The sequence below is a fragment of the Daphnia pulicaria genome, chromosome 1 (assembly GCF_021234035.1).
Source record: "Daphnia pulicaria isolate SC F1-1A chromosome 1, SC_F0-13Bv2, whole genome shotgun sequence".
NCBI lineage: Eukaryota > Metazoa > Arthropoda > Branchiopoda > Diplostraca > Daphniidae > Daphnia > Daphnia pulicaria.
In genome coordinates, this window is record NC_060913.1 from 939,382 (window position 1) to 1,008,070 (window position 68,689).

Below are 68,689 nucleotides of genomic sequence, written 5' to 3' on the forward strand. Positions count from 1 at the left end.
TTTTGAATGGGAGGAGCTTACTTTGCATAAGAAATAAACATACTTCGGTTGATTTTAAAAATATAAAAAAAAACATGAGAATCAGCTTGAAAAATTAATTCTAACCATGTATTTTTAAAACAAATCTAAATTTCATGCAACAACCATATTTCAACAGGAACTTGAAGATGCATTGAAGGAGGCTGAGCAATTCACTGCTGAGATCCAAAACCTGATGCAATGGCTCAACGTAATCGATAATGCCCTGTCCATGTCGAAGTCAGTGGATGGTCTACCAGAGACCGCATCAGGCCAATTTGAACTCTTAATGGAAATAAACCGCGAGTTGGAAAAGAACTAACTTCAACTTAAATTAACCTAAACCTAACTTAGTTAAATTAACCTAACCAACTTAAACTACAATTAGTTTAAAGCTGCCACGACCGCGGATTGAGATAAAAAAGCAAGAAGCGAGAACTAATTTCAAGCTTTTTGGCAGACGGCGGAGGTACTTTCCAGGAAAACAAAGCGTGGGGGATCCACAAGTCGGCAGTCGCCCTTACTCGGTACGTCAACGAGAATACATTTTTAATGACATTTCCAACTTTTAAACTGATAGAAAACACGCGCAGGTCACTTTTGCGGCAGCACTCGTCTGCCCTATCCGGTCATGTCCAGCGGAAGTAGGATGTTAGGTACCTTCATAAATTCTCCCCGGCAGATCGGCTACAAAGAATTCAGCGCCTGTTTTGAAGCTTACTTAAAATTCAAAGCACAAGCTAGTGGTTTTACCAGGTAAATAAAATATAAGCGTCTTAATGAAAATCGGCTCATATCGTTTAGCGCTGTATGCCATGGATAGCGGCCATTTTGAGTCACCCAACTTCCCCGACGATTATCAACCCAACCAGGATTGCACTTGGAAAATAACTGCCCCCTCCGATTATCAGGTGGCACTCAAATATCACTCCCTTTAAATTTAAATCCACGACAATTGCGTCTACGATTTCCTGGAAATCCGAGACGGACACGAGCCCACTAGTTCGCTTATGGGTGTTTATTGTGGCTACAATATCCCAAAGGATATCAAATAAGTAGCAACAAAATGTGGATCAAATTTGTTTCAGATAATTATGTTTAAAAGGCTGGATTTTCCGCTATTTTCATTAACGGTAATCTTTTTTCCCTGCCATCTTTTTTAACCAATATTTCTATATTGATTAACTTGTGCTTTTAAAACAACAGTTTTCTGTTGAAGTTTATCTTTTACTCTTCAACTGTCTTTCCTCCACAAGTACATACTGCATTTAAATTAAATTAAAGTCATCTACCTCATCTACAGCCTGTTGTGGAACAATTGTTTGTGAAATTCGTTCAACACCATCTGCGTGTGTAACCTTGTGTAATGAGCGCTTTTATAGAAATTCTGCAGCTTCTGTCCTTGTATTGATCCTCAAGAAAAACTTTATAGGAAGAAGACCGATCTCGTCTTAGATTTAGCCAACTTCTCCTGTTTATAGCCAGTCGGGCCAAGAACAAAAAAATCTAGATCAGACCCGCTGCACTAAAATCTGCATTGATGCTCTGGTCCCACGCGCTTTAACATCTTATCGCAGGTTCACCCAGATCACACCGGGCTACTTACACGTGCAGAGGAGAAGCTCCCTATAGGAAGCGATGACCTGTTTGGTGAAAAATTTATAGGGAGCTTTCATCACAAGTGAATGTGGCAAGTAAAGTCAGCACTTCAGTCTCCGCCACCCCAGTTTCTACATCGACTCTCATCAAGTGTAGCACAAGTAGAACATCAGAATCTTAACCCACTCAACGCCCGCTACAGGCTCGTCCGCCGCTACGATAACCGGTTTGACCAACCTTCGAAATCTCCTTTGACTATTCTCCCTGATGTAGCGGTTCGTGTTGCTGGGCGTACGCCACTTTTTGTGGAAGCTCGGGCTCAACTCACTAAAGACCCATGGGTCTTATTCACTGTCGCAAACGGCTTCATGTTAGAATTTTCTTCCCACCCACTTTTTCAAAGCAGTGCTCCTTTCAAACGCATCAATGGATGCCAGCAAGCTCGCTCGCTCTGTGTTAAGCCAAAGAAGAAGCCGTTACAGAAAAGGGCACAATAGTAGAAGCGAGTAGAAGAGGGTTATATCAGCAGGTATGATTTAATTCCCGAAAAGGGTGTTCAAGTGGTGACCAATTATAAACTTAAAACCGATTAATCCGTTTCTTCTTTGTCGAAATTTCAAAATGGAAGGTATCAACACCAACCACCACACGGTAAGACAGGGTGAATTTTAAGGCACAGGAATTTTTAGCCACAGACGCATACTTTATCATCCCAATTTACAAGGACCATAGAAAATATTTATGTTTTCGATGGAACCAAAAAACATTTCAGTATACTTGTCTACCTTTCGGCTTCAACGCCTTTCCATGGGTCTCTACGAAGTTCTTGAGAGTAGCAGTCACCTTCCTCCGTCGCTCCGGCATTAGGCTAGTGATATCCCTTTACGATTCACTGATCGAAGGATAATCTACAGAAGAATGTTCAACTTCAGTAGTTCTAGTCATAAAAACCCTTCAGTCCCTCGGTTTTCTAATTAATTTTCAAAAATCTGAGACGACTCATCATAGAATATATTGGCCTAATCACCAACTCAGTTTCGATGTTCTTCCATCTCACGAAGAAGAAAGTTGAAGATATCAAACGGCTGAGTCGGGAGGCTCTTAAGAAGACGAAATGAGAATTGGTAATCATTGGTAAAATAAATGGTACTACAAAATAAATGATACTACAACATAATTGGGTCACCTACTAAGTAAAATTCGCTCCCCACTTGAGAGCATTTCAGACTTTGTACACTCACTTTCATAAATAACGATACAGGCAAAGGCGCAAAAAACGCACATGTGTTGGCCACAGAGGTGTAAAGCCTTTGTTGTTTGTAATCGAGAGGGAAGGGTTGCATTTTTCTCAATGTAAGAAAAGAGAATTTTAGTTAAAGCCAAAAGAGGTGCGTTACTTGAGAATACAAAGTGAGTGTGAAGTATAGTGTAATTTGAGTATGGAGTGAGTGTACAATTTTGTACACTAAAGTATGCATCTAGAGAGACTCACTCCCACAGGATTAAAAAGGACACTAAGCTGTTGCACAAAATCATTGACTTTACCCAGTCCTTCAGGAACCCTTTTACCGGTAACGACAACCACTTAATTAATATTAGTTCTGAGAAGTTTGCGTCACATGCAACAAAACAGTTCCTGCTAACAACAAGGAAAAAGGGGGAATCCATGCGAAAGACTTTCATTCAACGGTGCATAAGCGATCCTTCTGTGTTTCTGCAGCCTATACCCAGACAGAAGTTATTAACTTTTTCATCTGAAGGGGTGAAAATTATTAAATTGACCTGATAACAAAAGTCTGTAAACACGGATGGAACGCGACTTGATGGGTAGACTATTGGCAATTGCCGTGGGAAAAAAATTATATTAATGCCGTCCTTTCATACCCATTAACCCCAATCCCACTGTGTTTTAGGCATATTGATGGCACAATTAATTCTACACCTAAAGCTACGTTTGTTGAATTATTTTGGAAAAATGCAACATTTCTGGTTATCCCTCCTATGTTAATGTTAAAAATATCGATGGTTTTTATCTTTTGCCTTTATTTGTTGACCTTACTACAACGTTTGGTAAAATTGCTAGCCATATTCTTATCAAGCACTGCAGGACGAATTGTAAAAGAATTCATCTTATCTTTGACCAAATTTTGACCCCGTCTATAAAAGACATCGAAAGAGATCATCGTATTGATGGGGATAGGGAGGTACCCTTCATCATTTCAGGCCCCAATCAGCTTCGCCCCAATTATTTTTTGAAAGCTCTAAGGAAAGAAAATTTAAAAAAAGGGTTTATTAAGTTTTTGGTTGATGCATTCGACGATGATAGTTTGTGTAATATTATCGGCGAAAAGACTGTGCGCGTTACTGAAGGGCCGAATCGTTATCTTTTCACTGCTAACGATGAAAGGGTTCTAAAAGAACTTGATGAACGTCTTTTTAGTACGCACGAAGAAGCGGACAGTAAGATGAGTGCCCATCTCGCAAGCACTCCTAGTCCCGCAAACGTCGTTCTTAAGATGGCTGATAATGATGTCTTTATTGTTGCGCATTGGAATATCCATAAGATAAAGAGTGGTGTTAATGTTTTCATAGAACTTCGGTCGGCTAGCAAAAACACACTTCGGTTTGTTGATCTCACTTCTCGAAGTACAAAGTTGGGGCCAAAATTGTGCAAGTCTCTGTCATTTTTTCATGCTTTTACTGGATGTGATTTTACCCCTTCCTTTGCATATAAAGGGAAAATGCGACCGCTTTCTATTCTCGAAAAAAATGGTGTTGCGCAAACTGCTATTGGGAAGTTGGGATCTATGGAAATTTTGGCTGAAGCAACAATAAATTCTATAGACAAATTTGTTTGCGAAATGTATGGTAAAAAATGAATGTAATCTGTGAATGAAAGTCGGTTCGCTTTATTTATGAAAGTCAACAGTCCTAAAGGTAAACACCCCATGGCAAGTGTTCAAGGAATCGATGGGAGTCTATTGCCACCATGTAGGAGTGTGCTCATTGAGAAAATTAAACGATCAATTTCGATTTGTTCAATTTGGAACAGTGCCATTTTTTTAAAACCCACAATTTTTCCTTCCAGAAAAAAAAAGGATGAAAGCATGAAAGTGATAGGTATTAAATTAATTCGTTCGAAGGTGATGTTACACCAACTAACCTTGATTCGATTGCTTCTGAAGCTGAAAAAGATACCCAGATAGTGAGAATGAGGCTGAAGATGATCTTGAAAGCGATAGTGATGAGGATACCGATTCAGATGACGACAATTGTAACGAAAAATTTCACCGTCTTAATCAGTGTTGGAGCTCATCATCTTTTCATCGTGGGAGCTCATCCCTGAAGACAGTTCAAGTGCCTACAGCCAAGATCTTAAACGAACAAACCAACCAACAATTGATGCCCTACAAATCTTCCGACAGCTCTCTGGCCTATTTTGCCCCATCCAGTCGGGAAAAGAGCCTATTTTCAAATGGAAGAGGAAGTTTAAATAACAGAGGAGGCTCTATTGATGGCAGAGGAAGAGCTAGCAGTAATGATGGTGCTGAAGCAAATCCACCACTAGACAAACGGCCAAGATTTCGCTAAGAACATTGCTTCAGCACAATAGGGCATGAACTCAAATCATCCAACTGTTGAATGCAATAAACTAAAAAGAAAGATCAAAGATCACACTCAAACAACAAGCAGACGCCACAACACGCGACGCAAGCACACGCCAGAGCCAACACCACCACTGCTACAATAACTAATCTTCGCGTTGACTTTGGCTACCCAGCTTTCCTTGGCAACGTTTTTATGTTGTAATGAATGTAATTTTATGTTATAACATAACATACGATTGAGAATCATCGTTGAGTCCCTGGAAAGGGATGAACTCTCCTTTAAGTAAAGTTTTGGCACGGCGTATTTCATCGTCATTTTCCAGCCATGAGAGCTTAAAATGTGGATTAGTGATTGTAGCCAACCGTAATTCGTTGTCCGATAACATTAATTGGAATCTTAAAGTATAAGCAATTTTTTGTTTATACAAAACGAATACTGATATACTTTTTCTACATGATTACGTACCTGAATAGTGAATAGCATCAAGAAGCCCAGTAATCAATGGTTGACAATGTATTATTGTCGGATCATCTTGAAGCTTCTGAAATCTTCCTTTTAATTCACTAATCGCTGGAAGTAGAAAACCTAATCCGATTGTATTTTCTCTTTGTAACACATTCAATGCGTCAGCATTGTGTTTCATTATCCTTGAATACTCTTTTAAAAACTGTTCCTCGTTTGGAGTCAACTAAGAAATCTTGATTTCTTCAAATAGTTTTCTAAGTGCTCTATTTTTCTTTTTAAGAGTCGGACTATACAGTTTATCGCATAGTAATTCAAGTTCCATCTCGTTTCATTCTTCAAAATCAGTAGTTGGTCAAGATATTGCTTAATAATATCAGCGTTCAAAGAGCTGGAAGTTTGTTCATTCCACAGAATTTGAAGTAACTTCTCTAGGTTTGATTTGCGCAAATGTTAAAAGCCCGGATATTGAATCTTCAAAATATCAGCCTTTGCTATCAGGCTAAACAAATAGCATGCACATCTCCGATGTTGGGGAAGTGTTGGATCATGATTGTTGGAGCAATTGCGTTCCGTAATTCCAGCGTTAATTATTTCACCAATTACGAAATAAGCCATTCCATCTTCTTTTTCTTCTTCTTGTTCTTCTTCTTGATAATCCTCGCAATAAGGCGCAGAAGACGCCTCATTACTCTCGCGAAATGCCTTAAGAAAATTGGAACCACTATCCGTTGTGGATTCTTGCAATTTTTATGGATGCGAAAAGTTTGTGGTAAAATCATTAAATTTATAGGCCTATGATTTATTTATGATTTCCTACGATGGATTGGGTTATATCTGTATGAAATGCGACAAAAATATTTTAAACATTTTTAATGATAAATATGTGGGTGAAAATTCTCATCAATTTTTAAATGAGAAATATATGAGATCATCAAAAATTATTAAAAAATCATTTATGTCATTAAAAAACATGTGATTTCTCATATAGTTTGATGAGATTTTTCCGTAAGGGGATGATCTGTTGGTATATGTTTTTCTGCTGTTGGACCGGCTAGACGAGGCGGAATAAGGCATAATGAGACGGATCGGTCAGACCGTAAGGAGGCGGCCGCCGCCACCTCTGTCTACAAATGCGTCCAGAAATTGGACATTTGACAGGCGTCGCCAGCGCCGCTCCGCTCGCCTGAATAATTTTCTATGAAGATCAGCATCTACATAAAGCATCTACACAAGTTGATCGTACCACGAACAGCGTGAACTGACAGTCACGGACGGCGTGAACTGACACTCTCATGAACGGCACCACTGTTAAAAAACTTACCAACTATTTCGGGGTTAAATGCCCTAAATTCTCGCCAAACCAGATCTGGGGTTCCCAAACCTGAAAAATTTGTATCGTATCGACGCAATAAGAAACGTTCGGGGTTGTATAGATGACAAATGCAAAAAGCAAAATATCCCAATGAAGAACAAGCAATCTACAAGCTTTTGGACGAACTGTACAGCTTTAAATATATGGAAATCCAAAAAAAAACGAGAAGGGAGCGACTAAGGAGACCAGTTTGAAGATTGTCATGGATCCAAAGGAACTGCAGGAGATTAGAGGTAATCTAAAATAGTTTGTAATTCTATAAGATTTCATTTCAATTATTTTTTATGTTAGAGACAATGAAGAACATTTATCCCAAAATGAAGTGTGGGAAAGAAAAACTTTCTACAGTTGTGGAGAAGAACATAACGAATAAAATGAACAAACCACTTACTCCCAATAACATCGAATGGCTCCAAAATTATAAAAATCTCGTTAAAGACCTTGAAAAGGCAATTGATGCACAATAATTTGATAACCGGAAATGTAATTTGAAAACAATACAATTAAGAAATCTGAAATTAAATTATGATTTACTAGTTTTTTTATATCAATGAAATTGATTTTCCCATAGAAAGAATAGAATAAAAGGTCTTGGTTGTATACATTTCTTGTATATTATATATATAAAATGCAACGCATATAATTCAAATAAAACATGACATATATGTATTATATATGTAGAAGAGAACTCTGAGACTGAAAATAAATATACGACCTACCGCTCAGAATCAGTAGCTATAATAACTGTAACAGAAACAGCAAAATTTGTCATAAATTTGAAAGCGGCGTACAACTTTTCATACTTCTTCTCACACGTGGGTTGTTACGAAATCAGGGGATTCGGGTATAGAAAAGAACACAAATAGGTTTCAGTAGCTCGGTCTTTATTTTCCTGACAAAACCAAGCGAGTCGTGAGAAGTCTGTCATGATTCATGAAAGCGTCTGCTAATTGAGCTGGCATCTAGGAACGAATTCCAAAGTTAAAACGTACAACCATCTAGCGTAAAAAATCACACAGTTTTTCAAAACACAAATTTTATCATTCCATGTCGCATTCCCATATCGACGTAAAATGCCCAGTGGTACTATAAATAAAGAAAAAAAACCTGTTTGACCAGAGCTCAGCCTATCCCTTTGGTAACAGCTTATTACTCATCGATTCGGAACACAAATCACATCCGCTTCTTTCTTTTTTAACACTGCGTGTCATTGACCGACCAACCAAACAAAAAAACCACTTCGAATCCTCTCCATCCCTATAAGGATTATAAAGGCGGGTTCGATAATATTTTTCTCTTTCTTTCTTTAAAAAGAATTAACCAATATAGTATACATGCACTTGTATAAGAAGGCACATAGTTAAAACAAAATTTAAAAATTTCCGAGTCGTGAAGTTACATGAACTGTGTATACAACATCATTTACGAGGAACCGTGCCCGGAACCGTGCGTATAACTTATACGCTTGTTGCATAAGTTATACAACTTAGGCTTGTGCGTATAACTTATACGCACGGTTCCGGGCACGGTTGTTAATATCGCAAACAAAAGTATTTCCGATTGCGATAGCAATACTGGTGTTTTTTTTCTTGCCGACTAACGAACGATGAAGTTTTAAAAAAGCATCGGTGCGATAATCACCGATAGTCGCCGATACTTTTTACAAAGTTTCAAACAAAATTTAAAAAAAAAATGCAATATTTTTATTAAAATTTTTTTTTTCAAAAGCAGAAAAGCTACATTTTTGAGTTTTTCTTTTCTTTTTTACTTTCCCTGCTTTTCTATCAGGACCGTGGTATTTAAAAAAACTTTGATGAACGAAAACACCACTGTAGTGCTCATCCATTTTCAGCTGTCACTTAATGATACTTAAAAGCAGTCTGCAGTAAAAAAAAACTATCGCTATCGCGTCATCGGCGATGAAAAAACGATTATCGATCGATAATGATTTTGAAATCTATCGTGCGATAATCGCTCGAACAACATTTTCTATTCCCGATGACGATTTCATCGTTCATCACGGCGATATTAACAACCCGCAACAACCCTGCGTATAAGATACAAGAAATACAAAAAACACACAAACGTGTATTTTTGAAATTTTCTATCTTTCATATTTCCTTTTTGAAAAAAAGCCGGCTTCTTTATCTGCCAGGAGAATACATGTAGTATAAAAGACATGGTAATAATTTCATGCGACATCTCAATGACGTTTCGGCAATTTTCCCACCAAACAAAAAAATTCAAACAGTTTCCGAATTAGTTTAAAAAAACAAACAAAAGTCGGGACCAAAAATCGGGCACAAATATTTAAAAAATAATGTTCACTCTGTTCTACATCTTTAAAAAAATTAAAGAGAGAACAACGCATTTGTACACTGGGTTCGAGTTTGGTGATTTTTCCCTGTCCAATTTAATTATTATTTTTTTTTATGGCGGAAATGTCTTTATTGCGCAATTCGTTCATTTCAAGCTCTGGGCAGCTGCTACTGTCTACTGGTGATCGTCATCTTCTTTTTGTGGTTGGCAGTGGTGGTCGTCGTGTTTGTAGCTCGGATGACTTTTACCTTTTTTGCGTGAGCCTTGTAGTGGAGCATGTCGGTGAGGAAAGTGCGGCCGGAAGAGCGGGACGTTTGAGTCCGCGAGGTGAGCCGGGCCGAGCGCGAAGATCCGCAGAGGAGCTGGCGGTAGACCGATCAGTACTGCCGGTTGGAAAACGCATCGATAAACGGGTTGATGACACTGGACGCCCAGACCAGGATGGAGGCCATCACGTGAATGACTGGCACTTTTGTCTTTTTCTATGGAATTAAGAAATTGTAAAAGAGAAAGAAATGGTGCAATGCAAGAGAAAGACGTCCAGACTTTCCGTCCTCTTCTAAATTTCCCTTTTTTTTTAATAAAATTTTTTATCTTGAACCACTCCAAAAGGGCTTAATTGATGGCTGTACACACTTAAAACTGTGCGCCCCTCAACTGTTTTTTTTTTTCCTTTTTGATTCGAAATTAATTTTAAGTCGAAAATAACCTTTTTAGGCACCCTGAAAAATGCATTCGCTATATCTATCGTGTCTCGTGTGTGTAGAATTAAATTTTTTTTTTTAAAGGATAACTGGATACGCGGATTCAATTTGTGTGGGAACATTTCCCCGTTTCTCCGCAGTGCAATGCCGCAAACAACAACCGAAAAAGAAAAAGCCCCTTGTATATTGTTTAGCTCATTCTCCGAAACAAAAACCTCATGTTCTTCTTTTGATCTCATCCGGTCGTCCTACTCACTCCTTTTGACTTTGTGTGTGTTGTATAGGACATGTTCAAAATTATTCCATGACAACAAAAACAAAAAAATGTCAGGTACATCCTGACACATGTGGAAATGATCGAATTGGATATCGATCGGTGTCATCTTTTTTGGTTAGTAGGTTCACACGTTTATACAGTCCTATTTAAAAACATGCGCATATTAAACACTTTTTACAATTATATCGTCTGGCGACATGGGCATTTTCTATGTCGTCATTATTCAACATGTGATGATATCCTTTCCCTTTTGTACCCCCATTGGACGAGCTATTGTGTCATTCCAGACGATTTTACGATTGTTCCTTTTTTTCTTTTTGTTGCGTACGAATTTATCCGCGTGACACTCATTTTCTCATTCGACTCTCAATTCACCGCTACAAGTGTCGGGGAAAAAAATAGAATCTATTACAATTTTCTTTTTTTTTCTCAAAAAAGCCCACCGCGCTTTTGAAAAATCAGCGTTTGGCCTCTATGAAAACTAAACAAATAAATAATGCAATTGAATTTTATTTTATCTTCCAACGAAAAAAAAAATTATCAACCCTGTTTATAAGAAAGACTTCACTTCCTATTATTTCCTCCGCGCATTTGTATTTGTTCTATTTAATGCTCATCACTAATAAGATGTCACATGTCAGAAATTTTATTAAATATTAATTCAAGAATTTTATTAAATATAAAAGAGAACCGGTGGTTTAGTCGGATAAAGGATCTACCTGTTGAGCCAAGCTCCAGAGAGGTTCCGAGTTCGTTCTCACCTGTAATTGATACTACCTCTTGAGCACCAGGTGGATCCCGCGCCATTGTATGATGACATGCTGACCCACTATACGGGTTTAGGTTTCGGCCTCCATACTATGAAGGACCGGTGGGGGAAGTCAGATGAATAATTCGACGCTTCGGTAGAGATAAATAAGTTCCACTTGGTTGCGTAACATCAGCTTCTCAGTCCACAAGTGGACGTTGGGCGGGCACATTAATTCCCAATTAAATCCGTACTCCGAATTTCAATTTAATCTAGGTGGAATTGCATGGAAGAGGCAATTTTTTTTAGTAATCTTCTTAATCAACAACAACAACAAGTCAACAACTGGAACACTATTACCCAATCGCTATAGAAAAATACGGAAAAATATAAATGGGTGAAGATGATAGATGAAGCGACAAGAAACAAACTGTGGAACATTTCCCCCATCGCACAACAAGGCTAGCAGCAACAGCACATGGCCATCATCCTGCCAGACAATGAAAATAATGCTATGCATATGCGCAGCAGGCCAGCAGCCAATTTAACTCTCGTCGAATCGATTAAGATATGCCAAACTTTTTTTTCTTTTTTTTTGGAAATTGCCAAGCAACTGCTGGGCAGGGATTCGTCTGAAAATTTTCAGCCGAAAACCCAACAACAAAACGCTACGTACGTATACCCCGTCATATCACCATCTTGACGGCCCCTTTCGTCCGGATTGAAGAATCGGTGTCGGCGAGTTCGTGACCAAACGAGCGCAGCGTGAAACCGCTCACAAAAACCAAAGCGATTTGAATAATAATTGTTTCGCCAAGTACAGTTTATTCATATACTATACCCAGAACAAGGGGGGAAAATGTTCGTCTCGTGCGAGATTTATTATTATTTATCGGGAAAAAAAATTAAAAGAAATTCGAAATTTAAATTTGAAAATAACAAAAATTTGGCGGGAAGCAACTGATGGTTGTCCCCAAAAAAAATATTTCTTTGAAGGGGTGAAACCTAAAGCGCTGAACAGTGAACAGCCCCTCAGTGAAAAGAACTTGGTTGACTTTTTCTTACAGGCTTTACAGCGTGTATTCTAGTAATACATCAGTGGCAAAAGTCATCATTTAATATTTAACGTGATATTTTACTAACACAATTTCAAAATGTTAGTAGCCCGGTTAGCTCAGTTGGTAGAGCGCGGGACTTTAGATCCTGAGGTCAAGAATTCAAGTCCCTTATCGGGCGGTTACATTTTGTAAAATTGCAATTAAATTAAAGAAAATGTTATAATGTGCTAATAAAATCCGGAAGAAACGAATTTGCAATTTTTTCTTATGGTTTGCAAAGAAAACATGAGAAGAAATGTTGATCGAAGGTAGAGGAGTGATTTAGGAGCGTCTAGCGATCAGTGAAAAGAACTTGGTTGACTCTTGCTTGCAGAATCGTGTATTCTCATGACTTTACATCGAAAACAAAATTTGAGAAGCGATTGAAATTATACCTTCAAAAAGATAATTGAATTTCACTGGGAATCGGGATTGGGAACTATGCGGGAGAAAGATGTACTTTCTTTATTTTGTGCTTCTTTGATGAGATGTTAAAGTCTCATGTTGTACGACGATTGCAATTTCTGGAAGGCTGGTGTTGACGGCGATAGGTATATGGGGACTGGCGTCTCTTCCGCCTGTCTGGTCGCCGTGTCGTTGGACGAGAACAGTTGGCGCATCTTGCGCTGGGCTTCTCTCTTTCTGCGCTTGGCTTCGACTGGGCAGCAACAGCGGATGAGGACGATGATGAGGATGATGACAACCAGGGCGATGAAAGTGCCGATGATGGCCCACAGTCCAGCCGTGGATAATCCGCCGGAGTCGGGCCGGCCAACGAGACGACGTTGGAAACTTCGCCGTAATTGGCCGAAGAGTCCCGGCCCTGCACCCGGTACTTGACGTACTCGCCCTCGTTGACGGAAGGCACCTGGACCGTAACATTAACTGTTCCGTCCACTATGGCTAGAGATGGATAGTCCGTCGTTACGGTCTCTCGTGTGCCGTTAGATCGTTCCAGCCGATAATGTGTAACTGGATAAAAACAAATAATTCGGATGTACAGTCCCCTCCATAAGTATGGGATCACCCCGCGCCGTTCCATAAGGCGGCGTGTATTTTTCACATGGGTTTTTCGGGTGGCAAAAATCGAAAAAATGACATAAATTCACCAAACTTGGGATTTATGTCATTTTACGTCTTTTCTATTGTCTGAATTTTTCCCCAGTTTCTAAAATAAGAGACTGCAGAAGACTTCATTTAGGGTTTACAACCTCTATCAGCTGACGTAGGCCAGAAAATTAGTGTCGTTTCTATACACCACTGGCGCTCTGCTTCCTTTTTTACTTAAGGGGCGTATAGAAACGACACTAATTTTCCGGCCTACGGCTGGCGATAGAGGTTGCAAACCCTAAATGAAGTCTTCTGCAGTCTCTTATTTTAGCAACTGGGGAAATTAATAAATCTGGGAAAATTCGGAAATGGTTCCGATCATAATGGAAATCTTACAGTTAATTTATAAAAGGGAAATGTAAATAGGGTTTGAATATAAAAATTCCTTCTTAAAAATTAAATATATAAAAAGCAATATGAAAAGCCCATTTGCGCCATAAGACAACACGGCCGGCGTCGGAGTGATCCGATACTTTGTGCGCCACTTTTCTAGGCATAAAAAATAGGGGAAAAAATCTGAAAAAAATTCAGACAATAGAAAAGACGTAAAATGACATAAATCCCAAGTTTGGTGAATTTATGTCATTTTTTCGATTTTTGCCACCCGAAAAACCCATATGAAAAATACACGCCGCCTTATGGAACGGCGCGGGGTGATCCCATACTTATGGAGGGGACTGTATTAATTCGATGATAAAAGGATATAAATTTAATACGGACCGAAATCGCCCGTTCCGTAATTGTCTTTGGGAGCGGTCCAGCCGAGGCCGGACGTCCTGCTGGACGAATCGTAGGAGAGGATGGTCAGATCGGTGATGCGCTGCGGAATCTGGTCGAATCCGTTGGTTGTCAGAGTCGATAATTGAAAGCTCGGCCAGTTTTCGAAACGGTTGAATTGGATGGCAGCCGGAACAGGATCCGACATGGGTATAACACTTCCGGTCGTCGGTTGACGGCTGTACACTCCTATACGAAGACAAATTTCAAATTAAGTTTTCAGTTCGAATAGTAATTAATTGGGTTAGGTTACCATTGTCGACCTCGGCCAGGCTGTTGACGCCGAACGCCTGGCAGTAGACGGAATAGGAGAAAGACGAATTCGACGGTTTGGTAATGAAACCAGAATAGATTCCGTCACCGGACGTGACATTTAATAATAATGGGTCTAAATTATTTAAAAAAAAATTCAACTACTGAAATTTTTGGGGTTGAACCTGAAATTCCTTCGTCCATCAAAGGAATTTCGGCCAGCAAACTGGAACTCGATCCACCACTGTCACTGGCGTAGACGAAGGCCGTGTCATTGGCTCTTCGAAATGGCTTGTTGTCCTGCGTCAGCTGGGCGTAGAGGCCAACCGGCGCTTTAGTGAAATCTAACGGCTGGTTATCCAGGGCACTGTTCCAAGCCTTCAGCTGAATTTGAGACGAATTGGCAGACTCAGTCCAGATATCCAGTCGTTTATCCGGCAGGCTTTAACCGGAATTTACAAAACGGATTTCAAATCGCCACAGACCCTTCATAAGAAAAAAAAAAGGAAAAGTAAAATTAATTTTTTTCCCCCACGGGTTTAATAGTTTTCACATTCGAATTTAAATACATGAGGAAGTGGTTCAAGCACAGATTCCAAGGTAAATGTAAGGAAATCATTGATAATAATGGCTAAGTCAGTTGTGTAGTTTATCAGTCCGTTCGGTTGGATGAGGGTGAACGATTTGACGTAGAGGGCATCCTTATCGGCGTCGAGGTGGTAAAGCGAAATCAGCAACCTGGATGCTGGGCTGTCCAGGTAAAAAGTTCCCGTCTTGGTTAGGTTGTAAGACGAGTTGTGAATGACGGACTGTTCAAAAATCTGATCAAATCAAAAACAAAAATGAGTTTTTGTGATTTTATAAGGGAATTTAAATTTGATTTGATTGACTTTGGCTCGGTGAGTTCTCGTTTTCCGGTAAACGGACATAAGGGTATTGACCGCCCATGAGTAGGCACTCATTGCGCGGTTGTTGATGACATTCGAAACGAAATTTGAACTGCCGTAACGAGTCAGCTGGGCGATGTTCACCTTAATCGTCGACACACCGAAATGAACGAGATGGGCGTTGACTTTGTTATCTTCGTACGACTTGACCCAAGTGCTCAGACTTGAAAAAGTCTGAACGGCCGTTTAAATGATGACGTCCTGCCCGCTATAGGCTCTCTGTTGCACAATCAAATAAGTTAATTATTTTCAAACCCACTATAATATGACAGTTATATCTATGTATACCGATTGAGCTCTCGACAGAGCATCGCCAAATTTCTCGAAACTGCTACTGACGTATTCCAAATCTTTCATTTTGTCCAACAACTTGTTTTTGATGTAACTGTCGAGCACGATCGGCGGTTGCAACTCGGTGACATTGTACCCATTGTACACGTCGACGGATAACCAAATGGAATCCAAAAAGAAGCTGACGAATTGCATCAGAGACGATCTGGCTGTCTCAAACTAACGCAAACGACATATATAATAAGTTTATTCGCGACATCAGGTTAATTCGATTACCGATTTCGCGTCCTTGAATGACGCCATATCCGGGACGACCTGGTAGCCGCTGAACGGGTTCTGGATAACGTTGAACGTGATGTCGGCCGAAATGTTAGCCGGCGTGACTACGGGACTGAATTTAAATCATTCAAAAATTGTCACAAAATTCTTGATTCTATTTGACAGAGTTTAAAACGTTGTTTTTTCTTACTTAAAATCAGAGTGCTTATAAATTACTTCGGAGGCGCTGAGACGGCTGCAGTGATAACTGAGTTTGCTCGGCACGCCGTCGTCGTGATTTTCCTTGGTACAGAACTTCTCCATCTACAGGCAGACAATAGAACTTCAACTTTTTACTGGATTCAAAAATAAATGTTCTTCCGCTTGTAAATTATTACGTAATCCAAATCCGGGCGATACATCAGCGATGACCGGATGTCCGGATTGTGGACATCAGCGACGAATTCGCAAGTGGAGTCGGCAGTTGAAGTCGATTGACAATTTTCACTGCAACAAATATTTGATTTCCATTTTTTAATCGACATTCATTATAATAAATATTACATGAATATATACCTGCTCCAGCTTCCGGAGGGCGTTTTGAGAACTGAGCAAGTATTGGGGCGCATTATCTTGTCGGAACTTTCCGTTTGGTACGTCAAATAACCTGACGGGTGACGTTGGTCGCTTGGCATTCCGCCCTCGTCGAATGCCAACTGAGAAGGCCCACTCACAGACTGGTTTTCAAAATAAAATTAGATAACGGATCAAGTTACAAATGAAAGCAATAGTGACGAACCTGAGCTGAAGTTCCTTTGACAGCCAAATAGACTGAATATTCTGTTATCTCTCCAGCGGTACTCTGAGGTGGCTCCCAAGACAGGTGTGCACCTTCGGGTGATTTGGAAATCTTTATTGCTGACGGAGCACCAGGGAATCCAGGGAGACATGTTTTGAAAGCGGAAACTTCACTCCACAAGCATCGTCCACACGAGTTGACACCAGCTACTCGGAACTTGTACGCTGTTCCAGGTTGAAGTTCTAGCTTTTTCATCTCCAGTTCTGCATCAGGTGGGAGAGTCACCGTTTCGTGATCTATCCTTTCCTCAATACCTCCACCATTTGACGGTAACAGAAAATTTTGCACGGTCGACGTCGTGCCCTTGACCAGACCGACATAAAAGCAAATGCCATCGAATTTTTTCAAGTCAATCTTGGTTTCTTCTTTCTTGATTCCGTTGGAAGGGGTTTCTGATTTAACAACAATTGCTTCCGCTTTGATGACCGCAGCTGAAGCCAAAGTAGAGAGTGGGTCGCTGGGCTCTACGTCCATGGGAAGTTGGTCAGTGCCAATTTTTTCAGGTGAAGTTGCTTCTGGAACTAGCTTCACGTCTTTCACTGGCGAATCTACTGTAATAGGGTTCTGAGACTCAGTTTCTGGTCGGAGACTAAGGGTTCTTCTTTACTTCTTCTTAAGTCTCTTCAGCGGTATTGGGTTTCTCATTTTTTTCTTCCTCGGTTAAAACTGGCTCGGCATCTTTCGAAACAGCTGTTCCATTCACAGATTCATTGGCCTTTCCAAGTTGTTTTTGGAATTTCTTGAGTGCTGATTAGCAAACCTAAAAATGCCAAAATGAATTGAGATATTTTAACAATGACAAAGACATGGTGAATTAATAAAACATAACATACCACTCTGACATTTCCAAACCACTGCCGGTTAGATTCCACACATGCAACAGTACCAGATGGAACTTTGGATTGAAAAGGTGCTGGGTTAATATATTTAAATATAATAATGCACCACAATCACAGGACTTTAGGCCCCTCCTGCGTTTTAGAGGCGGGTCATGGAGACGAAACTTTAAACGTAAATAACTCATAAAGAAAATTTGTCCCATATACAGTATGATTGGGAGATGTTTTATTTAAAAAAAAGGTTTGTTAATAGTTGTCCTTAGAGCATTATAATTATTATTAAAATGTAAAACATGGTGTGATCGTGAAACACAAATCTGTCCTGAGACTAAACAAAAAAAAAAACTATTACTTACTTGTGATTGTGATTACCGGACGTTTCGGCAGACTAGTAGGTTAGTCACATTCGGCACTACCTACTATCATTTCGGCACTGTATTATTACAAATTCGGCACTATGGAAAATGGTTTAATTTTAAGAAAATAAAATAAAAAATTATACCAGGGGTACGCAATTACGCCTGGGGGAATTTGCAGCGGCAAAAAATATCCCACTTGCGGGTGTGTTGTAAATTGAGTATGTGAGTATAGTAACAACAGTTTCGGCCGTTCAGCTCTTCTGCCGGCGCTCTCTGGTTCTGACAGGTAATAAAATAAATAAATCGGACAACATGGCATGCAGACAACAGTGCAATTATTGCGCAATTTCCGATTTAAAATCCAACTTCTCACATTTAACCGTGAAACACCCAGTTCACTTTACTAGTTTTAAAATGGAAGAGAAGAAATAAATGGAAGAAAAGTGGATCTGTACAAGGTAATAATTTAGTTCTTAAATAAACTTATTTTGACACTTACCTTTTTAAATTTCAGTTGCACACTGTTGAATGACGCCACGGTCGAGAAATGCGTCGCTTGCGAGACTGGTAGGCTACAGTCTAAAATTTTGTGAAATTTTTTAAAATTTTAATCTTGTTTTTCTTTTTTTAGAAAAGGGGCAAAAGGGCAATGAGTCATCTACATCGATTTTGCCGAACAACATTACAAATATTTGAATGATGATGTGGATGATGATGCCGATGATGAAGGAGATGAAGGTGATGAAGGTGAATGAATATTTTATATTTACAAATATTTACATTAAGAGATATCACATATTTACATTTACATGTTTAAAAATTTTGTCTACAGTGGAGGATTCAGACAAAGAGGAGACAGAGGAAGCTGCAAAGGAAGGAAAAGGAGATAAAGCTGAAGAAGGAGAAGGAGAAAGCAAAGCCAAAGAAGAAGAAGCGGGAACACCAGAGAGTGGAGCAGTTGCTGTTGCTGGTCCTACCAACTACCAAAAAAGAAAACTGCGAGACCAGCAAAAGAAGAGTAGGGCCAAAAAGGTGAACAAAGGAGCAATCGACAGTCTTGCTGATCAACTCGCTGCTTGCAACTCAGGTAACATTCTTAATTTTGTCAACATGATAACATTAAAACTTAATTTATTTTATTTTCCAATTTTCTTAGATGATGAGAAATAGGCCCTTCTCGTAATAGCAGCGAATTCAACGTCGGTCCTTCAACGTCTTCATGACAAAATGGTTGTTTCTAATTCGGCCAATGAAACACAATAAACTTTTTTTCTTTTTCTTTCAAACTTCTATTTTCCCAACTCGGCAACGTTGTCAGAAGGTGTTGTTGCGGATGGTTTGTTTGGTGGAATGGTTGAGTATCCGGAAAGCATGAGTAGGGAATTTAACCACCATTCAAAACAATTCACAAGCGTTGAAGTGTCCACATTATTTAAGCATTCACCTGCTCGAGCTTTTTAACAAATTACAAGAAGCATCATTAATGCATTAGGCCCACGAAGAGACTTGTGGCTTAAACCAGCGCCTCGGACCGCTCGGCCACGCTACCACTTGTGGATGGTAGTTACCTATTTTCACCAATCCCACTGTATTCCTTTTTTGTACTCCACAAAATTAACTCCAGGTAAGAAACTCGACGTCATGTTTTTATCGACCCGTAACTTGTTGATGTAGTTATTGATTACGATTTCTTCAGCCTTTTCTTTGTTTTCGTTTGGAAAATTGTACTCATTTTGCTCGCCGTACACGATTAAGCTGGCATGTTGAATGTTCCTTTTCTCAGTTATTTTCACTTGGAATGATGCCCTGACGAAACGCGTAAGGAATCCATACAGCAATTGTCGATTGTTTTTCTCGTCGAATTTCCTTTCTTTTTTAACATAAGGTGAACGCCAAATTGGTTCCGGTAATTACTTTTCACGATGTTGATTTGGTCCTACGACTGCACAGATGCGGTCCCGAGCCGCAATCCATCCGAATGTTTCCAGCTTTAAAGTAATTTGTTCCAAGTATTGGGCCGCGATTCGCTTCGGACAACTTTCAATAAAAGTTATTACTGCATCGGTCGCTTCATCTTGTACTCGTGGGTTCTCGTCGTCCATAATCAATAACAGTCCTGGGATAACTTCGCTGTGAAATCTGCACAAAGCTCAGCAAAGAGTTCAAAGGGGTTACGATTGGTGCTAGATGCAGCTCGTTGTTGACCAAATTGATAATTCTTCCCCGAGTTGCAATGAAGCAGTAATTCGTCGGCAAGATTATCAATGACTTCATCCTTTTCCTTTTTTGCCCCACCCTTTTTTTGCTGCTCTCGCATCTTTCTTTTTTGATAATTAATAGGACCAGCAACTGCTCCTCTCTCTTGTTCTTCCGCTTCTTCTTCTTTTTCTTCATTTTCTCCTTCTTCTTCTTCTTCAGCTTTCTCTCCATTTCCTTCCTCAGCTACCTCTGTCTCCTTTTTCTCTGAATTCTCTATCCACTTTAGACAAAATTTGTAAATATATAAATGTAAATATGTAAATATGTAATATCTATAAATGTAAATACGTTTAAATATAAAATGTTCATGTTCATAAATACGTTTAAATATAAAATGTTCATTCACCTTAATCTCCTTCATCATCGGCATCCAGATTATCATTCCAATATTGGAAATAATGTTCAGCAAAATCTTTAGATGAATCTTCTCCAGAAGATGTAGATGAATCATTTTGCCCCTTTTCTAAAAAAAAAAAAAAAAAAAAAAAAAAAACAAGATTAAAATTTTACAAAATTTTAACTGTAGCCTACTAGTCTCGCAAGCGACGCAGAATTGGACCGCGGGGTCATTCAATAGTGTACAACTGAAATTTAAAAAAGGTAAGCGTTAAAATAAGTTTCTTAAACGAAGAAGAAATAAATTGTTACCTTGAACAGATCCATTTGTCTTCCATTTCTTTCTTCTCTTCCATTTTGTAAAGTGAACTCGAACTGGGTGTTTCACGGTTAAATCTAAATGTGAGAAATTGGATTTTTTAAAAATGGAAGTTGCGCAATAATTGATGGAAAGCATGCCATGTTGCCCGATTTATAAATTTTGTCACCAGTCAGAACCAGAGTCAGAGAGCGTCGGTAGAAGAGCTGAACGGCCGAAAATACTCACAATCACAAGTAGGTAATAGTTTGTTTGTTTTTTTCTCTGGACAGATTTGTGTTCTACGATCACACCATGTTTTACATTTTAACAATAATTATAGTGTTCTAAGGACAACTATTAACAAACCTTTTTTTTAAATAAAAAATATCTCCCAATCAATCATACTGTATCGAAATTCCACTAAGTGGATTTCCATTCATGAATCCACCACGCTTGATATTGACCTCCGCATGTTAAGGTAATAACTGCCTCACTGAAGCCATCCATCATATTAAAAGAAATCATAATATCCGCAAGCAGACGCGCTAACCACTACACCATGGGCGTCGACATACTTAAAAGTTTTTTAAAGGAAGACATTCAATCCAACATTGGATCTATTAAAAAGATGTGATTGGCGATAGCTGCTTTGTACAAGGACAACCGACAACGTATTTTTTTATTTATATAAATCCGCGTAGTTATAATAATTTACTAATTTAGCGCTTGCATCTTTATTTTATACATATCTTTGAAAGTAGCAAAATATGGCCGTGAATTTTAACTAAAAAGAATAAAGAAAGGTATCGGTGAAAGAGTCTTTGAAGTGTGACTAAAATGTTACATTTGAATTAAATTATGCATTGTATCGGTCAATTTCATTTTTCTTAATTTCGTTTGATCTATTGTCGAGGTATCTTTGGCTAACTTGAGCCATCAGAATATGTACGCATTGAGACTATATACGTAGGTATAATGAACCACATATCAATGCAAGCAGAGTCTGAACAACATTTTGCAATTAATCAAACGCGGCGATGCTGCACAGTGCACACACTGCATATTAGCAGACCAAGTACAATATTCAATTAAAATTGGTGCATCACGATTGCCATTTTAATTAACCGTAAACCAGGTAGATTAGATTTTGATTATGAAGGTAACAAGCTAAAACTTTGATTCTGCCGATGTCCAACATGCTTTTATTTAGAAAAAGGTTCAAGTCCAAATGTCCAGATGTCAATATTATGATGATCAAATTATGAAGCAATAATAACATATCGACACATGGCAATGACACGTCACCTTTTCTAGAAATGTTTTTAGTGTATTCGAATAGACAGACGAGGGCTCGTTTAACTTCAATGCGACGAGATGGATAAAGATAGTGTGCTGTACGTCGTAAATGAGAATTGGGAAACGGAAAATCTGAATCGACTCCCGTCACTCAACTGTCGACTCATGCGAATAACTTTTCCGAGTAAAAGAAACTTCGAAAGGTTACAAAATAATATTTTGATGATAACCGATGAAAACATAGAAGAAAAAAACCACAGGACATAGCAGTAGGGTTCCAAAGAAGAGAGAAAAGAATGATACCACCATGAAGCTCTTACAAACGAAAACAGCCACATTTTTCACAAATTCGCTCGACAATTAAAGGGGAAAACGCCGTTTCATTTTTGACAATGACAAATGATAGTTATCAAATAAATGATGAATAGATGGGGTGTAGGCGTAAAAACCGAATCATTTCCGACGAGGGGGTAATAACACGCATAAGCAACAATCTGCACTTCAACCCTTTTAAACGTACAATGATGAATGAATATAAATGTGGATGACACCAGGTAAACAGTCCTCCTTCAATATGTTGATGCTGTCGTTCTCATTCTTAAAAAATATTTAAAAAAAACGCATGTTCTTTTAATCGTCAGTTCGTGATCGCTTGGCAGCAGCTGCCGTAGCTGATTTGGAAGTCTCCGATCCCCGTTTTACTGCTCCTTTTGCTGGAGTCGGGGCAGTGCTCGAATCTAATCATTCAAAATAAAAATGAAAATAACATTAAAAACTATAAAACGATCAATTTGTCTCTTAGTCATACCTTGCAACCACCTGACTTGTGTGGCCGGTCCGTAACCCTTTTCATTCCGGGCTGCAATGCGGAAGATAATGGCTGGTTTAGTCGTCGTGTCAATGTGGGCAGACGACAACGACGCATTCGGTACGGTACACTGCGAGGAAGGGCCGCAATAGACGCGAACAAATGCCAACTGAGAAGGCCCGCTCACAGACTGGTTTTCAAAATAAAATTAGATAACGGATCAAGTTACAAATGAAAGCAATAGCGACGAACCTGAGCTGAAGTTCCTTTGACAGCCAAATAGACTGAATATTCTGTTATCTCTCCAGCGGTACTCTGAGGTGGCTCCCAAGACAGGTGTGCACCTTCGGGTGATTTGGAAATCTTTATTGCTGACGGAGCACCAGGGAATCCAGGGAGACATGTTTTGAAAGCAGAAACTTCACTCCACAAGCCTCGTCCACACGAGTTGACACCAGCTACTCGGAACTTGTACGCTGTTCCAGGTTGAAGTTCTAGCTTTTTCATCCCCAGTTCTGCATCAGGTGGGAGAGTCACCGTTTCGTGATCTATCCTTTCCTCAATACCTCCACCATTTGACGGTAACAGAAAATTTTGCACGGTCGACGTCGTGCCCTTGACCAGACCGACATCAAACCAAATGCCATCGATTTTTTTCAAGTCAATCTTGGTTTCTTCTTGCTTGATTCCGTTGGAAGGGGTTTCTGATTTAACAACAATTGCTTCCGCTTTGATGACCGCAGCTGAAGCCAAAGTAGAGAGTGGGTCGCTGGGCTCTACGTCCATGGGCAGTTGGTCAGTGCCAATTTTTTTAGGTGAAGTTGCTTCTGGAACTAGCTTCACGTCTTTCACTGGCGAATCTGCTGCAATAGGTTTCTGAGACTCAGTATCAACCGCCTCTGGCTGGTCTGAGACTAAGGGTTCTTCTTTACTTTCTTCTTTAGTCTCTTCAGCGGCAATGGGTTTCTCACTTTTTTCTTCCTCGGCTAAAACTGGCTCGGCATCTGTCGAAACGGCTGTTCCATTCACAGATTCATTCGGAACATCAGTTTTAGCAATTGGCTCAGGTTCCACAAGGTCAGAAGCTGTAATAGGTTCTGTCTCTGTAGCCAAAGCAACAGATGTAGTTGAACTTTCGTCCTTATCCCCTTCCGTAGATTTTTTTTCTCCGGGAACACCTTCCACAATAGGAACAGTGGGTGGTGCGGGAGTCACGTCCGTAGAAGCGGAAGTGACATCGGGATTTTCTAAACCGCTCGCGTTAACTAACGACGTCTCTGAAGCAGTAGCCGCAGTACTCGAAGCCGCGTCAAGGGTTGAACTAGCATCAACCATTTCGGCACTCATTCCGGCAAGAAGTTGTAAGGCGTCTTCATTTTCGATGCTAACAGGTATCGACGTAGAGTCACTGGCAGGAACGGCTGATGAAGCTTCGGCTTCTTCAGGCGGATCAATTAATCCTGCTTCTGCAGCTAGAGCAGCTAGAGCCGCATCAGTTGTGGCTGGTCCATCTGATATACTCAATGTGGCAGAAGGAGTCGACTGAGTGCTAGAAACAGTTTCCGGTTGAGCACTTGCAGCAGCAGTAGTAGTCACCGAACTCTGTGGCACAAGTACCACTTTTGATTGACCTCCACCAGCAGAAAGAAGTTTGGCAACGTTTGCAGGAATAGCACCTAAATTGATAGAAAAATCTTAACTTTAGTTTTGTTTCCATGCAAAGATATTTCAAATGCATCATTACCTGCTCCTTGGCTGGTGACTAAAGTGACTGTTTTTTGTCCACCGGCAGTGGATACTTGAACCGTAACAGGTTTGCCACCTAAAGTAATAGTCTGCTGCCCAGATCCTACCAAAGTCTGACCACCAGGCAAAGTAATTATTTGTCCTTGAGGTCCTCCTGCTCTTGCAAGTGTCATCGTTTTCTGCAGGGCGCCAGCAGGTATGGAAATAGTTTTGGTTCCACCCGCAATAGCGGTACTGGTACTAGAAGATGAAGTCGATGAACTGACAACGCCCTGAGAAACTACTATCATTTTGACACCGCCAGGTCCAGTGGTGACTTGTCCAGTAGTAGGTAAGACATTCACCGTTTGTGTTCCAGACTGGCCGCCAGCTTGTACGGTAGCGGTGCCTTGAACTGTTCGCATTCCACCAGCGGTGCTAACAACAATGACCTGTTGCCCTCCTGATCAGAAATTTTAAATAAATCGATCAATCTAGTGTTATGGTGAAACAATTTTTTGAAAAATTACCTTGCTTCAGATTTCCTGGTCCTCCTGGTCGAGTGATGACAATGGTTTGCTTACCACCAACATTTTGCGTTGTGACCATTTGCTGCTTCCCGCCAACTGTCATCAGCTGTCCTGCAGTTACTTGTTGTCCAGCTTGGAGCAGAGTCCCCTTGGTGCCTCCTTGCCCTTGGCCCACCAATTTTACGATGGTAGCACCCTGCGGTATTCCTTTAGGCGAACCTTGTACCGTCGTTACGGCACCCGTTGTACCAGGCTTTGCTTGGACAAGGCTCATACCTTTCGGGACAGTTGCAACAGTCATCCCCTGGCTAGTTTTCACTAGGGTAACAATTTGAGGCTGACCCCCGACACCAGCGGTGCCCGATTTTTGTAAAATAATTTGCTTGCCACCCGCTGTCTGAATCGTCTGATAAAAGAAAATTCGTAAGTCTTTTGTTTGATTTTTTCAACAGTAAATTTTCTTTTTCTATATTTACCTGTAAACCTTGGAGAGAAGTACCAGCTTTGAGAATAGTAGCACCACTACTCAGTCGTACCGTTTGTGCGCCACTCACACTTCCCGGAACAGGAGTTACACGCACTCCCTGAGATGTCAAAAGCGTTGGCTGGACCATTCGAACGCCTGTTGCTGAGCTTGTAGGAGTGGGTAGTCGTTGGGTTTGGGCGGCAGCAGCTGCTAAGGCTTGAATTCCAGACATTCCTGGCTGGTTGGGACTTGCTCCAGCGCGGATGATCTGTGTTTGTCCGGTGGGTCCAAGAACACGAATTGTCTGGCCGCCTACGGGAGCTCGAACCCTAACGATATTGGCTCCTCTGCCAACACCAACCGGCGTTCCTTGAGGAGTGACTTGCCTGACTGATCCTTGAATAGATCCAGGGGCGCGAACTGGCGTAGAAGGAGTATTAGGAGTAGACGGTGTTCCCGGGGTGGGAGCTGGAGAGGCCGCATCAGCTCCAGGAGTAGGGGTAGCTCCTGCAGGTGGGACTTCGTATTTTTGGATCTGGAGAAGGTAGGCTTCTGCAGTAGGAACCACACCCCAGCAGACTTCCAGACTATTAGTAGAAGCACGGACAAGCTGGACGCGCCCCGGCGCTGGTGGTTTCTCCGTCTCCAGGAACCAAAGGTCTTTACAGCACACCTGATTATTCCATGCTTTCCTGTAGCCATCACGTCCTGACCATACATAAAGACGGGTGTGAATGCCAACAGCACAATGCCCGGCTCGAGCGCGTGGAACCGATTCGTCATAAACTTCCATAGTTAAGGGTTCCCAAGTCATCGAATTCAGGTCGAGACAAGCAAGTGTGTTGGTGCATTTCCATTCCTTCTCGTGAGTTGGCATTTTCATATCATCCATCACCAATGGAACCCATCCACCAAATATGTACATTTGATGGCCTGCAAAAAAATACACATGTATGAATACATAAAAGCATAATTGCAAAATATTTGACATTTTACCTATCAATGTGGCACTGTGTAAAGATCTTGGTAGGGGAGGGGCGCCGTTTACAATCGGCTTAGTCCAAGACATGGTATTGACATCTAAAATGTGTAAATCTCCCAGTCGGCACCCACTCATTCCTCCATAGATAATCAACTTAGGACTTGTCCCATCGCGATTAAACGTGACAGCAGTGTGAGATTCCCGTGGGGAAGGGGGCTCACCAAAAGTGACAGGCAGCTCCCAAAATTCTTTTTGTCCAGTAGGAGTGATGTGGAGTATGTAAAGGTCATTAAGATACCTGGGGATGTTATTTTTAGGATCTTCGCTATCATTTGCAAGCCCACCAAACAGGAAGACTCTGTTTCCATGGATAGTAAAACTGTGACCAAGTCGTGGACAAGGAGCTGAAGAATTATCAGGAGCTTTGGCTTTAAGGCGTCGCCACTCCCATCGACTTGCCTGAAGCTCATACAACTCATTCGAGTACTTTCCATACTCAACCATGCCACCAAACACGAGAATTCTGGTACCATCCACTACAAAGCCGTAAGCTGCACATCCTGGTGGTATGTCACCTTTCACTGGTGGGACGAACCACTGGTTGGTTGCTAAACAAAAATAAATATATATTAATTTTAACAATGGAATTTAGAGAAAAACATTGATCTCTCTAATCAAAGTATTATTTCAAAAAGTTCCCTACTTCCTAATGAACTGAGAATACAAAAACTTTTTAAAAATCCCACCCAAAATCTATTTTGAATCATGCGCACATAACATTACGTTCATCAAAGCATATGCAGATGGCTAAACAAAACCAACAAAAATCCGATCCAATATGGCGGGTCCGGGCTGTAAACATCAACTGTCAAAGCAGTGGCGTCTGACGCCGGTATATGAAAGAGAGCTTATTTGACACTTATAGCAAACAAATTTATAAGATAGAACCTTCAAAAATTCGGGAAAAAACTGGGTTAAATATCTGAAATAGTCAAAACTATAGAAAAATCAAAATTCACTCAATAAAAAATATATTTAGTGAATTAGGCTAGAGTTCAAGGAGGCCGCCATCTTGAACTCGGATTTTTTTCCATAACAATAGCTATGAATGTCATTGAAATGTTATTATCAATTCTTTCTCACAACTGCAATATTTAATTCAATTTAATTGCTGAAGAGCTGAAAAAACAGTTGCTTAAACTTAATGTACAATATATGAAAATAAATCAGGGGAAAACAGACGATTGCGATTGGCGGGAAGTCGAAATGGCGGGAGCGGTAGTGTTATACGGGGGTAGAATGTACTTACTGGTGTTGTAGACATGTAATTCATCCACAATTCCTTCGTTGCCACCACCAAAAACAATCATCAAATCTTTTATAGAAATCGCACGGTGTCCATGGCGTGGCCGAGGGTTCGGACCAGCCGGATTCGCAATTTTTTTCCACTTTAACATGGGACTTATGGGAGCCGCCATTATTCCATCACTTTTTTATCCACTACTAGACAACTGGCGTTCGTTTCGGTTTCCTTCGGCTTCAATCCGCAACAACACCTTCTGACAACGTTGCCGAGTTGGGAAAATAGCAATGACGCAGCGCGTCCTTCTTCCACAGTTGCAATTTTTATTGTTTTTAAATCACAGGCCGTCAGCCAATCACAGGTGCTTTTTCTTCAAACATTTCTCTTTTTTTATAACCCATCGAAACCTTTCATTATTTAAAATTCTATTGGTTCGTCACATTACAAACCCAACTACGAGTTGCTTGTTTGTCTCTCGTTAAAAACGTTAACTTTACGTTAACACGCAATAAGACTACCATGTATGTCTCACTTAGGACAAAAAGAAAAATATCATGCCTTATTTTATGTGGTTAACAACTTCCAAGCCATCGATCTGCAGAAGAAAAAAAGTTTATTTTTTTTCATTTGTCAGCATTTCAATAGTGTAATTAGAAACAAGCGAAAGCTATGCTGTGCAATAAATAGACCAGAGAGCACCATTTTGTCATGCAGACTTGGTTGAATTCGCTGCTATTTTTAAGTCATTCAAAATGGACTAATTATTATATGATTTACGGATTAAGTGACTTGTTACTTAAATTTGAAGGTTATGTGGCAGTTGCCCCATATTTACTATAAGTGGCTTCACTTTACTAGCAATAATTTAATAATTTTTCTGGAAAAAAAAGTGGAATAGATTGTGCATGGGTACTGTAATTTGGAAAATTCACAACGCCGAACCAAAGAATTCCCATCTCTTTCGTCATTTCACAGGCCTGTGTTTACAGTAACAAATCCCAAAATCCTTTTTCTCCTTGTTTTTTATCTTTTTTTTTACAATGTATCGAACGCCTTTACGCTTGTGCCATACTAGCACGCCATCTGCATCTCAATATGTGTTTAACTCGTTAACCATATTTTCCTGTTTACATTTTAGAAGCTAATTATTAAACCTAAAATTTAAATTTAAACTATAAACACTAAAGTGTAAAAAATAACAAAACCACGTTGGTAAAAATTGTGCGTGGTTTACACGTTTAAGAGACACCGTTCCGAAAATCCGCTAGACGTCTCTGTTCAAGGGGGAACTCATAGTTGGCCTTGGATTCGAAGAGAAATTTAAGGCCTTTTTGTACAAAGGGGCGCTTAGATATATCAACTATGGCGGCTGATTAATAGTTAACGAAAACGTAGTTGTAGGTAGTTGACGTAACTGTTTTGAGTTGTTAAACATATTTTTTATGAATTTTTTGCTCAATGAATTTTCCAGCTTTTATTGATCAACTGCAATCTCAGTGCACCGATCCATGGGTTGTGATTCATCAATTGTTCACCTGTTGACGCGGAATCCAATCCAGGTAAACAAACATGAAAGACTTGTGATGCTCTTTAAAATCCTAATATATGCCTCTATTATTTATAGATTGATCATGAAAGCGGGTGGGAATGGAGAGCGAGCGCCGCTAAGGACAGTGCTGCAGAACTTTCTTAATCATGTTGAAACATTGGAGAAGAGGAAAAATGGAGGAGATGATCAATATGATAAAGAATTCCAAGAGCTAAAACTCTTGAGTGAAAGCCTTAAAGGGATGTCAATGTATTCGTGTAAAGAAGGTGAAAAAGAAGTGAACAGAAGAAAAAATAGATACAAAGATATTTTACCTTGTGAGTACAATTTGTATTAGTTGAAACACTACCTTATCTTATCCTTGAATTAAGATAAGGTAGCTCCAACTTCATTCACAATTTTTCCTATTTGGTTGTATATTTTTTCTAACCAATTTTTCTTCTCCTTCAGTTGATTGCACAAGAGTGATTCTAACTGAAATTGATGGAATCCCTGGAAGTGATTATATCAATGCAAACTATATTCGAGGTGCCAGTGGTTCCCAGGCTTACATAGCCAGTCAAGGTCCTTTGGTTCACACAGTTACTGATTTCTGGAGGATGGTAGTTGAATGTGATGTTCAGGTACATGAAAAGCACTCAGAACCTGCTGGAATTAGCTCTGTGAAATTAAGATCTAATTAATTATATCTCCTTTAATAGGTTATCATCATGGCTTGTAATGAAGAAGAGTCAGGTAAGCACAAATGTGAATGCTATTGGGCTGAAAGTGATCAAGAAACTAGATCGTATGGACCCTACACTGTCAAACTTCTGAAATCAAGACGAATGTGCAATGACTTTAATCTTCGGACCATGGAACTTATTTACGTGAATTCAACCGGAGAAACAAGTAAATTGCATTCCTTTGTCACGAAAAAAGAATGTTGCCAACATTTGATTTGCTTTTTGCCAGTTACGAGAACCGTTGTGCAGTTTCACTATTGGGCGTGGCCAGATCATGGAGTTCCGGCTTTGGTACGCCCTTTGCTTGATATGGTGCGATTAATCCGCGATTGTCAAGCCTCAGAGACTCTTCCGTTGTTGATTCATTGTTCGGCTGGATGTGGGCGGACTGGAACCATCTGTGCAATCGATTACGTTTGGGGTCTACTTCGTGCTGGGGTACCTATCGATTCATTAAATAGCCTTCGAGGTTTACGTGATTAACTGTAATTTGTTTTGGTTCATTCTCTCCACAGAAATTGATGGAGAACTTTAGTTTGTTTGAACTTATTTCCGATATGCGGCGCCAACGTGTTGCTATGGTTCAAACCAAAGATCAGTACATTCTCGTGCATCGAGCCCTACGAGAACTTTTTATCGAACAACTTAAAATGATAGACGCGCATCCGTATGAGAATTTGGACGTCAATGGCCATCCATTGATTTGTCCACCACAAGAAATTCGGATTGATCCTAGCTACGAAACCATTTTCGTGAAAGTTAACTCAACTGGTAAACCTATTTACTGAATGCAGCTTGTTCTTTTTTTTAACTGATTATTATTCCATCTACTCCAGTTTCTGAAGTCAATGAAGAAGATGACATTTGTCAGGAGGAGTCTATTGACCAAATTCCTTGGCCTGTTCTGCAATTCCAGTCTAATTCAGCTGCGATAACGTCGGCCCCTCCGTTACCGGACAAAAAGAAGAAATCGGGTGGAACTTCATCGGGGCAAGGATCCCCCGTTTCCAATCCTGGCGACGCGAAGAAGGCAGTTAGTGTTGGCAGCAGTGGAAGCTCAAAAGAATCAAGTCCTCCGACCAGTCTTGATCGTATTGTATTGAAGTCGTCTGACACGGAACTATCCAACGACAATGTAAAAGAAGAAGAAGAAGTCACGAAACAAAAAGCGTCTCCAAAATCTGGTCTGTCTCGTAAATCCAGCATTTTAAAAATCCGTGCCTTCTTCGAGAAATCCCATTCGGAACCACGCAGCGAAAAGAAATCAAACCTGGCCGGCACTCGGAAAGCAAGTTCCTTTCGAATTCGAGATGGTCCTAGATTTTATCGCTCACTGGAAGACGAGCATTCGAGTTCTTCGTCAGAGAAGGCGAAAAAAGAATCAAATGAAAACTTTTCACCCCAAAAACTGACGGTTGCTCAGGGCACGGAATTAGCTGGCGTAGATGGACCACCGACTAAAAAAGAAACTCAGTTTTTATCCCCTTCGAATGTCGAAAGAAAGGTGGACGAGAAACCGTCTCTGCCTGTAAAGCGAAGCAAATCTATGAAGGTTTACAGAGGCTTTGACATTCGCTCGGAATCGAATGAATCTGTTGCATCAAAAGCATCTCAGCCACATGTGGAGAGCATCTCAACCGCAATCATCCGGGAGGTTACAGTTCCTGCGACGTGTGGTGTCGTCCTCAGCAAGACTCCATCCGTCACTTACATATCTTCCAAAGATAAACTGTATAAACCCACAATGGAGAATACGACGAAGCAAGTCCGAAAAAATTCTGACCGCAGTCCTAGTTATGAAACGTCCTTGCCTTTGGCGACCAGTAGTTTGGATCGGGGGAAGGAGCAACGGTTCGCTAAACCGACGTCGCTCTCACTAGCGCCAACAACATGTGGTTCACTTGATCGTGGAGTTGTCGAAAGCAAAATAACGCCAACTTATGTTAATGTCCTGATGCGCAACCAGGTAAATTTACACACTTCTGTCTCTCAGTGATCAAAATTTGTAATACCCAATTGTAATTTCAGGAAGTTGCAAACACCTCCAAGTTGGATAACGACACACGTCAGTTGCTGCACGATTGTCAAGCATATCTCATGGACGGAGATGGAAGTGAATTAGTACTGCCACGCGAAGATAAAGTTCAGCGATCTACTCCGCATGTAAAGAAGCATAAAAATCAGCAATTGAAGGAGAGGCGGCATAGTTTCAAAAACGCTGTTGTTCAACATCCAGAGCAATCGGAGTCGCCAGCAGTATCTTTGGCGTATGTGACGGAAACAAGTTTTATTTTTAGATGAAACGGATAATAATTTTATGTTCGTTTATTTTCTATCCTTAGAATGGACGTGGGAGAGGAGAATTACGCCACTTTAGAAAGCTTCGAGAGGGTCACACAACTTGACGATGAAGAGCCGTCTAGAAGTCGGAGCGGAAGAAAGATCCATGAGTATGAAGCTATTTGGTTGAGTTCAAAGAAGCCAACTGCCGTGGGTTCCGAATCAGTTGGTGAAAATACTGACAGCACAGCTGGCGCGGAAACTAAAGATTCCGTCTTTGTACAAAAATCGGATGAAATTCGGCTCTTACTTAGCGAATTACAGAGCTCTCATTCTGACGGTGAACCAAGACAGCCATCTCCAGTTGTAGCGCCAACGCCAACCTATAATTTTCTAACTCAAACGGAGAATCCCGCAAGTCCTCGTTTGCATCCCGATCGGGTGTTGAGCGAATTGCAAGAGCTGGTGGAACGTGCCAACCGAAATAAAGAAGAAAAAACCAAATCGGAGGCTTTCATTCTCCCTACACTACCACTTTCTACGCTTCAAAGAGTCAGCCCGTCTTCGCCATCTGTGCAGCTCAATCCTTTGCGCCTTAATCCTCAACTCCCTGCATCCCAAAAGGATGTCCCTTCGCCAACCAGTCCATGTTCGACTAAGTTTTTCATCCCTGTGCCTTCCTCTATTTCGAGTATCCCTACGCCTGGCTTAATTTCACCCATTCCAATCAAAATTACTCCATCCGCTCCTTCTTCGCCCATGGCCCCCTCCTACAGTGCGGCAGTAGGAGCATGCAGATCATCCCCCAGTTCTACCGACGCAACCCATCAGCCCGTCACCTCTAATATTTCTATCACAAGGATTTCTCCCAAAGCAGATTCACAGCCGATAGCCTCTGTTGCCTTAACCAAAACCGAGCCGAAAGCTCCCGCTTTTCGCCCGCCGCCTCCGTATCCAACGAAATTTTATGTCAAATTGCCGTCCGTTTCGAAAGAAGTGACATCAGTTGCTTCAACCAGCGCTGTAAATCAAATCAAGTTATCGCCTCAAATTCAGCGAAGAATGCCACCAGAGTATAAGGCACCTCCGCCGGTCAAGCTTCTTAGCCAAGCCAAGCCAACTCAGCCCGTTGCGCCTCCGCGTTCCAAACGACAAGTAGCCAGTTCATCACAGCTCCCTGCGATGGTTGCATTCCCTAAAGGTCCACCGATTCCAACACGAACCTTTTCATCAACTTCACTTCCTGGTATCGATGTAGACGCTGTGGCTGCTGTCATGGCAGCAGCCGAGAATTCATCCGCTAGAGGATCATCTTCCGGTGGATCCTCGTCGCCAACTACTGCGGCCAACAAAGCCCTGAGCAAAGCTTTGGGTAAATTTCATGCCACTGCTGCAAGTTTCAAGACTAAACTTGCACAGTTAAGTGACGGAAAAGATGGTGGGGGAGAAGTTTCCGCGTTACCAGGTTCTCAGTCGAAATTGGAACGGGAATCCAGCTTCGTGAAGCAAGGAGCCGGTAACAAAATGCTTTCGGAACAGACTTCAATGGATCATTATAATGACAATTTTCGCCTTACCCATGCAGATGGAGCAGCGATGACGAACACGGCGGAAGCGACTTCGTATGCGAGAAAGAAACAGCATTATCTGTGATGAAGCAATCAGTTGGGCAATTCAGTCGGCCGCACACATTTTAAATGCCTTCGCAATCATTCAATTCACAGGTGGCCTTTCAAATCCGATCAATAACCGTTACGCAATTATACAACGTCCTTAATTTCCATAAAATACGACTAGCTAAATTGTTTTACTTTGTACAGAATCTTTTCCCTATAGAGCCTTTTGCAACAAATTTTCGCGCAATAGCGTCTTCATGACATTTACCTTGTATTTGTGAATAAAATTAGCCTTCCCTGCTAGCATGTTGTTTCTAAAATAATATTGTGTCGAATTGTAATTAAGGGCTTTCCTGCAATAAACAATGTGTTAACGGCTATTATTACAGAAAAGGCTTTAGCTCTTAAAAAAAAGCTTCGACGAACAACGTTACAAAATAGGCTACAAAGTACAAATCACATGTTTGGGCAAAAGGAAAAAAACAAAGTGGGTGACCGAAATGCGTGCCATTGCGCCCATGGGAGGGATTTTTCAATATTTTATCTTAAATAGGAATGGCCGAAATACACCAGATTGTAGTTGGCTTTATTAGTTCATATCGGTTAATGCAAAAAGATTTAAAAATATTCATGAAAACTTATCACCATTACATTTTTTAAACATCTTTATTTAGATTAATTGCGCTTCAATTTGTTCTACATGAAATAGTATCTAAATGATTTGATATTCGTCTACTGTCATAAGTTTTCGGTTTTGCCGCTGTGTTGATACGATATCATCTTCGTTAATTCGATATTTTGTAGGTGGAATCAGAGCACCTGCAACACATCGTCCTTCAACATTAAGAAAGTTGAACGTTGCACAAGCTCTTTCAGTTGTTGAAATTTCCAGATTGATCTTCTTGTCTTTCATGTATTTAATAATGTTATGACTAACTTTTTGATCGGGATCACCAATACCAATGACGAGTATGTCTAGATAAAAAGATGAGGATATCACCATATTAGTTAATTACTTGGTGATTAAATGAAAAACACATAATTTTTACCAATTTTTGGCTCCAGAGTGTAAAACAGTGATAATGAATCCTCATTTATGTCTTCAGCACTTTGAACATTCCAGCTCAATATTGATTTAGGAAAAATTGCTATTGGCCTATCCAACAGTAAATCACATGTAAATAAATGAATGTGAAAACATCATTTCTATGCTTCATAAGATATCTCTTTCCTTAAAGGAAAATAAATAAATATTCTAAGATAACACTACTCTTATTTTGACAATATTTAAAAAATACAGGCAGAAATTCAAAAAAAAAATATGAAGTAAAAATATAACTAGACAACAAAAGTGTCAGAATAAATTTGTTAGATGCAAAAATATACCCAAAAGCCATCATTCCATTATTCAGTCTGAAGCCAACCTGTTCGTAGGAATATTTAAGAATATATGTTTCAAAGAAGAGTAAGAATTAAGACTTGTAATGAACCTTTTTTTTTAACTTTGTCACATGCTTACCCGACTGTAAGAATTAATCAAAAGACCCCCACTTGTTTCTTCATTCAAGATTGTCATGGAAGACCTATCCATGTCATGCTGAAGTGTTTGACTCTGACACCGGACACAGGATATTTGGGACCTGTAACCCCTGAATGAAAACAATGTATAAATGAATGAATGGAAAACGGTTGTACTTTTTGAATGAATATACTTTAACACTGGGTCGTATAACATTTTACATTTTCGAAGGAAACTAGTCATTTTAGATTAAGGTCGAAGTCGAATACGACTTAGAAGAGAAAGCAAAGCAGACTAAACGATTTGTGTTTACATTTTTTCCGGTTGTTGTCGCTCTCACTCGAATTCCAAAATTGAAAAAATATTTTGCAAGTTGCAACTCCTTCAGAAATTGAGCGCCTTTTATTTTTGCTAAGACTTGGAAATAGTTTATTTCTTAACGTGGATAAAAAAAATGAAATTTTTATATTTTTTATTTTAAAATATTTGGCACGCGGGCGGTAAACAAAGGACGTCTGCACTGCAGTTTTCATACGAAAGAGAATCTGTTTTTTCTGTAGAGTGTAGAGTTGTATACGTCACCTTTTTTTTGTCGAGATGAAGCAATAAACTTCAACAATTCTGCTACAATTTTCTGCACCTTGTTACCTTTGCTCTAAAGATAACTTGAAAACTACTTTTTGTGTTTGTTTCTGAACAGTCAAATAGATATAGGAAAAAGAAACAGCAATGGAGCAGAAAAGTACAGTATTCTAAATTTGAAAAATATTTGTTGATTCACTGATCATTTCTACATTGTTTAGATTCAGAAAAGATGAAGTACATCAGCCTTGTTACCCTGACTGTCCAAAACGCAGCTCTTGGGTTGAGTATGCGGTACGCCAGAACCCGTGTAGGAGATATGTTCCTCTCATCAACAGGTTGATTATCTTGAGACATGAAATTATGAGAGATTCAGCAATTTAGCAAATAACTAATACTATTTATTTATTTAATATAGCTGTCCTGATGTCAGAGCTTGTAAAGTTGATATCCTGCCTTTGGCTAGTTTACCATGAGGAAGGAAACTCAATTTCGAAGCTCAAAGAAGCAGTGCACACCCAAATCATCAAGCAGCCTCTTGATACATTGAAAGTATGTGTGCCATCAATGGTGTATGTTGTTCAAAACAACTTGTTGTATGTTGCTGCTTCTCATCTTGATGCTGCTACTTATCAGGTATCTTTAAAAAAAAAAACAATTTCAAAATTTTCAAATTTTTGAAAACATGTATAATTTTCCTAGGTGACCTATCAGCTCAAAATTCTTACCACTGCCCTCTTTACGGTTGCTATATTGAAGAGGCAGTTGATAGCTACTCAGTGGACAGCGTTGGTTGTATTGCTTGTCGGTGTCGCCATGGTATTGTTCAGATATTTTGAATCAACTTTAAATAATACGACTGACGACACATTAATAAATTGCGTAGGTTCAACTGGCTCAGACTGAGCCGGAGAAAACGGACAAAACAGCCTCCTCTGGTCCTGAACAGCATCGTTGGGTTGGCTTTGGTGCTGCATTAGCTGCTTGTGTTCTGTCTGGATTTGCGGGAATTTATTTCGAAAAAATCCTCAAGGTGAGTGTAAAAATGAATGAATTCCCGAAAATCAATCAATTTTCTTCAACGACACCGCGCTTTCTTTGATATCCAGGGATCTAACGTCTCGGTGTGGATGCGAAATATCCAGCTGAGCTTTTTATCTCTTCCTTTCGGATTGTTCACTTGCTTAATTTACGACTGGAGCACAATCAACTCGCAGGGATTCTTTTTCGGATATGACTCCTTCATCTGGTATTTGGTTGTTCTTCAAGCGACTGGAGGGCTACTAGTCGCCATGGTCGTCAAGTACGCCGGTATGAATCGATTCCAGTCCTTTTAAAACCTACAGTATTTGATCCTTTGCGTCACCTAATTCATTATTCGTTGTTTCCTTTTTCTAGATAACATCTTGAAAGGATTTGCCACTTCGTTGGCCATCATCTTGTCTTGTGTTGTGTCCATCTATTTATTCAACTTCAACTTGACGCTGCAATTTTCCGTCGGAACTCTGTTAGTAATGGGTTCAGTATTCCTCTACAGCTACACGCCGCCCAAGAACTTGCAACATCAAAATGTTAAAATTTGAGGCTCCTTTTTAGTCTCTCTCGAAGCAACTGTCTCCATGAATATTTCTTGTTTGCGCGTGAGCTTATTCTGTCCAATTATTTGCATATTAATTATATTATTTACTGTTTTTTGTTGGCCTCTACAATGGTGGTGGGAGATGTTGAGAATTAATATTCCCAGGTCATTGCTACTGCATCAGGTGCGATGGCCACACGCCCTCAACAATCGTGTGCCCTTCCTATTCTATATATATGTGCGATTGCATTACAAAAAGAAAATCCAGTCCATGTGCTGTTGCTGTTTGAAATGAAATACATTTTTTTTTTATATAATTAAAAATAAAAAGAAACAATGAACTATTCAAAACAGGTAGTGAAGAGACGTCCAGTCGGAGCGAAAGTTGTCACGATGAGTAGCAGCAGAGAAGACTGGTGAAATCCAATCCTACAGGTTTCCCGGTGATATTCTTTCGTCTCTGGGCAGCACTTGTCGATTTCTCTGGACATTTCAAGGCCAGCGTGAGCTTTTGTTTTCTTTTTCCATCGCATTCGGATAATAATCTTGTTGATGTGGAATCCTTTAATTGCTACACTGGTTATTCCCCTCTACCGGTACGTCCTTCCCGCGTTTTAATTTGAAGGCAAGGTCGTTCGACGTCAACCGAAGCGGAACATGTGAAATTGTCAATTCAAACCTGTAGAACTCCGACAGACCAAACTGAAACACAAAAAAGGAGTTGCCATTGCACGGCTTTATTAACGAGAAATCGTGTCGTGGTTTTCGTGATTCTTTCGTGTCGCAACATCACCAACGACTGAAGATCATCGACCATCGAATGAGCTACACTCGTCATCGCCGGATACCATCTGAAGAAAGAGGGAATATATAATGATCAGATTTTTGGTGGGTTCTATACACCATGTAGTTACAATTTACGAGCGGGAACGAAATGGCCCATAGATGATGTCGATAGGATAGGCCATTGGGGAGTTGGTCATTTCATTTTACCTTTGTAGCAGCCAATTGCCTTTTTAGACACTCGGTTGGATGCATTAGAAATTTTTCTGGCAGCTGTGCCAGCCCTTTTTCCCTACAGCTCAACTATAGCGTGTGCTGTAGCCCGCTAGGGAACTCGACAAGCTTTTTGTTTATGCATGCGTCGGACAAACTCCCAACACAACACACACACAAAAACACAGCCGTGGTGAATGAAGGCTGTGAGTATTACAGGAGAAAGTTTTTGTTTTCCCATTCCAAATCTACAAATCGGTGAAAACTGGCCACGTAGGACGGACTCCCCTTCAAAGAAAAGGGGTGCCCATGTAGAATTGTAGATGACCAGAGATATTAATCAAAAGCCGAAAAGAACCGGTTCTATTTCACCGGGGGTGCTGATTTAAAAACGCTAGTAACGAAGTATAGTAGCTCTATGGCTTGTGTATACTATAGTAGAATAGAACATGGGACTGTATATTGTATACACGTATTTCAAACATTGTATTTGCCGACGCTTGCGGATGTTGGCTATTAAGGCATAGATACGACCAAAAAAAAATGGGAAGACGAAGACCAAAAAAAAAATATATAATAAATCGTACATTACGAAGCGTACACACCATTTACAGAAAAACAGTGGACGAAAAAAAAAAATCAAATAAGCAAATTGCGATTTCATTTGGGTGTGGCGTGTGTGTGCATTTCACAGAAATGTGTCTCACGAGAAAAAGAATAAACGAAAAAGATTGGTAAATAAAAATCCGGTCGTCATTTCCAATTATGGATTTTTGGAAAAATAAAAAAGAACATGACTGAACCGGGTACTGTGGGTGAATTCAAACGAAGCGCGGTCGCATATCAAATAATATTTGAATGATGGTTTGGCAATGGACGTGTGTTGTGGCCATGTCAAATGGAATCTTGCAGATATTTCAAAGAAAAACGTATATCATGAAATTATTATTATTTTTTTTTGTCATAGAAAGAATTAAGGATATCAAGCCATTCGCTTTTGTTCGCAAGATTTTTAAACATCACATCGCACGCGTTGTCGTCTCATCGGAGCCGTGCGTCTTTCCTCCGATAATCAACGTTTTAGACTTGTCAGAAAACAGGAAACACACACACAAAATCAAAAATTTCATATTTTATCAAATAAAAAAGCTTTATAATCTATTTCTTCTTCTTTTTCTCTTCTTCTTTTGTAGATGAAAATCATTCACGCTATATGTAAAGAAAATCACAAAAAAATTCAAACTGGGCAAATATAAGGTGATTCACATTCAGCACTGAGTGATGTAACAAAAAAAAATTGAAAAACACGGATCATTTTTATTTCAACGATGAACAACCAAAAGTTGTGCGCACTGTACGTGTTTAGCTCATTTCAATGACGGGAAAAGGTTAGAATTTAAAAAAAAATTCGACTCTTGGACGTTACGTCGACCGTGTCTTCTCTATTTCGTCCTATTTTCATATTTAAAAAAATTTTAAACGTCGACTCGATTCCCACTTGATTCCAATTGTTCTGATGAAACTTCGCCCCCCCAAAAAATGTTATTATTTTATAGGAATGGTCGAATGAGCATACGGAGACGTCCAACTAATGATAAGTGGCGGGACATTGAGCTTTCCCTAGACTATTTGACTGACGATGCATAATCAGAAATTTGCATATTAAGCGCTCGTATCTTTTCTCTCTCTCTTTTGCGCCATTCATTACAAAAAAATAAAAATTAAAAAAAAAAAAATAAAAAGTTATTGCTGAATTGCGTATCTTGAGCCCTCGTCTGACTAACAGCACGTGATTTACAAGAACCGACAAGCGTAAAAACCAAACACTAATTTTTTCCTTATTCAAAAATAAAAAAATAAAAAAAATCAGATAATGTGCAATTGTGACGTGATAAAAATAGAATCCGACAAAGTCCATTTAGGACTACAGGCCGTTAGTCACTTGGCCTAAGCTGTCGTCGAAAAAGCCGAGCGACTTGAGGACTTTGGTGACCCGCGGGATCAGATCTTCTTTATAGCGCCAGATGATGGTGTCCTTGACGAGGTGCTGCTTGTACTCGCTGTCGCAGCTCTTCTTGAGCGTGCTGACGCAGTCGGCCCGGTAGTGCTGCAGGTGGGCCGTCTCGGGCTCGACCGGGTACGAGGTGCAGCCGCCGCCCAGGCAGGCCAGCGGGAAGTGATTGTGCAGCGTCAGGATCTTCTGGACGTTGTGGAAGCACTTGACGTACTGGTTGGGCTTGGTGTAGTTGTAGCTGCGGTAGACGTGCTGCAGCATGTGCATGTGACGCGGGATGTTGGCCTCCCAGCGGTGCGAGTGCTCGGCGTCGTCCCAGAAGTAGACGTTGCGGAAATTGTACGACGCCCGGGTGTAGTTGGCCACGGCCAGCGATTTGGGCACCACCACGTCGATCAGCTCGCCCCACGTCTGCACGTTCTTGGGCAGGATCACCTCGTCTGTGTCCATCAGGGCGATGTAGTCGTAGCTGTGCAGGTTGCGGTACAGGCAGTCGTTGTACGGGATCACCTCGTTCTGGCGCTTGGACGTGATCTTAGACTTGAGGTACATGTGCCGCAGGCCGGGCGTGTTGGGCTGCTCGCCCGGCAGCGTGATGGGCGTCAATTCCACCCGGCCCGTCTCCTGGTAGTACTTGAGCACTTTGGAGATGTTGGGATGGACTTCCAGCTCGTAGAGGAAGATCTTGTCGGCGCCCAGGAGGCCCAGCAACTCGATCCACTCGACCAGACGGACGCTGAGATCTTCGCGCAGAAAGTCCAGGCCCTTGACGCAGACGGCGAAGCGGCCCTTCTGGGCCGGGACGTTGTTGTTGACGCGCAGGTTGTTGGTGGGCGGCTCGCAGCCCTTTTCCGTCAGTGAGACGGAAATGGGGACCTGGCCAGGTCGGAAGCCCTTGGCGGCTAACACGGCCGGCAGCGGGAGGTGGCAGGCCATCAGGTAGGGCTGTAGGAGTCCCTGCTTGTAGTTGCCCCACTTCTGGTTCCAGACGTACTTGTACTCGACGACGGGCATGACGATCGGGTCCTTGGCCGCGTCGTACCACAGGAGGCAGTGCGTCTTGACCGTCGGCTCGATCCGGTCGATCATCCCCAGAATGCGGATCGTTGGCGTCTTGACGGCCGCCCGGTTGTCGTGATAAGCTCCGTACAGGTAAAAGGTCCCGTTCGTCGACCGGAACATTTGCCAATAACTAGAACGAAATTAACCGAATTTTATATGATAAAAATTTCATTGATTTTACATTAAATTTTTACTAAATAAAAAAAAGACTATAAATTGATTAAATAAAATTGAATAAATAAAATTGATAAAAAAAATATTGATTGATTTAATATTCAATAAAAATAATAAAATAAAAGTAATAATTTTATAAATTCTAAAATCAAAATTTGAATAAAAAATAATTGAGTAAATAAAATAATATAATATAATATTTGAATAAATTAATGATCATTAAATTAAATGAAAATGAAAATTGAAATTACTTGTTGTTGAATTTGATATCAAAGACGCTGGGATAGAATGCACAGGTGTGGTTCTTGCCGTAGATTTTGGCCTTTTCGCGCAGCCAGAATTCAAACGGGACGTTGGGCACCCGCTGCTGGATGAACGGGGCCATCTCGTCGTCGTCCGGGATTTTCTGCTTGTCGATTTTGAGGGCGGCCGGATCGGTGCTGGTGATGGGCTGGGTGCCGACGGCCACCCCGCTTGAAGCGGCCGTAGAGGTCAGCGGCGTCTCGGTCACCTTCTGCAAGAGTAGGCGCGAGTTGACTGGTCCAGCGCCGGCGTAGCCGGCCCCACCTCCGCCGGAAGACGAGTCCCCTCCGCCCGACCCGTGACTGGAAATTTGGAAAAGTCCGTAGCAGAGGCAAGTCCAGACGACCAGCACGTAGACGGAGCGTTGCAGTGGCCTCAAGTGATTGCCGCCGGCCAGCAGCGGCCATCTCGTCCAGTGGCACATTCGCATGATTTGTCCTAACATGACCAAATTCAAAAAGAAATAACAGAAACCCGTTTAGATCTGATCCGACTCTGTCAACACGTCAAACTCTACAGCCCAACAAATTTTCATTTTTCTGGTGGTTCACTCCGGAAAAAATAGACCCCGGAAAACCAAAAATAAACATACAAATTCGGAAAATCCCGGAAGATAATTACCGAAAAAACCCACCCACTCAAAATTAAAATTTTAAAATCCAGGCTGTTAATATAAATCTTTGAAAAATGTTTCTTATGGTTTCCAAAAACAAGAGTCGGGATGTGTGTAGCCAAAAAGCCAACCTACGGTGTAACCGGTCGCCAAATAATTATGCGCACCAATCTAATCATTCCATTTTTTTGCTCTTTCTTCTATTATTCAGGTTTTTTCACATGTTTGTCTGGCGCCTGCCGGACGGACGAGTGAACAGGAATGACGAGAAGCATATAACAGGTGGTATCAAATCAATCTCGAAAAATATAGAGAGAGATGCGAATGGGAGATATTTGATATGCAACACAAAGCAACGTAGTACAACACAGATGGTTGCTGTGTTCGATGCCAATCTGTTTTTTTCTCTCTCTGAGTGCATCGTGATGCGCCACAATATTTTTTTAATAGATCGGTGTCTGCGTGTTATTGTCAGTTGGGCGACAACACAGACGGGGATATAACAAAAAACGTGACTGGAGAAAACGGCGGAATTTATTTCCTTGATTTTTTATTTATTTTTTCTATTTCAGAAATCGAGTCGAAAAGAAATTTCGGTTGAAAAATAAAAATAGCCAAAAAGTATGCAGACACACTACACAACAGGTTTGTATATGTTGCGCACTTCAGTCATAGGATATTTTAGAATAAACTCATCCGAAATGATTGTGAGAAACTTTTGTGGTTGGCCAAGGACATCTCCGCCCGTCAGGGCCGCTCCGGGTGCAGCATATAATAAATGGCCAGTGAGAAAAGAAAAAGGAAATGTAAAATAGAAGAAATAAGCTCAAAGTCAAACAAAATGACGGACAACCTTAAAAAAAACCAGTTTTTGGTTTGTGGAGAGATTGGCTGTCCGGTCAAATAAAAAAGGTAAACAAAATCGTTGACTTTTCGCATCATAGATCCGTCGTCTTATATATGTTTGCCGCCAATGTTTATTCGAGCGTCGGCGGCGTCGTCGTCAACTGTGATGACGCTTGAAAAAATATAAAAGGACAGAGACGCGATGAGGACATCGCTCAAACCATCCAACAGGATAAGATTGCGGTGCCGACAGCGGCGGCGATTGGATATCGTGTCGGTTAATATTCCATCGACGGAAAAATAAAGATGGCCACGTCACGACGACCTTGCCACATTCGGGATATCTGACGTCAACCTTGGCGTATCTACACATCAACAACGCGCCAGTGGCACATCGAGGGCATCGCACGAGCAGATCGAAAGAGAGAAAAAACAAAACAAAAGGGATTTCGCTAAACAACAAAAAAGTAAAAAAAGAAAAACTCAAATGACTGGTATTCTTATGCTCGAGGCTAAATGATGTTATGTATAGCGTTGGTGGCGCCAGGTGAACAGCGCACACATATACTATCTAGATGTATTGTTTTCTATTTGCCGGGGAGTCCCACTTGGCACCGGCTCCTTTCCGACCCGTTGCCAAAAACCAACGACGACCGATTTCACCTTCGCCATTGTTTGTATCTATTTACCAACAGGTACATATCGCCACGATGCTCCGATTTCGCACGAACGGAAATTTGTAGTTGAAATTTTCACCTGCTCTCGAGTGTACCTCAATCTTTTTTGGAAAGAAAAAAAACATTTAATGACTCTTCTGCTGCTGCTGCTCGGAAGAAAGAAAAAGCTTGGAGAAAGCGACCGGACCCCCTTTTCTTTTGGTTTTTTGGCAACCCACCCACCCCCTACCTACCTACCTGGCAGCATCTCACACACAGCTATGCAGTGTAGAATAGTCATCAAGCCAACCTGAATATGGGAGGAGGCCATAACATATCCCAAAAGTTTCTTACAACTCAAAAAGACACACGAGCGAAGAGAAAACGTTGCTCGGCTTTCTTTCTTTTCTTTTTTTAAAAAAAGAATGTTTTCGGTCGATCGAGGGGGGGGGGGGTTTGTCTCCTTTTAAATAAACAACATGTAGATATGTATTTCTATAAATATATACACGTTTTCTTCTTCTTCTTCCTCTCCTTCTTCTGGGTTGGTTTTTAGGTCACCCGTTTTAACGAGAGAGGAGAGATTCACAGGGTCAAACTGCAGAGTGCTGCCGAGAGTCGGAACCAACTTTCCGAGACGTCGTCGGCATTGAACAAGAAATATACTCTTCCAAAGTGTACATGTCTTTGCAAGGACAAAATTTGTGTTTTCTCACAGAATAAGACGAAAGGGGGCGATAGAAATTCAAAGTACATAGACGCTGTTTACGGGTGAATCAGGCGGCCTTGCTCTCGACTGTACCTCGCCAGCGAATTTCGTGCACAACTCGACTGAAATTCAATCACTATTCAGCAACGCTCTTTTGATTCAAAAACAACCGAGTGCGGGTCATTGAGAAGCAAAGCGTATATCTATACAATGGCTTGATGGTCGACGGTGGAACCTTGTGCAACGACTCTGCTGTAACAATTCAAACCTCTTTTATTTTTCTTCGAATAATCCTCGGGGCCGTCTATTGCGCAAAGTCAAAATAGAGACGCATTCACGCCAAACGACACGGTTTGGCGTGGAATGACGAGGCTATATGCTCGCTCCTCAAGTTCAAAGAGAACCTTGGCATTGCTGCTCTACACGGCCGCATTTTCCTTCTTTCTTTCGTATATTCTACGAATTTATTATCAATAGAAATTCCGTAAACTGGATCAGTGGCTGCTGCTGGCCTCAACGGGTGTTGCAACTACATAGACACACACACACACGCAGAGTAATAGTCTATGTGTGTGTATATAACTGGACGTCTTGTTCTTTTTAGGCTAATATCTTTAAGAACATGACGCGGGCTTCGATGGGTTGACCAGCCAACGCAGAGGACAAAGAACCGTTGATTTCTGATCAAAATAGAAAGAATTTTTTTGGGTGAATGTCGAACCCATTTTTTAAATTTACGACTTTTTTTTTCTTTTTTTCTTTTGAATTTGGTGACCAGAAGAAACGGGTTGGCGTGCGAAATTGAGTCCATAAAAACAAATCACAGTAGTCCCGGTCATCCAACACTATAATAACCGTTGATGGCCCCTCAAGGTGAACTATACATTTGCTGCCCGGCGGCACGTTGGTATAGTTATTATTTTGTCTTGTCTATTTCGGTGTGATTATTATTATACGCACGTACTACACACACAACCATTTCGCCCCCCCCCCCCCCTTTTTGCTATATGGGTCTAAATCGTCGGCGGAATTATACCAGCAGGAACCCAGCAGATCACGGAAGGCGACTATTATTTATTAAAGCCATTCAAAGTTGGAAACGACGTTGAATAATCTACGCTACACCGGTACACGAAAAAAAAAGATGTGGGGCGGTATACAAAACAGTCTAAAGGTAGATTACAGCATATAAAGCAAGTGCAGACAAGAAGGAAGCAGAGAGAGAGAGAGCGTGTGGAACGCGGCTACTCACGCGACCGACCGCAAATGGCAACAACAAACCAGACCGGACTACCCCGCAACATCGGCCGCCGCCCCCTTCTTCTGTTATGTATACCGTACCACCCTGTACCAGTGTTACCTGTACACCCACACACACACGGGAGAATCTAATATCATTTTTCTTCTTATTCTAGAACGTTTTTCTCGCCTGATTTCCTATAGAAGTCGACACGAATTCACGCGAGAAACTCACGACCTCGAAATGAATTTCTTTTTTTTTTTTAAATTCAAAATTTCTCACCAGCGCTGGATGCGCTTTTATCCGTACAGCAGCCTCCCATCCATATCTCTTCCTGGCTGGGATTTTTCTCTGAATTTGTCCAGCACAAAAATTACAACTGACTATGGAAAAACCCAATTTGACCATCACAGGTGCGTCAGCTCTTTCTTTCTAACGTACCCAAAACCCGACCCGATGAGATTTCAAACGTTAACAGGCGGCAGACAGACTGTGCTAAAGTGAGCGCATTTTTTCGTCCATCAGCAAAGTCTAACGGGATTTTTTCCTAGACGTCCATTTTGACTATCATTTCCTTAGATGGAAATGGAAAGAAAACGACCGAAAACGATTTTGACTCGCAACTCCGGAGGACCCTGTATAGGTGTGTGTCGTCATCGGCCGGATGTGAGGCTCATTTGTGGCCTTGAAGTCAACACTGCTATAACCATCGAAAAATATTTCGTTTGAAAGGGACCCGAAGTAAAATAAATAAATAAATGAAAATAATGGAGAAGCCAATATAAGACGGTAGAAAAAAAGAGACTCTGAGAGCTAACAAGACCGTCATCTCACCTGCTGGAATATCCTCGGTCTCTCTACTGCTACCTTGAGGCGAGAGGCGCATCATGGAGCGACGGTGAAGGTCTACCGAGGCTGTTCACCCCGTCGCCGTACCATCGCCAACAAGCAACCGGCGTCGCTCGGCGCGCGTATATTACTTTGGGCCGTCAGCCAACACAAAAGAGTTTCACAACTGATACGCCAGCAAGTCAGCAACGCATTTTCTTACCAATAGAATCAGAAGAATGAACCCGACACACACAAAAGGCTATAGGATAATATAAGACTATTGACAACCGGCGAAATTTTCCAGCTGATGATGACGACGACGGACTCTATATCCTCACGACCCAATAAGAAATTTGGTTTCCCCTCATGATGAGCTCACACTCACGATCGTTGGAACATTTTTTAGCCATTTCATCGCGTTTTATCGATTGCATTTTTCGATACGGACGATTGCGCGGCCGTCACAAAAAATTGTTTTAATGGATTTTTCATTTTGTCTACATTTTTTTCATTGTTTTCAAAGGAGAATAAAAGTTGCGGAAGATGAACGAACTCATCAGCCGGAATTTTTATTTCTTTTTATATTTGTCGTGCAACCGATTTTTATCCGCACCCGTAATATCCGTGTAGTTCCTTTGTATATGTACATGTATATTCTAACCAACCACAATCTGTAAATGATTTTTTTTTTCTTATTCTCTCCCGCCGGGAGGGAAAAAAAAACACAAATTTTGGTTGTTTCTTTTCACGAAAGTGCGACATTGTGGAACGTTTTGTTTCCTCGTTGCGTTTACGATCGTGTCCACTTGGTCGCCGCGAAGCTCTCAAATAATGATCACACTATCGCGAGATCCAATAAAAATAATAATAATCAAATACGGTAGAGAGAAAGAGAGAGAGACGACCCCGATCCCATGGGTACGACGGGAGTGGCCGCAAGGGGCCGCGGGACAGCGGCGGACAAATGTAAAGTGAACGCGCAATCCGCCAACACTCTCTAGAGTTGTGTGTGTTACACTCGAATGATTTGGATTTTCTATTGACTACGTGTGTACGGGGGGACCCGTTACGACGGGGAAAACAAAAAATTGTCGACTCATCGCTGATGGCCACCGTGAAGTCCAAGTCCAATGGCGAATGGCCATTTTATTTCAAGAAGAAACGTCCTATCCTCCTCCTCCCACGCCAGCTGTTCAATTGTCTTTTGTGTACAAGTTATACCTGACGACATTGCGGTACATAAAATGTTGTCCAGAAAATGATCTTCTCGAATAATAAAATACAAAAAAGGAGTTCAAAAATAAGAGCCAACACAAATTTTTTCCCTATTATAGTCTTCCTCATTTCGTTATTTCATTCTCTCTACATTTTGTTTTTTTGTTTCGTTATTATTCTTTTATGTAATCATCGATTAGACGATGGCTTTCTGCTGTGTCTACTACGACGTGACCAAATCGCCAACCTAGACCTTACACATCACGGGTGGACGATAGAGAGAGCTCACGATGCGGAACCCGATTCCAGCCGAAATATAGATAAGCAGGTGGTTCAAACTATACAGTATAGACGTACGTAGTACTCCCGCGTGAAGGCGAATTAATATGGTGTTCTGCTGTTATGATTCGAACCATCATTAAAAAATAAATGGCGTACGTGTTTGAAATGTTATTCGAATTTTTCTATTTTTCCTTGAAAAAAAAATAAATTTGTGTTGGTCGTTTCATTAGAACGCCGGTTTTTTTCATTTTATTTTATTTTATTTTATTTCTTTTGATATTCGTGACGAATTCGGATGTCGAATTGTCGGTGAACCGTTGGCGTGCGATGATGATGGGCTCTCATGATGGGCGGGACGAAAGTTCACATGAGTGGACTGGACCCGTGAGCTGTCCGTCCAGACACACACACAGAATAAAAAACGGGGTGTTGCCATGGTTTGTGTCACGTGTTTGTTTGTGTGTTTCTCTGTGTGTGTGTGTGTGTCCTGTTCTATAGGGATATATGCCACTCCGACGACCGGATGGATGTGTACTTCATTTTTAATTCATTTTTTTACTTTTTATACTTTTTGGGGTTTTCTTTTGTTTCCACCAACACCCGAAAAAATGGCCAAATTCTTTTTTCAAATTTTACGCGCGTTCATTTTGAAATTTGTTTTTTTTGGGTGGAGATTTTAAACTTTCGCTCCGATTCGTTTGAGATATAACCACACACACACACGCCATTCAATGACCAATAAGGGAAAATGAAATTTAACTTGTTTTTATTTTTGTTTTACCTTCGGCCATTTGTTGTTGTGTGAGCTGACCGGAGTGTGCTGGATGTATAATCTTTTGTAGGAAGACTCGTCAAGTCCAAACAAACACCATGTCACTTAATATTTTCCAAAAAATTAAATCAGTTGTTTGGATCTCTGTAAAACGGCGATGCGGAAGTTTTGACACTTTGGGGGAAAACAAAAATCCTCTCACACGCTGATGATGGACACACAACCAAAGTCGAAAAATTTGTTTCTTTCTTTCTTCTTCTTCTTCTCCTTGGGGATGAATGGGAAAGAAACTACCTGGAATCAAACCAACTCGACTAGTCGACTCGTCGCTGAGTTAATCAGAAAAAGCGCGTGGGTTGCGCTGGTAATTTTTGATTTTGTTTTAAAAATCGTCGAGTGGAAAATAGACAGAAAAACCTGCGTGACTGTCGAGGACGCTGTTCCGACTGCAACTGGTTTGCTAGTCAACTTGAGCAACGGACTTTTGGACTCGCAGACGGCCCTCACCGTTCCATTGCGCCGCCCACTTTTCTCTCTTTCTCTTCTTCTTCTTCTTATTATCTTCGTCTTCTTTCCACATTATTCATTCTACCCCCGCCAGCAGCAGCAGCTAGCAGCCACCAAAAGGCTTTTTTGGCATATTCTCACCCAGTTTTATTTTATTTTTTTCCATCCGGCCATATTCTAATAACAAAAGAGTTGGCTAATAATTGCCGAATCGAAACTGTTCATTTGATTGCCTACATTGTCTCGATCGACATTTCCCCCTCATATTAATAAAATCATATTCCATTGATTTTTTTAAGTCTTTAAGAAAGTGTCGTCTTGAAAAGTACTATTTAAAAAATAAAAGGGAAAAATAAAATAATAGTGTCTCACCTTCGTTCCTCCAGCAGTCTCTTCTCCTTGCAGGTCTCTAGCCTCGGGGCTAAGAGATATCTGGCTTGTTTCTTAGTTCTCTCTTATGGCTGGCAATTGCCCCAAGGCTCTTTGAATACCTTCAAGGGCGCCCACCTTCTTCTTCTTTAAAAAAACATTTCTGCATGGATGCGGTATATATTATATTAAAGCTAAGTAGAACTAAAAACAATGAAAAACATTTTTTTGAAATTATTTTTTTTTTTTAAATCATTTAATTTTTTTTCTTTTTTAGTCATTTTCTGGGGTAGAAGAACCCACTAACTGACGGATTGTTTGCCGCGCGGTATGACAAACATTTGAACGGAAATTTACCAGCAGGTTTTTTTTTAATTTTTTCCCGACTCCCGCATCTCTATTTACATTAAATTGTGACGGGAAAATAAGAAACAACAGACAAAAAGTTAATGATGTTGCTGGTCCTCCTCCTCTCGCCTGAACTGGAATTTCGATGCTCATATACGGGAGAGATACTCAGTACACACACACAACAACAGCCCAGCAATCAACATTATTATTATAGAAACTGAGATGTTTGTTTTTTTCTCATTCTTCCGTCTTCATTAAATTTAACCGCCCGACGGACGGACGGACTCCCGGCCGCCGGATCTGGTCACGTACACATAATACGCAGTCGGGGGAAATAATAATACGAAAATCTAGCTAGCCTAAAGTAAGTGCGTTGCGCTGCGTCTATATAATAGCGAAAAAGTACCACCCGGGATCTATTTACAACGGCCAACAAACAAACAACAAATGACTTGATGACTTGGCAACCGTTTCCAAGCGAATCAACAAACCAATCGATATAGACTAAAAGTCGGAGAGATCGATAACACATGTGACTAATACACCCCGCCGCCCCGTCTCATCATCATCATCATCCTGTCTATATAATAATGTAATATAATATTATATACATCGCTACTGTGCGTATACATGTCATTATAAACAAAATTCGACAACTTTTTTTTTTAAATATTTTGATTCGATTCCGTGTAGACAAAACTTGACGAAATCCAAATGCGATAGAGACTGGCCGTCGTCGCCAACGGTCGTTTTTCATGTCGAGACTCTCTGTTAAAAGAAAAGAAAAAAAGGGGGGAAATGAACAAGACAAATTAGACGTTCAGTTCTATCCTGATGCCTTTGAATAGATCGGACGGTGGGCCGATAAATTTGCCATCTGTCTATGCGCCAAAGTGTGTCCTTGCTATATCCAGAAGCGGCGAAAAAACATCAAGGAGAAAGCGGCTGCTGTTGTATTATAGTTTTAAGACTATAAGAAGAAGAAGAGAAGATATATGGAAATTCATGGTCGTCCAGAAAGAACTGACGTCTAGGGAATAAATTGAATCGCGAGGCTGATTGCGGATCTAAAAATTCAGGGCGTGAATTTTAAATAAAAAATATCACGTATAGATTCTTTAATATTTTCTAGTATAGGAGATATAGACGATGGATGGGGTTTGGTCATGCTTCTGACTGGGCCTCATCCTCTCTCATCACGTAGTAGAGAGAGGACTAGTTAACCAATGAGCCGAGAGCCGACAGAAACAGTTAGTCGGCAGTTCATCAATTGATGGTTTATTTGCTTACACGCTGGATGGATTTGGACGATAAGGCTGTATAGCGCCAGCCAGTGCCAACCAGTGCCAGCCTCTCTCTCCTAGATATTTGTTCCAGCATCAAGTGGGGCAGAAACAAATGCTGCGGTGTGCTGCGTCTATCCATTTCTAAACGTTTTTATACGAAGGGGCTATATATAGTCGCACTATCTCTTTTGATTATTCCCTATCAATGTTAAATAAATCGGTTGGCGCAAACATGTCGTACAGATCGAATGACATGTTGTAAATATTCGATATCGTGTATAAATGTATATTTTTTTCCTATCGCACCATCCGTGGAAACGATTTGAAAAAAATGCCGGAATATTTCCGTAGAAAATCGGCCGATTAACGGTTGGTCAGACAAGTAAACCAAAAATTTTTTTTTCTCTCGAGTTGTCCCAGCATCACGAAAAGTGCGTAGGACGGGTAACAGTATGTAACGCGAGCTGGGATTTTGATACAACTCTCTTGGCCATGTAAAAAAAGAAGAAAACAATAAAATCCTTATTTATTTTCACCATGGGTGGACTTCTTTTTCCCACGATCTGATTCGTCGTGAAAGTTGTGCAAATGGCGAAAAAAAAATCAAATAACGTCAGATTCATTCGTTCAAAAAGGCTCCCTGAGATAGTATAATAATGTAGCGCAATTGCTGTTATTGTTAAACACACTAACAATCTCTTCGCGATTCTTTTTTATTCCACCAAAACGGTTGGTCCATATCTCTCCCAGATGCAAGATGATGGACTTTTTTCTGAGGGGATGACCCAAACCGGCCGACCGTTTAATATGTATATAAAAGTTACGGCTTATGGGCTTGTTGGATCACACAACGGTTTCCGAAAAAAATTTAGTTTTTTTTCCCTCTATTGTCCAATTCATCACGCACGACATGCACAGTTAGTCGGACTCTCCCCTCGCTTTTTTCAAATTCATTTTTATCCGCAATACATAAAATAAAAAATGCTCCGAATTGAATTTTTCTTTCGGTTCGCCCAGAGACGTGCAGTATATACTTCTGCCCAGCCGACAACGGCGGGAAAATTAATAACATCAAAAACATTGGGCGGCTGCTGCTTAACACCCAGAGTCCCACGGTAAACGATGTGATAACCGTAATAGTATAAACCGGTACAACACGGATTTTATTTTTCCCTAATATTTTCCAACTGGAATTAGATTGACTATAATATATGTGACCGCCTGATTCTATACAAGATTTCGCAATTTGATTTTGCGGTGTCGGACCATTTCCGCAGTGCCGGCGACATCATTTTTTTTAACTCCAAACTTTTTATTTTTGTATTTTATGCGAGTCGCAATTTCAATGAATTGTCGTTGTTTCTCTTTTATTTTTTGTAGAGTTTTCTCTTTCTTTCCCTTCTTCTTGTGTGCGTAGTAGATTTTTAAAAACAGGGAAAGTCCAACCGAGCGCAGGTATATATCTACATGCATACGTACCCACCATCAAGTGAAAATCTACACACACGAAAGGAGAAGCTCGTCACTAATTGATATCTGGTGCGAGCGGAACTGGAAATTGACTACATATGCGCGTACTCGTCGTCCCGGCAAAAGCCTCAAATTGCTTATATCTCTGCCATATACTTTCGTTCGGAAAATGTCCGAAAGTTTGTTGGCTGTGTATATGTACTTGCTGTACAGTCCGCAGCATATTGCACCGGCCGATTCTCCCGCGTGCGTGAGACTTTCCTCCTATTTCCCTCTCTTCTGATGGATGGAACTTGACGAGCCGGAACGAGCTGGGCACTCAGGGCGGTCCTCTCTTTCTCCACCGGGAATGTGTCAACCCAACGAAATAAATGAGGGATAAAATAAAAAAAGAAAAAAAAAAACAATATCTTTTTTCTTTTTCGGATTTATGTTTTCCGGCGTTTCCTACGTCGTTCATTTTGCGCTGACTACCAACAGAAAATTGCAATTTAATAGTGGGAGGAGCCTAAATCAAATCCTTTTTTTTTTCTTTTTCCCTTTGTACAAGTTAACAGGACCGATGGGAAATCCTTTTAATGCAAAGAGAACGAGGCTATCGCAATATAATAAAAAAGGCTCACGCCGTCTCTAATTTATGTCGCGGTGTAATCCCTTTCTCACGGTTCATCGAGGTAAATAGTTCTCATTTTTTCCCTCAACAAAAAATCACAAATTTAAAAAAAGCGGATTACTGGATATTTCTTCCACCGGTCCGCGCGCGCGCGCCAGCCCAGCTGTTAACGAAAAAAATAATTCCGGGAGGTCCCGCGAATAAGCCGCGAGCTCCCGCGGTTATGTTCGATCGTGTCCTCGATGTGACGCGCTTTGCCAATTGAGGTCCAGCACACACACACCTTTTAAGAAAAGAAAGAAAAAAAAAACATCTTCCGGATTTATCCGTGACAATGGGTTAAAGACAAGGTTCCGTTAACATCGGAATAACGATATAGCGGCCAAATTTCTAGCCGGCAGCCTTTTTTATTATTTTTTTTTTGAGCGGCTTATTTGAAAAAAAAAAAAATATTATCATTTATTTAATGTATGGCTTGTATATTGCATCCGCTAGAAGTAGCTATTTCCTAGTTCAGCCTATATAATACATGCAACTGTTAATGGAGAACGGTACCGCCTCATTGTCGTTTATTTGAATTTCCGCGGTACTTTTCTTCTTTCTCTATGAATGAACGATGGCGACGATAATACCGGACGGGTGGACCAAAAAAATAAAAAGAGAAACAGCTGCTGGATGACGCACGAGAGAGAGAAAGAGACTATAGCTACTATGTGTTGAATTCACGCTTCTGTGCGTTTCACTTTTTCTTTTGTGTCGTCGTGACATAACCCGTCCTCGCGTCGTGAATACACACAGGAGAGAGAAATAAGAGAAGTAGCCTATAGCGTCCAACATCCGCACTGATTACACATCGCGATGACTATTTGACATGATTCGATTTCCCATTTGTTTGCCAACGGCTATGTGACACGGTGCACGTATGGCCGACACCCGCCTGATTTGTCGACGAGCGAATATGTGTATCACGGACATGTCGTCAAATAAAAAAAACCCCATCATTCCGCATTGTTGTTCCCAGCACCGAGTCCAGCATATGTGGGACTATATGATTCAATTTTTTGATTATTTTTCTCTGGAAAAAGAAAATACCCACGCGGGTGACGAACAGCGGGGTGACCTACTCACGCCATATAACCATATTGGGCTCAGCCGGGCGAGTCCAGCACACAGCACAGATCTCTCGGCGCGTATAGACATTAGAAAGTCCCAGTAGTATTTATATGGCGGACGGGCGCTACCTGTTTTTTTCCATTTCTCCGCAATTTCAAGTTGGCCAGCGCAGCTCTGAGAAATGAAAAAAAAAAAGTCATTCGGTCAAAGTCATCTGTCTGCTGCGCAAGGGGGAAAAAACAAAAGAGGACAGCGGACATTGTTTGTAGAAAACGGTTTTTTCATTATTACGTCACGAAAATTGAAGGTTAAACCGGCGTGCCAGATGAGAAATTCTTCGCAATTTCAACTGGGTTAACCAGCAGCCCGTATATAGATTATGTTTAACAATCATATCAAAATGGGGGCCCTATGGATTATTTTCCCATATAGGCCGAACAAGAAATTGTATTTCTAAAAATATATGTCGTCAGACACAAACCATTGTGAGACAAGGTCGTTTCCAGTCAAACAGTTTGCGGTTGGCGTGACTCTATAAACGTCGTCGTAATCTGATTCGGCTCTGCTCTATACGGCATCAGCTATAGGACCAACAGCGCAAGTCCTTTAACGGATCTGTGAGTCGTAGGAATTTTTGTGTGTTGGTCGAAAAAAGAAATCAACCCAATAAACCCCAGTTTTTCGAGAGAAGAGTAAAAGCGGTTCCGCTCAAACAAACGAAAATTTTGACGGCGAAACACATTTTTGTAACGACGCATAATAATAATAAGTGAAGCCGCGCAAAATCAAAGATGGAAACAAAAATGTTTATATTTTAGTCTCTAAGGCAGCAGCTATATACAAGAACTCTTGTGCATCGCGAAGGACAAATGACGCCATCACTTATTATATTTTAAGGTTTCAGGAATATTTGCCAAACAGGAGAAGAAGATTCCCATTATTTTTTTTTTTTTTACAACGTGTACAATGTAAACCAAGGTCCGGTTCTCAACTTAGGAAAACATTCAAGTATATATAATAGTATGTAATAATACGAGACGACTTATTTATTTAGTTATTCTTTTTTTCTTATGACTCAAATTCATTCTTATTGACACCTCACGTTAGCAAACGCTCACGACTCATCATATATATTTTCACCATGACCCTCCCGCGCTCCCCTGAAAATTTAAAAAGTCAATTTATGTTGGCGCTAGTCGTAAATTCTAAAAGCATCTGCAAACTTCTTCTTCTTTTTCTCACTCTCTCCCGGTTATATACTCTCTAGCTCCCTCGGTACTTTTTATACATCCCACATGCAACTTACATGAATTTGTACAACAATTTCGGCATAATTCGCAGACATATCGCAGCCAAGGTTACATGTCAGTTTAGACTCTCTCTGCTGCTCTTTTCGTTTCTTTTTTTGTTGTTTAAATTTTATATCAGAGGGACGCAGTGGTTGGACGAAATGAGATGCGCACTACAGGCGAAATAGATGTCGAAGCCGTCTGCGACTCTTGTATATACAATTGGCGGCCGGCTAGCAAAAGTAACGATGTGGTGGCCCGTTATGGCCTCTCGACTATCAGCAGCGGTGAAATTCATTTTTGTTCTTTTTCTTTGCTTTTTTCTTCTGCCATGGTCAGTAAAGTCAAAAGAGAGTCGTGGTCGGCATTCCCAAGTATTTACCGCGGTCTTATGTCTCTCTTCTATATATGCAGCAAAAAAGCCTAGGCTAAGCGAAGAAATGTAAAATACAAATGTTACAAAAAAGGAAGGGCCCTTACTCTATAGATCTATAGCTGCAGCGGAGCTACTTTCCCTCTTCGAATCTATCCCCATTTTGTTTGATAGAATTTTTTTTTTTTTTTTTTACAAGGTCCTGGTTTCGTTCGCTGCACTGCCAACGGTTTCTATCAACACCCAAGACCTTGTGACTTGACCAAAATTATTTTATTTTGTTATTTTTCAAAACCGCCGTTCCGGATTGATTGGCCGGTCCAATCTGTCAGGGATTACGTGTTACAACAATTCCGCGGGTCATGAATGTATAACAGGGATGTAGCATATGTAGGTTTCCGTACCAAGGGGGATTTGGTGGTATATAGCACTTGGTGGTGTGGCAGGTGGGTATATAGGTAACTGCTTCTGCGTGGCACTGCGTGCCACGACTTTCACTGCTCCGGGTAAAAGCGTATTCCACTTTTTGATATAACTGGACAGTAGCAGAAGGTAAGCACACACAGCCAATGCTTGTAGTATATAGTTTATATACCTGCTGGTCTGCCAAGAGTGCCGACAGTCCGGCGCGGATGGCAAATTTTCAAAATCAAGAAAATAAATGATGGCGAGGTTATTATTCATTGGGTCTGACCATGTAAGGCGTGACAGTAAGTGAATTGAAGAGGAGGTTTTTTCATGCCATCAGATTATTATTGTGTGCCAACCGGATTGTGAAAAGGCTTTTCAGCCATAGTTTCCAGCTGACGAAAAGGCATTTTTTGGAAAAATAAAAACGGGTTTCTTTCGTCGGATATTTTCTAGACATTTCTATGGTGTCCCTGTAACACAACGTGTAGCAGCACACGTATAGGCTGTTATATTTGTATAATAAATAGAGATGTGGTATAAAATCCAGAAGTGGCGAACCGGCTTGGCATCATGTCCGGCACACCTCGACGGCATTCACGTTTGAAATGTCTAATAACATTTAAAATAAAATAAAAAGGGCTTCCGGTTTTCGACCCAGTTAAAGAAATTTCTCTTCTTCTTTTTATTTTTATCATTCTCATTATTATTTTTTTTTACTGCCTTTATGTTCAGTTGTATAGTTAGTTAGTGCGGACCGACATGTTTGTGGAGAAAGTCCGGTATGTACAGGACTGCGGAGCCCACACATCGCGGGTGAAAAAGATGATCTATAATAATCATTTGATGCCGCCTTTTAAACGAGAAAGAGAAAGTGAAGAAGAAGAAAAATATATAAGCAATGGCATGCGCAGTTTTATTTTTGAAAAGAATAATACGCGTCTTCAATCGACCGTTGCGCAAACAATTGTCGGAGGTGTAGTAGACGATCAGAAAAATAGTGAAAGTTCAAACTTGGCATTGAACACCAACCAACGTACGTGTGTGTGCACACACCTTTGGCACAATAGCGTCGATTTTTATACAATGCTCACAGATTTCCAAATGCCAATAGCGAAAAAGTGTTTCGCCATTAAATTGCCCATTCAGAATTTCCCAGGAAAAGAAAAATGTTTGACCAACGATCGGCGCGGTGATCTTCCCGCCGTTATATTGCACCGTAGATGTTGGGGAATTTTTTTTTTCCAGCCGTTGCTCAATATTATACAGACGCGGTAGTAAAAACTAGGCAAACATTCCACAAGCCAAAAAAGAAGAAAATAAATCTGTGTTGGTGCAAGTCGGTAAAAACGTTCAGGAAATCTCCATAAATTCACGATCTTAATACGTGACTGTTTCTTCCACGTCATTATGCACAACTTCACACTTTCTCGCATTCAATTTTCGTTCAAAGCAGAATTTAATCTGTTTCTATCTAGACAACATTGTCAACTGCTGTTATAATAAGTCACGTGTAATATCGGGGTACGTTGGAAAGTCGAAATAACTTGTGCGCTACTTTGCGTGTCCAATGCGGAGTCATTTTGTGATCGTTTTTCTTTATTTTTCTTTTTTCGTGCGAGCGCATCTTAATTTTTTCGTGTGCATGTGACGCGCTTGTAAAATTTGCTCATTGCGGTCCATCATTGCGCACTGGCGGTCGGCACTATAAAGCACACGCGTTATTTAGGCTACATTGAGGCTAGTCAAATTACATATCTGATATCCTGGTTTTTTTGGGGTGAAATATTATAGGCTATTCTTTTTTGGCTGTGCCAAATTACACAGAACATTTATTTCGAGTCGGTGGAAATTCCTCCGGTGCCCCAGTTGACGGATCCATTTCGTCCGAAAATATTGCCCGCATAATATTTTGCCATACTATAATAGTTCATAATTCATATATAGCTTCATTAGTGTGAACGTGCATATGCATAAACATTTTTTAAAAATTTTAACAGCCTCTCTTCTTCATTTTTCGCGCTTAATGGAACTGTGCTGGTGAGAAGAAGTCTATATTTTGCCCTTGGGGTAGTCATTAATTTCGGTAGATAAATCCGCTCAGCATTTAACCCAAATTTTCACAGTGGCGACCTCAATTTTCTAATTTTTTCTTTTAAAAAAACCTCAAAAGAAAGAAAAGATCACAACCAATTTTCCGCGGTTCTATACACGCCTATTACCACCGCAATATAGCAAACGCGTTCACGATCTTGTATTTTATAATATTTTATAAAAAGCCGAGTTATATAATTTACTATGTAATATTATATCGTGCTCCGGAGACGTCACCCAGTTTTGGGGACAGATGTTATTTTGTTGGTCCAGATTGAAAACTAAAAAAAAAAAAACTAAAATAAAATATAAGAAATGACGAACAGCTTTCTCGAGACTTTCTGTGTGTGTGTGTGGCCACAACATCAACACCATCCACACAATATAAAGTTGTTATTATAAATTTTTTTCTTTCAAACAATAAACTCTAATGACGTGAGTGCTTAAACCATGATCATCTGGGTGAAAACGCCAAAGACATCGGAACTGGTTTATGTGGACTGGGTTTTTTTTCCTTTTTGTGTTTCTTTATTTTTAATGGGACTCGTTCTTAACTTTTTATTCGTTAAACTTTATTATCTGAATTTGAACTATGCGTATCTACACTTTCCACGCTGAAAAGAAAAATCGATAGAAAACACCGTTTTGATGGGTGATGCAAAAAGATTTAGGGAACAAAATTTCTCTTCACATGTGCACAGTATACACATGAACAATTGAACATTAAGGTCAGGTCAGCCGTAGGCCTTATTTTTTTGTTACGACGGTGTGGCCTGCTGCTGTGAATCGAGTTCACTTTCCCAGCACCGCACACAGTTGTTGTGATTGTATTAGCCAAACTATTTGAACAGCGTCGATATAAATACATAGTCGGTAGATCCGTTCACCTTCTTTGCTTGGAAATCTTTTTGCTGCTTAAATTTCATTAGTTCAAAATGATGAATTGGTGATTGTGGGAAATGAATGGGGTGTAGCCATGTAGGTCACTATATAGTCAATGCAGCGGTCGCGCAACTTCGATGTATAACTTTTGCTTTCCTTATCCGATATTTTATTTTTCTTTTTTAAATGGTACAATTTATCTCTTTTTTAAAATTTATTTCCCTTTGGTCTGGTGTTCTATATATTCTCTCTCTCTTGGTCGGTCGCTTACAGTTTTAAATAATTCTGGTTTAATCATAGAAAGTTGCAGTCCCCGTCAACTCGACCCTGTTTTTTCTCGAATGGCCCGGCTTTATGCACGCGCGCCTAATGGCCCGTGGTCTCTCTAGTTGAGAGAAACACACACAAAAAATGTGACAGGCGCCGCAAAGTGCACCCAGCGGAAAATTTTGCCAAAATATAGAGTAGCAAGCAGCACGGGCAACTCTAATATATATAACAAAATACATAGTTAGCTGCTGGCCTATGGCCACGCTCTTTTCTTTTCTCCGCACCGGACAGGATGCTTATTAAAGGAGGCAGCCAACTGGCGACGTCATCACAACCAGAAAAGAGATTTCAGATTCCATCAGCGCCCGACTGACATCTACCGGTCTACTCGCAGTCGTCCTTCGTCATTTCAAAACAATAACGACACGTGAGCCATTTATTTTTTTCCTAAGCGAAAAACATTGAAATTGCGGATCCGCTTGTGTAATTTCTCGTCGAAACGACAACTAATAACTATGATTGCCCCGGCCAATTAAAAGAGATGGCCAAGGCCGCGATTGCCCAGCTTTTAAAACGCCTCGCTCCATTGTTGTCTACAAAATAGAAAACGGGCGAACAAAATCTTTCCAATCTCTCTACCAAATAATTAAACATAAAAAAAGGAAACAATACGGCAGTTTAGTTACATTCTTCTAACGTTTGTGATTTGTCGTCAAAATCCGCCAAAGTCCAAGCCGCAGAATTGCGCAACAGCAGGAAAAGACAGGTAGATCACCCGCTAGAACGTCGTTCAAATTTTTCATTCAACCAATGATCATGAATCGGCTGGTTTGTCGATTGAGAAAAAAAAGAAGGGGGCTAGTCACTCAAAGATGGCGGCAATACATTAATGATCGTATTTACCGGTATTTACATGTCTGACAGCAACGAAATAAACTCAACCACAATAGAGAAACAAATAACGGCATTTAATTTAAAAAAATGGGAGGAGGATATCTACTAGGTGAAAATTATGTGATTCCTCACGAGATGAGAAACGATGGAAAACTGGACGTTGGACTGGTGTTTACGCGGACCGCGGACTACTTGAATCGATTTCAGTTAACACTGTTGGAAGTGAACACTGAAATTGACGTGGCTTTACATTCTATTCATACTCCTGACCTGCTTGGTATGCAAGGGCATAATATCAACATTAATCTGATGGAAACTTGACTGTAGATCAAGTTGAAATGAACACCGAGTGAATCGCTTTGACATTTTTTTCAGTAGATGGACAAGAAATTATTTTTATTATATTACAAATTGGTTTCATTATTTAAAAAAAAAAAGGATTTCATTACATAATTATTTTTTTCTCATAAGCATAAAAAATGGTTTCAATATGCAAACTATTGGTTTTATTATATTAAAAACAATGTTGCATTTTATTTAATATAAGAGAAATAATATAGATAGATAAATATAAATATAGAGACGGTCATTTATAAAATACTTATATACAAGACTAGCCTAGTCTGACTAGGTTATTGCTTAATAATTATAATAATGGTACAAAAATGTCAACAGTAACTCATGTTTCAACCATTTGAGGTCGCTACTTTATGATGTTCCTTAATAAATTATATTCGTACTTTTTGTTATTATTGCTAGATGGCGTGGGCAACACCTGCTGCGTCATAACTGGACCTACCTGTACGCTTCATGCATCGTTTGTCATTGACGCACAAAAGCCACACCAAGTAAGAAGGCAACGAATTTTAAGTTATCTTGTATAAAGTGAAATTTAACATTTTAACAAGCAAACTCTCAGTCGAGTAGTCCAAAGACCCCTTTTTGTAGGAGGCTGTTTCTGCCGGGAAAAGGACTTGACACATCCGGAACAGGTCTGTTTTGTGTAGCATCGCAGAGCCGCACTAACTTTCCAAATATAGGATTTGAATTTATGATAGTTTTAAAGATAACCGGGAATTAATTTCCCCACAAAATCTAAAATTTCCCCTTGTCAGCATTGCTTTTGCCGTTCAAAGAGCGGGTTAAAAAATATCCATTGAAAATGTTAGTTAACCATTGCCTATTCCGGTTACGGCCACGGAGCACACATCCTTTCTGCGTATTCATCGAAATCGAATCACCCATCCACCCTCAGTTGCTAGAAGCAATCGTACCTGGGTAGCATTGTGGATTGTGGAAAATGGAATGGAATCCCACAATCCGCAATCCACAATGCTTTCACCTAGGTACGATTGCCTCTGGCAGCTGGGAACGGGTGGATGATTTGATTTCGATGAATACACAGAAGAGATGTGTGCTCCGTGGCCGTAACTGGAGTAGGCTATGTGGTTAACTCTTCTAGAATGATTTCTATTTCAACCTCGCCATTGTGTAATTAGCCTCCTTCGCTACACCCTCCTTTTCCCCCTCTTCTTGTTGCAACCGCCGCAAATGATATGCCCTTTGGATGACAAGACAATGGTTTTCTTGATTTTTTCCGATTTTATTCCTGAATAGCTCTTCCTATGAGAAATCTGAATCCGGTCTATGTATATAATTGGAATCTGCTTGCGATCCTGCACAAACAAAATCTTATCGGATAATTCAAGTCTCTTCCCGGATTTCATTTCAGGAACGGCCTCCACTAAAACGTGTTGGACTTTGGACAACTTTAATAGGAGATTTATTGTCAAGCAAATCATTAAAATTGCATTTGATACCCAAACCAAAGTGACATATTATCATAATCGGTATTAACATTTTTTAATTGGACAACAAAGTATCAATTAAACTGTGTTGATTAGCTTTGATTATTTTAGTGTGTCTGTGTGCGCGATCTGCGCTTGAGTACTGTCAAGGAGTTTTCTGTAGCTTTGTATTACGATGGTTGGAACACGATCTAGATTCGTGTTGATCACGTGCATCTGGCGTGTAGCTTGCCAGCTACTACCTAATAAGGATCGAGAGTGGGGTGAGTCATTACACTCCTCCCCTTCACGGTGATTTTCTTTAGTTGGAGGGGAAGGATATAAGGGTAAACACATTGTTCAAGTCAGTTTTTTATTTTGCTGCTATTCTAATTCCCAAAAGTATTGTACCAAAACCAATATAAGAGAGAGTTACATGGGCATACCGCAGTAATAATGTGGTACATAATATAGTAAATAGCGCTAGGTTCTTCTAGCGGTAGTGGCGTCTGACCTTTTTTAGTTGTTGTGAATGGAACTCGTACTCATAGTACAAGTCCATTACGTCGCGGTTGTATTCTCCAATCAGCTCGCGGCGATGGCGTTGATAATCCTCCTCGCTGCGTAGGTAAATGGGCGGCGAATAGATATTTTGAAATAACACGTTCTTTGGGGGGGGGGGGGGGGGACATACCCAGGTGGAGATGGTGAGCGTAGCCTAGTCAATCTATCGCGTCGTCTCGGGGCTGTTTCTTCCTGTGAATACGGCGGTGGCGAGTCCGGTTGATTCCTGTCAGCGTCGTAGCTGTCATCCGATGGGGCTTCTTCGGCTGCCAAGTGAGGATTTTCTTCCGTTGTCTCGCTGTCCACCGACTGAGTGTCCTCGATTGCCATTTCGTCCTCCTCGTCGTCCGACTCAGTTAAATCGATGAGTTCTTGACGGGCCACTCCAATAGGAACTTCTGTTCTCTCCTCGTTTTCAGTTGGAGCTTCATTTACGTTGATGTTTTCTTCTACTTCGACGATGTCGCCTTCGACCAAAATCTGACCTTGGGCGTAACAGCGCGTTGTCACGATGGTGATGGGACCGTTCGGTTTGGTTGTTTCCCTCCCTACTGTTGCTGGGACATTCCTCAATTCCACTGTCAAGTCCAAAAGGGCGATTGTACCCTCTTGTTATTGAGATGTGAGGGCAAAAGTATTTTCAAGAAATGCGCGATTTTCGGACATTGTAAGACTTGGAGGAATGTACGTTACTGAATAACCGATCTTGTAGAGCACCGTATTTATAGGTCGAAGACGGTAGCATCCAATACGACTTTCTTTTTTTTAAATTAATTGTTAATGATGTGTAAAGTTGGTGGGTTGAGTTGGTGGGTTTGAGACAATATAAATGGCCTCAGATGAAACAACACGTCGTATTACATGTAAATAGCTGTTTACTGTGTGCACGTCAAAAATCATTTGGGATAACCAAAGCACCATTGAAGCCCCTTCCACCAGTAGAATCTGTTTGGGAAAGGATTGCAATGGATGTAGTAGGACCTATTCAGGAAAGTAACAAAGGTTACCGCTATAGATTCGTTTTCACTATTCCAATGAAAAACCAGACAGCACAAACTATAGCCAGGTGCCTCGTGAACAAAATTTTAACGAAATATGGAGCCCCGCAACACGTACTCACAGACAGAGGAACAAATTTCTTAACGTCATTAGTAAACGAAATCTGTGTACTTTTTAAAATAAAGCAAATGAGAACAACCGCGTACCACCCACAAACGGATGGCCTAGTTGAGCGATTCAATAGGACACTCTGTGATATGCTTGCGTGTTACGTACACGATGAGCCAGAAGAATGGGACAAATACCTACCCTTTGTCACGTTCGCGTATAATACAGCAATCCAATCCACCTTAAAGGAATGCCTCTTCTACTTATTCTTTGGTAGAGCACCTCTCTTACCAAACGATATAAAGATCAACAGTAGATACGACACCGGGCACGACGACCGCATCGTATACGCAGAAAAATGGGGAAAAACAAGAAATTAGCTCGCGACAATTTGTTTAAAGCACAAACGAAACAAAAAGAATATTATGGGAACAAAAACCTGCGTATATTTTGTCGGGCAAACGGTATTAGTAAAAGCACCACCTACAGCCGGAAAGTTCATTAATCGTTGGAATGGACCTTTTGTAATTACCAGAAGTTTCTCTAACGTTAATTATGAAATAGAAAGTATTCCTAAAAGTAAATAGCGACGCAATACACTCCGAGAGCACCTGAAATTCCACCAAATACCCAGAGAGAAAGAATGACCGAACCAAATAAAACGGAACCCATTACATTTGGAATACCAGCACACGCAGAGACATTTAATCAACCCGTAAAGCGAGGACGACCTAGGAAGACAGACCCACCACCAAAAATTACTCCTACCGGCGTCCCCAGTCAAAGGACACCACCCCACCCAAATAACATACATCAGGCTTCATCATGGAGATCGGAAACACCCGAAATTAAATATGCTCACCTGATACAACGAAGAAATGTTAACTACCCGAATACGCGTTCAACAAGGTCGCAAACCCAGCGGAGACCAGAACAATCTTCAACATATCCTAAAACACCACCCCCTGAATATAGACCCATTTTCACACAAAGAGTTCCCCAAAGAGAAGTACCGGACTTCCCAGTAACACGGGACGCGCACGGACGATTAATCTACCATATACCTGTAGCCCACCCCAGCCGTCCTTATTTTTATAACCAAAGACAGAGAGAGGTCTCAACTTACGATGACTCTCCCTATAACCACAACGAATCCCAAGACAAAGCACCCTTACGGCAAACCCTACAACCTACGACGAAGATATTAACCCATCATAAAGGATTTTGTAAATAGTTGAATTTCTTTTCACACAGATGGCCAACCATATACCAGTGCTCATCTGTATAGCAATAATTATACACACCGTTACGAATTTATACATGCCTGTTGGCGACTGCAACAATGCCAAGACTCGGGGAATTCTTGACATAAATAAACCCTACTATTGCCAACCAAACAAGACCAACGTTTCAAACAAAAACCGCTTCAACACGAGCTACACACTCATCACCAAGCAGAAACCAACCCTCATCTGGAAAGGGTGGTCTTGCAAGCAATGGAATCGAAGAAAATCTTTGAATCCTTTTGGGTCGGATCCTTCGATACCACTTATTCGCAGGGGACTCATCTCGTAAGCCCTTTGGAATGCTGGGAAATGGTAAACAACAAGAAATATGGAGAAAACGCCATGCAATCCGGTGCAACAACCTTAAGTTTTACAGCTTCACCTGTAGGAGACGGAAAATGGTACACAACCAGAAAATTCCACGCCCTAAACTGTCTAGCGGAAGAAATCACACTCAGACAAGACACCACGGAAGGCCCAATCGAAAGCCAGTTAGGAATGCTCAATGCAACCCAAGCAGACCGCCAGATAACATACAATCACAATACAATTGTATGGGGTGATTTAACGACGACCGATAGTGGAACAACCTACCTCTTGCACGGACAAGCATATCTGGAATTGACCCACTCGGGCGAACATACCAACCGCAGTCGCCTAGTGGATAATTTTCGCCAGATTAAGATCACTTTCTACAACATCCCAACAGTAAGAGAGTTGCGTCAACCCCTCTTCATAGTCGAAGGAATTCCCAAAACATTCTTACTATTCCCAACAGCTACAAACGAACGTATTTACCGAGTCTACAAAAGTGTATTTGCCCCATGCGAAAATCATACCATGGCTCTCCATACCAATACTGCCCTATGCAGAATCCTTCCAAAAGATAACGAATGGCGTGATCACAGAGCAGAAAGATAAATTACCGAAGAGATTAAATTCTTGTTAAATCACGAAGACGAAGATACAGCTCCAGGGAAAAGATTATATAGCATCTCTTACGCTTGGGAAACCATCCAACTTGGAATCCCCAGAATGATCGCTGATTCTACAAAGACCAAGATAGACAAAGAGGTACAGGTGTTCATGTATTACGATACATCTGACCAAAAACGTGAAGTGCAGCTATATAGTCACATTGACCCAGAAACACCATTGCCCCAAGGACGAACCTTCGAGTATATAGTAGATCGCACAATTCGAATCAAACAGGAACCATTTTGCATGGTAAGCAGGAGATCACGAGTTCGAGTCTCGTTAGGACCTCCAATTGTAGAGACCTTCAATGCTTACACCTTGTATTTATCTCTAGTACAATGCATACAGTTACAACAAGAAGAGTCTAAAAGGTTGGTCTTACGTCTGGAGCTGGAGCTTGAAGGAGAGCTGAGAGAACTCTGACTTCAAGTGCCAAAACCACGAGTATTTATACTCGGATGGGGGGAGGTAACATACATGAACATCCCTATTAAATCGGGGCGTGGATGGTTCCGGTCTCTTGGTAAAGGAGGGCAAGTCAAAGAGTTAGAACTTGTTCTAGTCTTTCCAGTTTGCTTGCCATATGAGCTGTTATTCTCATTACAATATCTTCTAAAACTTCAGTCCAGTATTTTATTTCCCATTCAGTATTAATTTTTCTTCTTTGATGTAGAGGCAACATTTGCTTTAATAAAGGTAAATCAGTGCACCAAGTTCGGATTGCTAATTCTTCCACGATCTTGTCGATTGTTGGTATGGATTTGGTCTTTTTTTCTGAAGACCGCCCATCAAATAAGTCTTCGATATAATTCCCGTTAGAGGATTCATTACTTTTTCCAACGTTTGTTTGTCCACAGGAAAGGTAAGACTCCTCTTCACTCTCCAAACCTTGGGTGTTGCTTCCTTCAAAATTTTGATTTCCAATATCATCTCCTGATCTTGCATTTCCACATTTATAGTAGAGGATTCTTCTGTTGCATCCACTTGCCAAATACTGTATTTCTTGTTTGATGAATTCTGTGAAGTTTGGTCTTCTTCTGTTAAACCTAAAAGCTCCAAAGGATTCTGTAAATTTAAAGAGTGAGCCACCGGCTGAAAAGTTCCTGCAAACTCCACCATAGCTTTGGCGACATGCATGGAGTACATGGATGTGTCTAAGGTCGGGATTTCCTTCCGGAGAATGTTCAGAAACGAAGATTTATTTGAGTCCACTTCGTCTTGGTTTGACAGTGTTCGGATCAAATTCTCGTAATAAACTTTTAATGAATCTCGAAGTGATTGTGCGTCTGGCTGCGTTAAACACTGAATGTCTAAAGAAATAGCTTCCAATAGGGGCTCCTGAAATTGATTCTGAAATAATTCCAGGTAACGAATTGTTTGAGCTTCTCCTTGATTCTCCTTCTCTTCCAGGACTTTGGCTACGACGGAATTGACTGAACGCTTCAGTGCTTTCAAAATTTTCTTCAACCAAGGTTTTAGTCGGTACTTTTCGGTCAAAAAGGTCATGCACAATTGCATCTTCGAAGCAAAACTGATAGGGTTGGTTGTTAACAATAAATCCAGGTACCTCTGTGTGTGA

The 68,689-nt window shown here is 40.7% G+C and overlaps 8 protein-coding genes and 1 long non-coding RNA gene across 15 annotated transcripts; 3 read left to right on the plus strand and 6 right to left on the minus strand.

Moving 5' to 3' along the window:
* Nucleotides 1–12,692: 12,692 nt before the first annotated feature.
* On the minus strand, nt 12,693–14,551 carry LOC124313396. Its single transcript, XM_046778318.1, has 4 exons — nt 14,533–14,551; nt 14,349–14,483; nt 14,039–14,284; nt 12,693–13,180 (listed from the first exon to the last, which is right to left on the minus strand). The coding sequence occupies exons 1-4, from the start codon at nt 14,549–14,551 to the stop codon at nt 12,708–12,710; spliced, it is 873 nt and encodes a 290-aa protein (XP_046634274.1). The 3' UTR covers nt 12,693–12,707.
* LOC124327894 lies at nt 14,517–15,473 on the minus strand. The gene is made up of 3 exons (XM_046786921.1): nt 15,238–15,473; nt 14,917–15,168; nt 14,517–14,833 (listed from the first exon to the last, which is right to left on the minus strand). Exons 1-3 carry the CDS (start codon nt 15,307–15,309, stop codon nt 14,792–14,794), a joined length of 366 nt encoding a protein of 121 aa, XP_046642877.1. The 5' UTR covers nt 15,310–15,473; the 3' UTR covers nt 14,517–14,791.
* On the minus strand, nt 15,430–17,016 carry LOC124327860. Its single transcript, XM_046786884.1, has 7 exons — nt 16,643–17,016; nt 16,420–16,580; nt 16,242–16,350; nt 16,055–16,167; nt 15,862–15,976; nt 15,583–15,804; nt 15,430–15,513 (listed from the first exon to the last, which is right to left on the minus strand). The coding sequence occupies exons 1-7, from the start codon at nt 16,895–16,897 to the stop codon at nt 15,481–15,483; spliced, it is 1,008 nt and encodes a 335-aa protein (XP_046642840.1). The 5' UTR covers nt 16,898–17,016; the 3' UTR covers nt 15,430–15,480.
* A 954-nt stretch (nt 17,017–17,970) lies between these two features.
* On the plus strand, nt 17,971–19,588 carry LOC124327921. Of its 2 annotated transcripts, XR_006916233.1 has the most exons (5): nt 17,971–18,358; nt 18,415–18,467; nt 18,532–18,647; nt 18,733–18,987; nt 19,057–19,588. It is a non-coding gene; the product is annotated as an uncharacterized LOC124327921 (long non-coding RNA). The 2 variants fall into 2 exon arrangements; XR_006916232.1 differs by having other exon boundaries at nt 18,532–18,987.
* Nucleotides 19,589–22,097: 2,509 nt separating this feature from the next.
* Nucleotides 22,098–28,174, minus strand: LOC124327819 (host cell factor 2-like). Of its 2 annotated transcripts, none has more exons than XM_046786832.1 (8): nt 27,913–28,174; nt 26,618–27,211; nt 25,632–26,554; nt 25,156–25,561; nt 24,645–25,088; nt 23,153–24,576; nt 22,901–23,090; nt 22,098–22,829 (listed from the first exon to the last, which is right to left on the minus strand). In XM_046786832.1, the coding sequence occupies exons 1-8, from the start codon at nt 28,079–28,081 to the stop codon at nt 22,723–22,725; spliced, it is 4,257 nt and encodes a 1,418-aa protein (XP_046642788.1). In that variant the 5' UTR covers nt 28,082–28,174; the 3' UTR covers nt 22,098–22,722. The 2 variants fall into 2 exon arrangements, with proteins under 2 accessions (XP_046642788.1, XP_046642797.1); XM_046786841.1 differs by lacking the exon at nt 27,913–28,174 and adding an exon at nt 27,307–27,460.
* A 1,026-nt stretch (nt 28,175–29,200) lies between these two features.
* Nucleotides 29,201–34,469, plus strand: LOC124327833 (mediator of DNA damage checkpoint protein 1-like). 4 transcript variants are annotated; one of them, XM_046786874.1, is made up of 11 exons: nt 29,202–29,307; nt 29,378–29,465; nt 29,531–29,772; nt 29,906–30,078; nt 30,157–30,346; nt 30,410–30,618; nt 30,696–30,951; nt 31,017–32,146; nt 32,209–32,447; nt 32,523–33,976; nt 34,046–34,469. In XM_046786874.1, exons 3-11 carry the CDS (start codon nt 29,538–29,540, stop codon nt 34,111–34,113), a joined length of 3,954 nt encoding a protein of 1,317 aa, XP_046642830.1. In that variant the 5' UTR covers nt 29,202–29,307; nt 29,378–29,465; nt 29,531–29,537; the 3' UTR covers nt 34,114–34,469. The 4 variants fall into 4 exon arrangements, with proteins under 4 accessions (XP_046642808.1, XP_046642830.1, XP_046642823.1 ...); XM_046786852.1 differs by having other exon boundaries at nt 29,201–29,307; nt 32,523–34,469; XM_046786867.1 differs by having other exon boundaries at nt 29,211–29,303; nt 32,523–34,469.
* A 254-nt stretch (nt 34,470–34,723) lies between these two features.
* LOC124327884 (NADH dehydrogenase [ubiquinone] 1 alpha subcomplex assembly factor 3-like) lies at nt 34,724–35,934 on the minus strand. Its single transcript, XM_046786917.1, has 5 exons — nt 35,789–35,934; nt 35,596–35,725; nt 35,463–35,500; nt 35,126–35,232; nt 34,724–35,051 (listed from the first exon to the last, which is right to left on the minus strand). Exons 1-5 carry the CDS (start codon nt 35,836–35,838, stop codon nt 34,789–34,791), a joined length of 588 nt encoding a protein of 195 aa, XP_046642873.1. The 5' UTR covers nt 35,839–35,934; the 3' UTR covers nt 34,724–34,788.
* Nucleotides 35,935–36,102: 168 nt separating this feature from the next.
* Nucleotides 36,103–38,026, plus strand: LOC124327869 (UDP-N-acetylglucosamine transporter-like). Of its 2 annotated transcripts, none has more exons than XM_046786896.1 (7): nt 36,103–36,337; nt 36,399–36,515; nt 36,596–36,813; nt 36,880–36,996; nt 37,064–37,210; nt 37,287–37,488; nt 37,576–38,026. In XM_046786896.1, exons 1-7 carry the CDS (start codon nt 36,325–36,327, stop codon nt 37,758–37,760), a joined length of 999 nt encoding a protein of 332 aa, XP_046642852.1. In that variant the 5' UTR covers nt 36,103–36,324; the 3' UTR covers nt 37,761–38,026. The 2 variants fall into 2 exon arrangements, with proteins under 2 accessions (XP_046642852.1, XP_046642860.1); XM_046786904.1 differs by having other exon boundaries at nt 36,405–36,515.
* A 1,186-nt stretch (nt 38,027–39,212) lies between these two features.
* LOC124320920 lies at nt 39,213–49,918 on the minus strand. Its single transcript, XM_046783824.1, has 3 exons — nt 49,479–49,918; nt 42,254–42,743; nt 39,213–41,958 (listed from the first exon to the last, which is right to left on the minus strand). Exons 1-3 carry the CDS (start codon nt 49,486–49,488, stop codon nt 40,677–40,679), a joined length of 1,782 nt encoding a protein of 593 aa, XP_046639780.1. The 5' UTR covers nt 49,489–49,918; the 3' UTR covers nt 39,213–40,676.
* Nucleotides 49,919–68,689: the final 18,771 nt, after the last annotated feature.

Coding starts and splice junctions, on each gene's coding strand:
- LOC124313396 (XM_046778318.1), bottom strand. Junction 14,285..14,348: donor CCTGGCCGAGGTCGACAATG/GTAACCTAACCC, acceptor GTCTTCGTATAG/GAGTGTACAGCCGTCAACCG. Junction 13,181..14,038: donor TTACGGAACGGGCGATTTCG/GTCCGTATTAAA, acceptor GTTTTTATCCAG/TTACACATTATCGGCTGGAA.
- LOC124327894 (XM_046786921.1), bottom strand. CDS start 15,309: ATGAGTGCCTACTCATGGGCGGTCAATACCCTTATGTCCGTTTACCGG. Junction 15,169..15,237: donor CGAGAACTCACCGAGCCAAA/GTCAATCAAATC, acceptor TGATTTGATCAG/ATTTTTGAACAGTCCGTCAT. Junction 14,834..14,916: donor TGCTTGAACCACTTCCTCAT/GTATTTAAATTC, acceptor TTTCTTATGAAG/GGTCTGTGGCGATTTGAAAT.
- LOC124327860 (XM_046786884.1), bottom strand. CDS start 16,897: ATGAAAAAGCTAGAACTTCAACCTGGAACAGCGTACAAGTTCCGAGTA. Junction 16,168..16,241: donor ATCGCCCGGATTTGGATTAC/GTAATAATTTAC, acceptor GTCTGCCTGTAG/ATGGAGAAGTTCTGTACCAA. Junction 15,977..16,054: donor TATAAGCACTCTGATTTTAA/GTAAGAAAAAAC, acceptor ATTTAAATTCAG/TCCCGTAGTCACGCCGGCTA.
- LOC124327819 (XM_046786832.1), bottom strand. CDS start 28,081: ATGGCGGCTCCCATAAGTCCCATGTTAAAGTGGAAAAAAATTGCGAAT. Junction 25,562..25,631: donor CTTCTCTCCAAGGTTTACAG/GTAAATATAGAA, acceptor TTCTTTTATCAG/ACGATTCAGACAGCGGGTGG. Junction 22,830..22,900: donor ACAAGTCAGGTGGTTGCAAG/GTATGACTAAGA, acceptor TTGAATGATTAG/ATTCGAGCACTGCCCCGACT.
- LOC124327833 (XM_046786852.1), top strand. CDS start 29,538: ATGAAAGCGGGTGGGAATGGAGAGCGAGCGCCGCTAAGGACAGTGCTG. Junction 30,079..30,156: donor TAGTTGAATGTGATGTTCAG/GTACATGAAAAG, acceptor CTCCTTTAATAG/GTTATCATCATGGCTTGTAA. Junction 30,619..30,695: donor GGGGTCTACTTCGTGCTGGG/GTACCTATCGAT, acceptor TTCTCTCCACAG/AAATTGATGGAGAACTTTAG.
- LOC124327884 (XM_046786917.1), bottom strand. CDS start 35,838: ATGACTAGTTTCCTTCGAAAATGTAAAATGTTATACGACCCAGTGTTA. Junction 35,501..35,595: donor TGATTAATTCTTACAGTCGG/GTAAGCATGTGA, acceptor TCCTACGAACAG/GTTGGCTTCAGACTGAATAA. Junction 35,052..35,125: donor CACTCTGGAGCCAAAAATTG/GTAAAAATTATG, acceptor CTTTTTATCTAG/ACATACTCGTCATTGGTATT.
- LOC124327869 (XM_046786896.1), top strand. Junction 36,814..36,879: donor TTGATGCTGCTACTTATCAG/GTATCTTTAAAA, acceptor TAATTTTCCTAG/GTGACCTATCAGCTCAAAAT. Junction 37,211..37,286: donor ATTTCGAAAAAATCCTCAAG/GTGAGTGTAAAA, acceptor TTTGATATCCAG/GGATCTAACGTCTCGGTGTG.
- LOC124320920 (XM_046783824.1), bottom strand. Junction 41,959..42,253: donor GATATCAAATTCAACAACAA/GTAATTTCAATT, acceptor ATTTCGTTCTAG/TTATTGGCAAATGTTCCGGT.